The following is a 50,608-nucleotide window of genomic DNA, read 5'->3' on the forward strand; positions in this document are numbered from 1 at the left end:
TGTAGTTTGTAATAAAAAGAAGATTCACATTCTGTCAGGACACTGACCCTGAAACACATTTGAGCCTTTCCTGGTCTGTATAATGCCCGAAGAAGCACAACAAGTGCTGTGAAGTCATCTGATATCAAAGCTACAAAACACCTGCGAGGAAAAAAAGGCTTTAAGATTACTGAAATACTTTTATATTGAAAGCTTTTGACGAAATGGGTAAATTGACTCTAATCAAAGGGTGAGTTGCATGATAAATACAAATGGCAGATAGTGATGTGTGACAGTAATATTGGATGATAGATTACAAACGGTCACTCCACCTTGTTCATTTTATCTATGTTGACCAAAATTGTTTATTTAAGCATTGATGGCGCAACGGCTCAGAGTCCGAAACTTTGGGTTGGAAAATTTGTTAATTTGTTCCCAGTTAATCATTAATACGGTTTGTGTATATATAATAACCAGAGAAGATTATTAAGTGCTCTTTTCTTGACATGATAAGAGCTCATCCAAACACAACCACCATGTGTAGGATAATTCTCATTGCAGGTAAGGCACAACGAAAGTGTTAATTGTTTTTACAAAAACGGTTTTACCTAATATTTACTAACTACATATGTATCTTTAAAGGTCTTTGCCTTTTCTTTGGCAATTTGGGTGAGTTTGAGTTGGCACAATAATTAATATAGAACAAGCGTATTGCACCAAAACAAAGTAAGTGATTTATGCTCTAATTTCTGCTACTCCATGAATAGTGTCATCCACCAGACTGGTGTGTTATTTCACTAACTGGTCCCAATACCGAGTTGGCAATGGGAAGTTTATGCCTCTGGACATTGATCCAAACCTGTGTACCCACTTGATATATGCCTTTTCTGGAATTAACGAGGCGAATGAGTTGGTCACAATAGAATGGAATGATGATGAACTGTATAAGTCATTTAATGGACTCAAACAGAGGTAAGTTCAAAAATGTTTTGAATTATCATTTTTCCAATTGTTGAGCAAAATAGGGATCAGAGCAACTAAATTTGTACATTCCCATAGGAATTCAAATCTTAAAACACTGTTGGCAGTCGGAGGCTGGAATTTTGGATCACCAAAGTGAGATATTTAGCCAAAAACAATCATTAAATATTAATGTATTGTGATTATGTCCTATTGAAAGCAACCTTCCAAATTCTCCACAGATTCACAACAATGGTGTCAACACAAGCCAACCGAAATACATTCATCCAGTCTTCTGTCAAATTACTGAGGAAATATGGTTTTGATGGACTTGATTTGGACTGGGAATACCCCGCTGCAAGAGGAAGTCCTCTGCAGGACAAGCAGAGATTCACGTTGTTATGCAAGGTCAGATGCAAAAATAATAACGGTTATGTAAAACATGAACCACAAATTGACTTTACAATGTTTATATGCTGTACAGGAACTACTAGAGGCCTATACGGCTGAGGGAACAGCAACTGGTCGCCCCAGATTAATGTTGTCTGCTGCTGTGGCGGCTGGGAAAGGAATTATTGACGCTGGTTATGACATCGCAGAGATGGCAAAGTACACCAAAATGTTACACTCCACAGTATCCCAATGATTAGATATTATGTTTTGGTGATTTTGATCTCACATCCATTTCATCAGGCACCTGGACTTTATTAGTGTGATGACGTATGACTTTCATGGCAACTGGGAGAGTGTGACAGGCCATCACAGTCCTTTGTACAAGGGATCCCATGACACCGGGGACAATGTTTTCCTAAATACTGTAAGTAAAACATTAAAAACATCATTTGTTTGTCTTTTCTCTAGCAGATTTCTTTAAATGTATTTTTAATACATTTGATTGCATACTTGTTATATTGTCTTTGTCTCTGCGTTCACATTTTAGGACTATGCTATGAGATATTGGCGGGACAATGGAACACCTGTAGAAAAGCTGAATATGGGCTTTGCTACATATGGGAGAGGATTCCGACTGTCTACGCCATCCAGTCAGGTCGGAGCACCAGCCAGCGGTCCTTCTTCTGCTGGTGATTTTACAAAGGAAGCCGGCTTCTTGTCCTTTTATGAGGTGAAACTGGCAACAACTCACTGGATTTAACTCTGCCTATGTTATATCTGCAAATATATTTAAGTATAAATGAATACATGTTATTTTATTATGAAGTCGACTCACAGAACTTCAAAGGTGGGCGAAAAGGACGCAAACTTCAGAGCGTATATATTGAGCCTGCATCTTGCAGCTCACACTGCTAACAACACTAACAGTGCAAACAATGGCAACAATGTTTACCTAAGGGGGAATAATGGGCCAGGCGTCAACCTTTGTGTATCAAAAGTGAAGTTAATGCCATAAACTTGCATTTTTATCTCTTTTTGTTGATGTTGTATACCTAAATATCGGCATGACGGGATGCTGTTTGCCTTACTCTGAATATAGAATACAGACATTGTAATATCTTAGATTAAAATTTGAAATTTAACCCTTCTTTCAGATTTGCAGTTTTATTGTAGGGGCCAATGTCGAGATGATTGAGGATCAGAAAGTTCCATATGCATACAAACTAAATGAGTGGGTTGGCTATGACAACAAAGACAGTTTTGAGACTAAGGTAATCCTGCATTTCTACAAAATGTTGCTGATTTTCTTTGTCATACCGGAGTGAAAGTGTTAAAGTGTTTGTGTCATTGTTCATCCAGGTCCGTTACCTGAAGGACAACAGTTTTGGAGGAGCTTTTGTCTGGACTCTGGATCTGGACGACTTCAAGGGAAAGTTCTGTGGACAGGGAAACTACCCCCTCATCAGCCACCTTCGGTCGCTTGTACTCCAGGGTAAATAAAAATATATGTATATTTTTTCATGATCCAGCCATTCATTATTTATTGACATCTGTGACTGGACAGACTAAAGAACATGTACTATTATTTCTACAGAGGTTTTTCCCCTCCTCACTTCGGAAACCGCCCCAAATCCAGTGACTCCGACTCCAGACACACATCCCACTCACAACACATCTCTTCCCAGACCAGTAAACCCAACTACGTCCAACAACGGAGACAATTTCTGTGCTTCAAAGACCGATGGGCTTTATCCCAAACCCGATGCTCCGGGTTCCTTTTACAGTTGTGCCCACGGGATCACTTGGATCCTCGACTGTCCAGCTAATTTGGTCTTTCAAGATAGCTGCAAATGCTGTGACTGGGCCTAAATGATTTTTTTTGTTCAATTATTTCAACAATGGGAATAAAGTACTTTAAAGAGCAGGCGTTCTTGAAGTGAATTTGATTATTTTAACATTTCTTGTAAATATGTTTTTTTTTTGTGCTTTTTTTTTTTTTTTAACTCAAAAACAATTTAAATGCTAAACACATATTTATTTTTACAAAATCATTGGCTTCTGGGCTTCCTTGCAACATGAAATATCTACTATGTCCTAATATATAGTTATAGTAATGGCCCCTTATATATATATATATATATATAGACTACAATATACATTTTTTAGGCCTTAAAATAGATTTTATTATCCAAAAACCTTCACCAATGATTTGAACATAGAGAAATTTTGTCGTTATGATGTGTGATTTTACTGGTCCGGCCCACTTAAGATCCAAATAAGCAGCATGTGGCCCCTTAACTAAAATGAGTTTGACACCCGTGCTTTAGAACCAGACTCCGCAGTCGCCCAATGCATGATGGGAAAAACACCTGGCTGTTGACACATCAGAGAGCTAATTGGCTCTTAGATTCGACAACAAACGTCACATTTAGAAAATCGCGTAGAACATCCTATTTTCCTGTGTACTTGTAATACTTAACGCTTAACTGTTGAATGTTGTATTTATTTATTGTATGATGTATTCATTTAACACATAACAAAACAAGCAGCAAAGTGTTTCACATGAAAAGAACAAAGGAAGCAGCTACACACAGGTTTCTACATAAATATATATTTACATAAACAAATGAATCCGAACGAGGTCTGTAAACTACAAGTAGCCTACAAATCGGATCTAACAGGAAGTGACTGTTTCTTTAACTTCCTGTGTATTCTTGCAAAGAGGCTGAAAACTGTCCGACTTGACTGCAGTTTTTTCTCAACGCCCCCTGCTGCTACTGCCCGCTCTCGTCTACTTTTCAGCCGAGGCACAGTCCATCTCGAACGAGCCTATTTTGTTTTCCTTATAAGGAGATTGTAAAAAATAAATAACCTTCTACTGTTATCTACAGTGGTGAAATTTTAACTAGGTAGATAAAGCAAAAGGTTACAAGAAAAAGAAGAAAAAGAAACGATAAACCAACGCACTCAAGAGTAAAAGGACAAAAAAAGACAATTACATAAAAAAATGTTTCAAGGGTTTTGAGGAGAAACCGACATTTTGCATTCAGGTCTTTTACTTGTAATGGAATATTCTTACATTGTGGGACTGCTACTTTACAGTAGCCGTAAAGAGCATAACTTCTTCCTTCACTAATTAATTAATCTACATGTTCATCCTGCACAGAAACCCCCAGCTGAAGACTCTGCTGGCTGTTGGCGGGTGGAACTTTGGAACATCACAGTGAGTCCACAAGGTTTCAACAGGAAGGCTGTTAATTGCAGTTTCAATGAAAACATCATCAACTGTGTAGTTATAACTTTTTTCACATGACAGATTTACCATCAAGGTTTCATCGCCTTCCAACCGTGAGAGATTCATCCAGTCTTCAATCCGATTCTTGAGAATCAATGGCTTTGACGGGCTGGACTTGGACTCGGAGTATCCTGGTTCAAGAGGAAGCCAACCAGAGGACAAGAAAAGGTTCACAGTGCTCTGCCAGGTCAGTTTGTAAACTACACACCTCCCATAGTGCCGATCACCACTGACATAATCATGCGGGATGCTGCACCAACACTCCTTGTCTGAGATAATAAAGCAATGTGATTATGAATATTCTCACATCGTACATATGATTAGCCTAAACTATTCCTTCTTGCATTTAGGAACTACTCGCTGCCTTTGAAAAAAGAAGCAGCTGAGACCAAGAGACCACGATTGCTGCTCACAGCTGCAGTGGCTGCAGGGAAGGGAAACATCGACAATGCTTATGAGATTGCTGACGTCTCAAAGTGAGTTCCCCAAGTTACTAGCATATAGCCTTACTAGCTAAACTAAACTGACACGGTCTTGCGGCAGAAAGTGGGTACGGCTATGTTACCCCATGTTACCAGCACATAGCCTCACTAGCTAACCTAAACTGACACGGTCTTACGGCAGAAAGTGGATACGGCTACGTTACCCCATGTTACCAGCACATAGCCTCACAAGCTAACCTAAACTGACCCGGTCACGTTCCTGTAAAACAGTTTTCATTTCCGCTATCGACCATGGAAACAACTATTTCTGCGTTATACTTATTTTGGGAATACCGCAAACGTTGTAACTTCAAACACCTCCGTGTCTGGGTTCATAATATTATCCGTAGCCACACACAGCTCCGACTTCCCCAGAACAAGTGTCTGAATGAAGGCGCTCCCAGCTTTCCTTCAGGTGGACCGGCAGCCAGTGAATTCAGCTACGGCAGAGACAACGGGCGGAGCTTCTCAACTCTGATTGACTTTCGCAACTCAGTGTCGGGTAAATTTTTCTCCCGAGTTGAAAAATTTCATAAAAAAATTAAATAAAAAAAAAAGCGAATATTCGCAAAATCTGCTTTTTCGCAACCATTTGCGTCTGTGTATTGACTTCACATCTAATCTACTCGTACGAATATTTCGCAACTCTTTCGGTGTGAACACGGCATAAGACACACTTCTAGCTTCATAGAGCGTAGTCATGTGACGTCATCATCTCAATTGCGCCATCTTGGGGTCCACCAAGTTAGCCTGCTGCTAGTGGGAGGCAATGGATTTTGCGTACAGGAGACAAGTTTTTACACACAGGAAAGTTTCAACGTGTACAAAAGTCTGCAGGCTTATGCCGAATTCACACCAAAAGCGTAACGCTTGTTTCCCCGATTTTACTCGCTCGACACGTTATGCGGTTAACTCCTTTTTTGCTTTTTCGCAACCAGTTGCGGCGGAAAGTTGGCGCGGCTTGAGTCCCGTTACATAGCCCGGTCACGTTCTTGTAAAACAGTTTTCATTTCCGCTATCGACCATAGGACATTAACAACTATTACTGCGTTATGCTTGTTGTGTAAATACCACAAATAAAACAAATGTTGGAACATTACGCGCCCCGTGTCTGGGTTCATACTATTCTCCGTAGTCGCACAAAGCTGTCTACGGCTCCAGGACGAGTGTCAGGATGAAGCCGCTTCCAGCGCTCATTCAGAACCAGCAGTGACTGTTTGGCTGCCGTGCTGAGTGCTGTTCCTATGTAGCCAGTGTTTTATTTTACCTTGAAATGAATCACAGAGTAAAGGCAGAAATCGCCCGACGGAGTTGCCATTTTCATGGCTGTCTCCCAAGTTTCCATCTACAGTTTCCTTTGCGCTAGTGAAAGACATTGATTTTCACTCGGCCAAAAAGGTGATTATTGATGAGAGTATGTCAATGGAAACATGCCCACAACCCGATGTATCAACAGAAACACATGAGAACAGACCTAACGCTCATACGTCGAGTGAAACCGAAGTAAGTTAGATGCATTATTTGAGAAGCTGGACAAGTTGAAGTACAAGTCTGTCTTGTTGAGCTGATAAGCCCATATTCTGAATCATTAATCCCACATCCAACAATAAGGCACAGTACAATAATCACAATACACGCCGTTTTGAACTGAAATAGTGTCTCCTTCAGGATATAATAGTCATTTATTAAGAAAAGCGGCATAAAGCCAGGGCTGCAACTAACGATTATTTTAATAATCGATTAATCGGATAAAGAAATAATCATTTTAAAGCATTAACTTGCAACCTTTTATTACAGAAACAGAACTAACAGTGCAAATTCACAGTGCAAAACATCTTAACAATAAAGAATTTAATAAAAAATAAAGAAATACAAATCAGAAAACTGAACAGGATTTGTTTGAACGTCAGAACTTGTTCTCTACACACATGCACACTCACAGACACACACACACACACACATACACACACAGACACACACTCTCACATACTCACAGACATACACACTCAGAACTCAGAGAACAAGAGATGAGAGTTCCAGAAGAAGAACACTCAATGTATCAACGGATAACTTACGGACTGCACATAACCTAAACAAAGGTTATTAATTAGATATCGGACTACAAATCCCAGCGACACTTCCTCTGCATGAAGCCATTTTATATCGGACTGTTGAACGCAGGTCTGCGTTTTGCACATCAGAGGAGATGTTTACGCGTTGCTTCTCTTGAAGACTCTGGGATATTTTAAAACGGAGACGTTATTTAACCCAATAGCGCGGCTCAAACACGGGGAATGAACGACTAGCTAGCGAGCTAACGACAACGGTTAGCCTAGCTGTTAAGTTATTGTACACGCAACGCAACTATGCAGACCTCCTGTCTGCCGCACTGCGCGCTCTACTCAACTGTTTTGTTCAATACTCAAACATCTCCGCGACTTATTGAGCAGCGTAAGAATTGCGCGACACAAGGAATCGATAATGACATTCGTTGCCAACTTTTTTAATAATCAATTTTTATCGATTTTATTGATTCGTTATTGCAGCCCCACATAAAACACAGCAAAACAATGCTGTGCATAGGCCCCAACATGGCCGCCAAAGCTTGTTGTGGTCACGTGGGTGAATACGCTCTATACACTTGCCTGGATTGTAGTTTGTAAAAAGAAAATTCACATTCTGTCAGGACACTGACCCTGAAACAAATTTGAGCCTTTCCTGGTCTGTGTAATGCCCAAAGAAGCACAACAAGTGCTGTGAAGTCATCTGATATTAGAGCTACAAAACACCTGCAGGAAAAAAAGGCTTTAAGATTACTGAAATACTTGTATATTTAAGCTTTTGAAGAAATGGGTAAATTGACTCTAATCAAAGGGTGAGTTGCATGATAAATACAAACGGCAGATAGTGATGTGTGACAGTAATATTGGATGATAGATTACAAACGGTCACTCCACCTTGTTTATTTTATCTATGTTGTCCAAAATTGTTTATTTAAGCATTGATGACGCGATGGCTCAGAGTCCGAAACTTTGAGTTGGATAATTTGTCAATTTGTTCCCAGTTAATCATTAACACGGTTTGTGTATATATAATAACCGGAGAAGATTATTAAGTGCTCTTTTCTTGACATGATAAGAGCTCATCCAAACACAACCACCATGTGTAGGATAATTCTCATTGCAGGTAAGGCACAACGAAAATGTTAATTGTTTTTACAAAAATGGTTTTACCTAATATTTACTAACTACATATCTATCTTTAAAGGTCTTTGCCTTTTCTTTGGCGATTTGGGTAAGTTTGAGTTGGCACAATAATTAATATAGAACAAGCGTATTGCACCAAAACAAAGTAAGTGATTTATGCTCTAATTTCTGCTACTCCATGAATAGTGTCATCCCACAGACTGGTGTGTTATTTCACTAACTGGTCCCAATACCGAGTTGGCAATGGGAAGTTTATGCCTCTGGACATTGATCCAAACCTGTGTACCCACTTGATATATGCCTTTTCTGGAATTAACGAGGCGAATGAGTTGGTCACAACGGAATGGAATGATGATGAACTGTATAAGTCGTTTAATGGACTCAAACAGAGGTAAGTTCAAAAAAGTTTTGCATTATCTTTTTTCCAATTGTTGCGCAAAATAGGGATCGGAGCAACTAAATTTGTACATTCCCATAGGAATTCACATCTTAAAACACTGTTGGCAGTCGGAGGCTGGGACTTTGGATCACCGAAGTGAGATATTTAGCCCAAAACAATCATTAAAGATTAATGTATTGTGATTATGTCTTATTGAAAGCAAGGCTTCCTTCCAAATTCTCCACAGATTCACAGCAATGGTGTCAACACAAGCCAACCGAAATACATTCATCCAGTCTTCTGTCAAATTACTGAGGAAATATGGTTTTGATGGACTTGATTTGGACTGGGAATACCCCGCTGCAAGAGGAAGTCCTCTGCAGGACAAGCAGAGATTCACGTTGTTATGCAAGGTCAGATGCAAAAATAATAACGGTTATGTAAAACATGAACCACAAATTGACTTTACAATGTTTATATGCTGTACAGGAACTACTAGAGGCCTATACGGCTGAGGGAACAGCAACTGGTCGCCCCAGATTAATGTTGTCTGCTGCTGTGGCGGCTGGGAAAGGAATTATTGACGCTGGTTATGACATCGCAGAGATGGCAAAGTACACCAAAATGTTACACTCCACAGTATCCCAATGATTAGATATTATGTTTTGGTGATTTTGATCTCACATCCATTTCATCAGGCACCTGGACTTTATTAGTGTGATGACGTATGACTTTCATGGCAACTGGGAGAGTGTGACAGGCCATCACAGTCCTTTGTACAAGGGATCCCATGACACCGGGGACAATGTTTTCCAAAATACTGTAAGTACAACATTAAAAACATCATTTGTTTGTCTTTTCTCTAGCAGATTTCTTTAAATGTATTTTTAATACATTTGATTGCATACTTGTTATATTGTCTTTGTCTCTGCGTTCACATTTTAGGACTATGCTATGAGATATTGGCGGGACAATGGAACACCTGTAGAAAAGCTGAATATGGGCTTTGCTACATATGGGAGAGGATTCCGACTGTCTACGCCATCCAGTCAGGTCGGAGCACCAGCCAGCGGTCCTTCTTCTGCTGGTGATATTACAAAGGAAGCCGGCTTCTTGTCCTTTTATGAGGTGAAACTGGCAACAACTCACTGGATTTAACTCTGTCTATGCTATATCTGCAAATATATTTAAGTCTAAATGAATACATGCTATTTTAGTATTAAGTCGACTCACAGAACTTCAAAGGTGCGTGAAAAGGATGCAAAATTCAGAGCGTATCTATTGAGCCTGCATCTTGCAGCTCACACTGCTAACAACACTAACGGTGCAAACAATGGCAACAATGTTTACCTAAGGGGGAATAATGGGCCAGGCGTCAAACTTTGTATAGGAAAAGTAAAAATAATGCCATAAACTTGCATTTTCATCTCTTTTCGTTGCGAAAAAAGTCTGATTGTATTGAGGTTTATGAGATAATGACCTTATTTCTTATATCCCTCTGTGAAATACACAGTATAAGAAATTTGTATTTTATTGAATAGACACTGAATTATTTATAATTCAGCTAAATAGTCAGAGCTTTTTCCCCACGGATGGTTTGGAAGTCTAACAACTAGTCAAAGTTCTGCAGAGTATATACTTTAAACTAATTGAACAGGTTGTTCCAGCTGCAGTTGATCTCATTCACTCCACTGGGAGTTGTCTGTGTTTTTCAGTGGCGGACCATGCATTTCCTACGTAGGCCTGCTGTCTGATGTTGTATGCCTAAATATCTGCATGACGGGATGCTGTTTGCCTTACTCTGAATATAGAATACAGACATTGTAATATCTTAGATTAAAATTTGAAATTTAACCCTTCTTTCAGATTTGCAGTTTTATTGTAGGGGCCGATGTCGAGATGATTGAGGATCAGAAAGTTCCATATGCATACAAACTAAATGAGTGGGTTGGCTATGACAACAAAGACAGTTTTGAGACTAAGGTAATCCTGCATTTCTACAAAATGTTGCTGATTTTCTTTGTCATACCGGAGTGAAAGTGTTAAAGTGTTTGTGTCATTGTTCATCCAGGTCCGTTACCTGAAGCACAACCGTTTTGGAGGAGCTTTTATCTGGACTCTGGATCTGGACGACTTCAAGGGAAAGTTCTGTGGACAGGGAAACTACCCCCTCACCAGATACCTTCAGTTGCTTTTACTCCAGGGTGAATAAAAATATAGATAGATTTTTTTATGATCCAGCCATTCATTATTTATTGACATCTGTGACTGGACAGACTAAAGAACATGTACTATTATTTCTACAGAGGTTTTTCCCCTCCTCACTTCGGAAACCGCCCCAAATCCAGTGACTCCGACTCCAGACACACATCCCACTCACAACACATCTCTTCCCAGACCAGTAAACTCAACTACGTCCAACAACGGAGACAATTTCTGTGCTTCAAAGACCGATGGGCTTTATCCCAAACCCGATGCTCCGGGTTCCTTTTACAATTGTGCCAATGGGATCACTTATATCCTCGACTGTCCAGCTAATTTGGTCTATCAAGATAGCTGCAAATGCTGTGACTGGGCCTAAATGATTTTTTTTGTTCAATTATTTCAACAACGGGAATAAAGTACTTTAAAGAGCAGGCATTCTTGACGTGAATTTGATTATTTTAACTTTTCTTGTGAATATGTTTTTTTGGGGGCTTTTTTTTTTTACCCAAAAACAATTAAAACGCTAAAACATAATAGTTATCTTTACAAAATCATTGGCTGTTGGGCTTCCTTGCAACATAAAATATCCAATATGTCCTATACTATATAGTGACAGTAATGGCCCCTTATATATACATCATACATCTTTATATATCTATAAATCTATATATATATCTATAAATCTATATATATATATATATATATATATATATAAATCTATATATATATATATTGTTGAAAAAAATCATCAGATAACATACTTTGTACACCTTATATTTGGAATCATAAGAGAAACGTAATATGTAACTTGTTAAGTTGAACACATCTGGTTTCATAACAAATAGTTCCGAGAATTTAAAAAGTTGACAATGACACTGTGTCATGACACTTGTGTTAAGTAAACACATTTCTCGTACATGAATTGTGTGTTCTGTCAAAGGTTATTTTGACCCCGACCGTAGGTCACACCAAAAGAACATACCATATTTGGAAATCCTGATGAGCTTTGTTTGTGTTTCAACCTATTGGTCTGAGCGATGGAAAGTGATCTGTGAGGGCTGAATTACACGATAAAGCATATGCTGAAAGTTCAAACTGTGGTCTTGTTGTATGTGCCTGTTGAGAACATTAAATATCTCTCTATTTAATTCAATTCAATTAGCTTTATTGGCATGAATGTTGCAACAACAATATTGCCAAAGCATCAAAAGCATCAAAACATATCAGAAAAACACAATAGAAACACACAACAATAATAATAAAACAGATTGTGAGTGTGTGTGTGTGTATGTGTGTGTGCTTGTGTGTGTGTGTGTGCGTGTCACTCACTGTCCCTCAGGTTGTGACACAACAGGACATAAGGAGCAACAAGTCGTGCTGTGTTTCCTTCTCCTTAGTCTGGTACATTCTTCCAGCTCTCTGAAGCCAGAGATCTTGGAGCTGAGCCGGTCCAGCCACATTTCCCTTGTTTTACTATATTTATTACATTTTAGGAGGAACTGCATCTCTGTCTCAACCTCACCTGTCAAACAGTGACCACATATTCTGTTTTCTTTTGGTTGCCAAGATTTCTTCTGTCGGCCTATTTCGATCACTAATTGGTGGTCACTGAGCCTGCACCTGGTCAGGGTCTGTCTCTGCTTCTTACCTCTGACAGAAGAAAGGTATTCTGCAAATGTATAATCTCTTTTTAGGGCCAGATAACGTTCTAATCTACTTTAACTTGCAGTTTCCTTTTTCCAATGTTCCAAATACATTTCTTTGTTGTTGTTTTTTTACAATTGCATTGACTCCAGCTGCTGTTTGGAGAGCAGTGTTGGTGTGAGACTGGTTCTGCTGTGTGGAAGTTAGTCTCATCACCAACTGACTCAGGAGACTCTTTTCTGGGTTCAGCTCTCGGCTTCGGAGGGCTTTTACATGGAGGTCGTCCCATGCATTTGTTTCAAGGTGATTCCAAAAATGTAGTGCTCGTTTGTGGATGTTTATTATTAGGGGATATATCTGGCTAATTCAGCCCTACATGCATTTGTTGGTGTCTTCCTTTGAACGCCGAGGATCATTCTGCAGAACTCTGCATGTTGGGCTTCTGTGGGGTGTTTTCCCATTGGGTGTAGCTATGGTGACTGAGTGGACCCCATACTTCACTACCATACAGCACAATGGGCTGGATTACATTGTCGAAAATTAGGATGTTGTCGAATTTCATTTTGATAGCATACATGGCTCTTCTGGCCTTTTCCTTTCATGCATTCACTGCCAGGCTGAAACTCCCCGAGGCAGTGATGGTCAGGCCGAGGTAGATGTAGCTCATGGTGTGTGCTATGGTGGTACTTCCCAGAGTAAAATGGTATTCGTTCTGCTGGCATCTGGGCCTTTTTAAAAAAAATCACGATATTGTTTTTTTTTCTCAACATCCTAAGGATGTTGTGTTGGTCCAGATAATCTAAGATTCTCTTATTCATGATACTGCAGAATAGCTTTCCCAGGCAGCTGCTAATGCAGACGCCACGGTAGTTATTGGGGTCCAGTTGGTCTCCACTTTGGTCTCCACTTTTATAGATTGGAGAGATCAGCCCCTCTCACCAGCTCAGAATTAAGTTAAACAGCTTGAGTACTGCAGCGAGAATATCAACATTTTCAATAGATTTGAGGAATTCAAGGTTGGTGCTCTTCGGCCCAAAGGTTGAGGAGCAGAGGCCCTGAATGTTCCAGCAGCTTATTTGAAAAGAACGCATATATATTGATAAAAAAAAAAAAAAAACGTGAACCTATTTGGTGGGACAGCCTGAAGGTCAACCTTCCATAAATAAAGAATATGACATTACATTTCTAAAATATATATTCAGATGAGCTCGGTAAACTACTGTGGAATAGTGATAACAATAAACTGTCATTAGGATCTACTACTGTGTGACTCATTATTAATGTACACTTATCAGTTCAGTAGGAGGCGATTACACAGAATGTGCAGCATCTCTCTGATGTCTCCCATCTCTGAAGTAGCCTGGTGAGGGGTTGTGGCAGCAGGCCTGGCAACAGCATAACTCTGCTGCTGATGTGGTGGGGGTCTGGAGCCAGGGGCTGTGGTGGTTCTCTCAAGTTCCTAGGAGAGGGGGATGAAAGGATTGCGTCCCAGAGCTGTGTCTCTATCGATCTATCTATCTAAATCATTGGCTTCTGGGCTTCCTTGTAACATAAAATATCCAATATGTCTTATAGTATATAGTGATAGTAATGGCCCCTTATATACAAAGACTACAATATACATCTTTATCTATCTATCTATCTATCTATCTATCTATCTATCTATCTATCTATCTATCTATCTATATATATATATATATATATATATATATATATATATATATATATATATATATATATATTGTTGAAGAAAATCATCAGATAACATACTTTGTACACCTTGTATTTGGAATCATAAGAGAAACGTAATATGTAACTTGTTAAGTTGAACACATCTGGTTTTAAAACAAATAGTTTCGGGAATTTCAAAAGTTGACAATGACACTGTGTCATGACACTTGTGTTAAGTAAACACATTTCTCGTACATGAATTGTGTGTTCTGTCAAAGGTTATTTTGACCCCGACCGTAGGTCACACCAAAAGAACATACCATATTTGGAAATCCTGATGAGCTTTGTTTGTGTTTCAACCTATTGGTCTGAGCGATGGAAAGTGATCTGTGAGGGCTGAATTACACGATAAAGCGTATGCTGAAAGTTCAAACTGTGGTCTTGTTGTATGTGCCTGTTGAGGACATTAAATATCTCTCTATTTAATTCAATTCAATTAGCTTTATTGGCATGAACGTTGCAACAACAATATTGCCAAAGCATCAAAAGCATCAGAACACATCAGAAAAACACAATAGAAACATACAACAATAATAATAAAACAGATTGTGAGTGTGTGTGTGTGTGTGTGTGTGTGTGCTTGTGTGTGTGTGTGTGCGTGTCACTCACTGTCCCTCAGGTTGTGACACAACAGGACATAAGGAGCAACAAGTCGTGCTGTGTTTCCTTCTCCTTAGTCTGGTACATTCTTCCAGCTCTCTGAAGCCAGAGATCTTGGAGCTGAGCCGGTCCAGCCACATTTCCCTTGTTTTACTATATTTATTACATTTTAGGAGGAAGTGCATCTCTGTCTCAACCTCACCTGTCAAACAGTGACCACATATTCTGTTTTCTTTTGGTTGCCAAGATTTCTTCTGTCGGCCTATTTCGATCACTAATTGGTGGTCACTGAGCCGGCACCTGGTCAGGGTCTGTCTCTGCTTCTTACCTCTGACAGAAGAAAGGTATTCTGCAAATGTATAATCTCTTTTTAGGGCCAGATAACGTTCTAATCTACTTTGACTTGCAGTTTCCTTTTTCCAATGTTCCAAATACATTTCTTTGTTGTTGTTGTTTTTTACAATTGCATTGACTCCAGCTGCTGTTTGGAGAGCAGTGTTGGTGTGAGACTGGTTCTGCTGTGTGGAAGTTAGTCTCATCAGCAACTGACTCAGGAGACTCTTTTCTGGGTTCAGCTCTCGGCTTCGGAGGGCTTTTACATGGAGGTCGTCCCATGCATTTGTTTCAAGGTGATTCCAAAAATGTAGCGCTCGTTTGTGGATGTTTATTATTAGGGGATATATCTGGCTAATTCAGCCCTACATGCATTTGTTGGTGTCTTTCTTTGAACGCCGAGGATCATTCTGCAGAACTCTGCATGTTGGGCTTCTGTGGGGTGTTTTCCCATTGGGTGTAGCTATGGTGACTGAGTGGACCCCATACTTCACTACCATACAGCACAATGGGCTGGATTACATTGTCGAAAATTAGGATGTTGTCGAATTTCATTTTGATAGCATACATGGCTCTTCTGGCCTTTTCCTTTCGTGCATTCACTGCCAGGCTGAAACTCCCCGAGGCAGTGATGGTCAGGCCGAGGTAGATGTAGCTCATGGTGTGTGCTATGGTGGTACTTCCCAGAGTAAAATGGTATTCGTTCTGCTGGCACCTGGGCCTTTTTAAAAAAAATCACGATATTGTTTTTTTTTCTCAACATCCTAAGGATGTTGTGTTGGTCCAGATAATCTAAGATTCTCTTATTCATGATACTGCAGAATAGCTTTCCCAGGCAGCTGCTAATGCAGACGCCACGGTTGTTATTGGGGTCCAGTTGGTCTCCACTTTTATAGATTGGAGAGATCAGCCCCTCTCACCAGATGTCCGGGAAGCAGCCTGAGCTCAGAATTAAGTTAAACAGCTTGAGTACTGCAGCGAGAATATCAACATTTTCAATAGATTTGAGGAATTCAAGGTTGGTGCTCTTCGGCCCAAAGGTTGAGGAGCAGAGGCCCTGAATGTTCCAGCAGTTTATTTGAAAAGAACGCGTATATATTGATAAAAAAAAAAACGTGAACCTATTTGGTGGGACAGCCTGAAGGTCAACCTTCCATAAATAAAGAATATGACATTACATTTCTAAAATATATATTCAGATGAGCTAGGTAAACTACTGTGGAATAGTGATAACAATAAACTGTCATTAGGATCTACTACTGTGTGACTCATTATTAATGTACACTTATCAGTTCAGTAGGAGGCGATTACACAGAATGTGCAGCATCTCTCTGATGTCTCCCATCTCTGAAGTAGCCTGGTGAGGGGTTGTGGCAGCAGGCCTGGCAACAGCATAACTCTGCTGCTGATGTGGTGGGGGTCTGGAGCCAGGGGCTGTGGTGGTTCTCTAAAGTTCCTAGGAGAGGGGGATGAAAGGATTGCATCCCAGAGCTGTGTCTCTATCTATCTATCTATCTAAATCATTGGCTTCTGGGCTTCCTTGTAACATAAAATATCCAATATGTCTTATAGTATATAGTCATAGTAGCCCCTAGCCCCATAGCCCCTTATATACGAAGACTACAATATACATCTTTATCTATCTATCTATCTATCTATCTATCTATATATATATATTGTTGAAGAAAATCATCAGATAACATACTTTGTACACCTTATATTTGGAATCATAAGAGAAACGTAATATGTAACTTGTTAAGTTGAACACATCTGGTTTCATAACAAATAGTTCCGAGAATTTAAAAAGTTGACAATGACACTGTGTCATGACACTTGTGTTAAGTAAACACATTTCTCGTACATGAATTGTGTGTTCTGTCAAAGGTTATTTTGACCCCGACCGTAGGTCACACCAAAAGAACATACCATATTTGGAAATCCTGATGAGCTTTGTTTGTGTTTCAACCTATTGGTCTGAGCGATGGAAAGTGATCTGTGAGGGCTGAATTACACGATAAAGCGTATGCTGAAAGTTCAAACTGTGGTCTTGTTGTATGTGCCTGTTGAGGACATTAAATCTCTCTCTCTCTCTCTTTCCACACGGAACGTCATGAAAATACCATCCACACATGCATTCAGTGGATATTAAACAGTCAAACAATAATGCAAATGAGTTAGCATTGGTAAAACATAAATGTTAGAATCTAAAGATTTAATCAATCAGATCACTTATTTTGCAATAATAACAGCTGACCTGCCTCACATGGTTAAGGCTTGTAATGGAAAAAGATAAGTGCCAGTATCCCCTTATCCACATGTTGGCTTGTGTACAGGACGGCATCTGCAATTTTGGGATTTGCATCTTCTATAGTATGTCTAAAATACTCCAATAATATTTCTAGTGAAACATTATAGGGTTAAGGAGTATTTGAGTACTACCTACAGTAGTAATACTTAAAGTGCTTTCCTGTTATTTAACACCTGTTTTATTGCTTCTAATATAATATAGACGTAATATCATTTAAACATATCACGTTTTAATTCTCTGGAAATGTTGAGCCTGTAAAATCATATTCTGTAAATCAAAAGAGAAGATTCAGAAAACGTTAAGATAACATTTGAATGATTATAGTTGTTCACAAATAACTTTGTGAACAGCATTCTCGTTCGTTGTGATTGTCCCATTAGTTGTAATCGTCCTAGAAGCTTTTATTGAGGCCACCTCATTATTAAAAATTACAAGTCTCACCTTGATTGACTTTTTTTTTTTAACTGGAAGCCAATTAAGTTAAAATTTACTAAATCACTAAAGTGGCCTTCATTTGGATTTGAACTCCACATCAGTAAAGTTGTGTGACTGCGCCTTGCAAGCAGAAAATTGAACAGCTGGAAATTACCCAAAACCACTTCTGTGAAAGTTAAATATCAGGAACAAATATTTTCTAACAAGTCAATTAATGAGTGAGCAACACGAGACGTCTCACTTTACACCAGTATGGACAATTGAAGGACAGGTTTCTGGTATAATAACAATGATTGATGCCACCACACTGTTTTATTTAGCATCAAAAGCTTCCGGCATATTCACACTTCCTAGTTAGATTCTCCATAACCATTGTGGAAATATTTTATAACTCCTGTATGTGCACAGTTAAATGGAAAATCTGATATTAAAAACCGTGCGCGAAAATTCTCCCGCGCCCATTTCAAGTCCCAGCATGCCCCATTCAGACACTCTTTTGGCATAAAATATGTAATATTTCAAATTCTTGAAACGAACGACACAGTTTTTTGACTGAAACTCCTTCCTAACAGGCCAAGGCTTTGTTTTATTGGACTTTTTGTTGCAGATTTTGATTCTTTAGGTCCTTATCTTTCCAAAAAGGTGTCTTATTGACCGCTCCAGGAGGCATTTTTGGGAATCTGGCTCATATCATGCTGGATGTTCATGGTTATGATCAATATATATTTTAAAAGTGTTTTTTTCTCTTTTTTTTTTACAGATATACACTCAAACACAGGGAAAAAGGAGGCCTGGAGCCAACATTGGTGCCACAGTTTTTAACAGGTAAACAAACTTAAAAAGTACTACAGCATCATTGCAGTGCTACTGTATTACATTAAGAAAGTATTTATATTTGGCAGGCATTTCAAAGCTTGCCACCTCTCTTTCCAAGACCCTTCTCCTCTGCTTGCTCAGTTAAGTGGGCAGACAGCTCTAGATAAAGGATGCAACATCAATGAGAAAAAGTGTAAGGGTCTGAAAACTATTTGAATGCTCTGTAAATATTGTGCAAAAGTTGAATTTTGTTGAACAGTTATTTCTGAGAATAGAGTCTAGGTCTGCACATAGAGAGAAAAATATAGAAATACGTTCATTTGGGTGCATACATTAGATAATGTAATACTTTTTGATGTTCTCGATGCCCAGATGATTGAATTACGAGGCAGGGCCGCACCAACATACACAAATGGCTTCTTCATTCAACAATGTGAATCCAAAAATGGCATCTCAACAAAGACCGACCATTTTCTAAACCATGTCCAGGGCACTGACGTGACTGCAGTATGACTCCTGAGAACAGCATGTTTGTCTGTATCACCCCTGCTGCACCTTAGACGTGCCGCCCTGTAAGCCACCCACACGACACACATACTTGTATGTGCCAATTATAGAGGCGTGGCATATACTATTCTTAATAACCACGTCATTGTCGCCCATGAGCAATTTGTGGCAACACCGTCTCAATGTATTCACTTATTGTAAAGTCTTCTCTCAATGCTAATTGGCTGTCGTTATATCTGATACATGAAAGCAAAATGAATAGCAGGTATGCAAAAAGCCCAAATGATGCACGCAGGTGTCCTACTTTGTAGATGAGAGGAAGCAATGTTGTTTTCCACCAACTTCAGAGATTTATAATATCTATACACACACAAACACACACACACACACACACAATATATCACTCAAGGGAGATACCTGAGAGTATCAGGATCACTTCTGTAAAAGAGTTTATTCCATAAAGAAGTGTGTGTAAACCGGTGTCGTGACAAACCCTCAAATGACAAACAAGTCGTAGCATAGCAACTCAGCGACACCCATAACAGACCAACTGTGTCTCTATTGAATAGACCTCAATCCAACACACTATCTTAAAAAGCACGCTGGCCACCAAACCGTTGGAAAATTGTTTAGTAAATGATACTGTTAGTTTTAGAATGTATTTCACTGTGAGCCAGCTTTCCACTGGTATTGTTGCCAAATGACTCCAACTTTTATGGAAAAGAGGAAAAGCCAAATTCCCAAAATAAAATCTTGGCTTACTACCAAAAGTATACATCGTCACGACAAATACACATTCTTTGCAAACGGGTGGGCCCAGTAAGCATAAATTAGGTATTTAAGGGGAACAAACACATATTCAGTGTTTTATTTAGTTTATTATCAAGGTTGGATTTCTGGTCCAAACCCAACACTGGGGTCTCATTGGACGACGGCCATCGGCAACTTTAACCTGCAGAAGGGATGATGACATTCTTCAGAGGAAGAGAAGGATGAGCTTTACGACCCGCTCTTTTCCGGGTTAATTCGACATTTATAGAGTCACAAGGAAGAAAATTCCCTTTAAATTTAAGGATCCACATCGACTGACACAAAATCCTCAAATCTAAGAGGCTTGTGTCTGGAATGGGTCAAAGTGTGTTTGTAACAGTGTTTTGTTGTCCCTCTTGCACACACACACACACACACACACACACACACACACACACACACACACACACACACACACACTTTATTATGTTCATTGTTATTATTTCCTATTTATTGTGCTGTGGCTGACAAACAAAGTTAACACTGTTTTTATATCAGTGCACCTCTCATTCTTTTGTTTGACTGTTACATGTTTGCAAAAATAAGTACAGTAATTAATTGTGTGAACACCGGGGATTTGCATCTGACGTAGTTTGCCTTTAGTTCATGCTCTTGCTTTGAAACATTCATAGTTTTCAAATTAATGTCTGTCCGCATATTTACTGACAACCTGAATGAAAAAAACTTCCACAAATGTTCTTGAACAAAATCCCCAATTTGAATGTGCATCACTTCATCCTCATGTTAAATTAGTTAGCCTTTTGTTTTAATTAAAACAACTTTCTTTAATGAATATGAAGTATTATTTAGGCATATTGCTAGTTTCTAATCCTACGAATAATGTAATACTAATAAAATTACTGTCGCCTTGTCTTTATCAGCAACTGTTCAAAAACACTGCGTTACATGTAGGGTTTCTTAATTTAAAAATGTATTTGAATAACAATTACTCATTAATATTACCCAAGTATCACAATATTAAAGACAGAAGACATCAGTGGTGCCGTAAAGTTGTAAAAACATGCTAGAAATGACTTAAACATTCACTGAATAAACACACACATGGTTTATGCATATTTGTGTCCTGTGTACTTTTGCTTTGTAACTTACATACTTAATTAGCACCAGGTAAGTATCAAGTGTACCTATATTATATATTTTATAAACCCAACAAACTATATTTTCCAAAGTCTCTCACCAAGTAGTTTTGTCGTAAACCTACGAAAGTTTATTTTGCCAAGAGACTTTATGCACATCACAAGTAGAAACTTTAAGGTTCCTAGAAACACCAAAGTTTATTTCATACATTGCACGTTATGAGCTTAAATTGTCACATTAACAAATAACACTTTCAAGTTTTAAGCTTCGGGCCCCTGGCCAAGCGTCGACATTTGATGAGTTGAGAGTGAGTTTGTGTACTGTGTCATATTTATTCCAGCCAATGTTAACTACTGGTAGTCAATGCAGAGTAATAACAACAAGGTGTTTGGTGGTTCTTTCTCACCCAATAGGGTGTGCTATTTGTGTGTGTGTGTGTCTGTCATTATTTCAGGACACACCTTATTTTAGGAAATTGCTGGTAATTATATCTACAATTGCCTTATTTTTCATGAAAGCTTACTGTTGGTGTGGCTATGTTCTTGTTGGTACATTTTTACACCCTGCGTAATTACAGGTGCTTTTCTATGACACTGCTTCTGTTGGTCATTCTTACAAATTATAGCCTTATTCTGTGCATGTATTGTTAGTGTTCTTTTACAAGTATCAGGTCATAAAAGTAACAGGTGATCTTTGATAGTACAAGTGCAGTGCCAGTTTGGATCGGGTCAATTGTTTGGCTGCCCTTGCCCCGCCAGCAGAAACATGTCACGACAGGTCAATGAGCCGCAGACTGTTCAACTCAGTTTGCAAAGACCTGAAGACAATGCTACCGTACGGAGCACTATCACTTGTTTCAGAGTTTATTAATATTGAAGTAAAAGGTGATGCTGACCATAAAAATCAAAAAGGTCCATAAAAACAAAAAAGTCCCCGGTTGTAGTCTCGAAGGCGACCTTTCTTCCATATCAACTCTGCGCTAATTTCCCGAAATACCACAACGTTCTTACAGATCTATTGTCTTGTATTTAACAAGTATTTCCATTTCTCTGGTCACTTAGTATGAATATTGAGTTTTACGTAGATAATTGCGAGCAACTGACTGCTCGCAATTTGTAATTATTTTTGGCCAGCTGTGTTATTTGGTGCTCTCTTACTTGTTGTTCTTCAACTGCACACATTGCTTAATAATCTATCCAACATCCATTTTTATGTTGTCTAAATCAATCTCTGGTGCACATTAATACTGATGGCCGCATGGTTAGTCCACCGGTAAGAGTGAAATGACCGCCTTCATAGACAGACGTGGTTTGATGCTTTGTCGTTACGTACAATTTGATTCCAAGATTATGAATCATAATGTGAATATGGTGTACTGCCAAGTAGGTTAATTAACAGTCAACTGCCAACAAGTACCTTTTTGCTCCACCCTAGTTAGCCACTATGTTAGCGGTCTATTGCCTATTTAAAGCACTGCAGTAAGACATCCTTCAGTCGTCACTTTGACAGAGAATCTATGGGCCCTTCACCATTTTCTTTGTAAGTAACCATTTTCATTTCAAACCCAATTTTCATCATGTTCTGAGTTATTGATGAATATTACTTTACCTGCGGCATCTCTGTATATCTTGCTCAGTAAGCCTAAAATCTTCAAATTCATCATTCTTCCAATTCATACCTTCGGTTATGTATCTGTGGTAAGAGTGATATGTTTTTCCTGCTGCCTAGTTTTTTGATATTTGACAGCTACATTTTCTCCATATTTGTCTTTCTTTTAAAATGCCATCAATGTATTTAACGTTTTTTTGTGACGAGTGACTGTTTAAATATCAGGTATTATACAGATAGTATTTGTTTTGCACCATTTGTTGACAGTTAATAAAAGTAATCCGTACCTCTAAAATGTTAATAACAAAAAAATTTGGGGGGATATACGTAACATTTCACTAGATCGTGTATAAATACACTTTACAAAGTCGTATTTTAATAAAAGACTTCTTTTTTTTACACCTAGCTGTAACCTTCCGAGATTGTCTGAGTCTAACAAAGTATGATAGATTATTGTGCGTAGTATATTAGTACCTGAAGAATCAAAGTGCAGCTGGGCTGTTTTTTTTTCCTACTCCTTCGACTTTTAAGACTCTGGCGGCTTCCGTGGTCGGGGATGTTTCTTCCAACGCGTCACACGTCTTAGGCAGAAAGTTATGTAAATCTTAATACCCAGCATGCCCAAATCCGAGCATATTCAGGCATGAATGTAATAACTTTTCCATTTTTGAACCGAACAACACAAGACAAGGCTTCGTTTTTTGTGACTTTTATTGTGGATTCCGATTTTTTAGGTCATTATCAACTCTGTAGGTTGTTGTTTGGGCCTTAGAGCTGGAAAAACTTTGGGCCAACTCGAAAAGGCATTTTTTGGAAATCTAAGTCAGATCATGCTGGATGTTCATAGTTATGTTAGAACATTTTTCTTTCAATATATACAATAACACAAGTATTAGAACTCATTTGGGGTTCATATGACTGCTTGAACAGACTCACTAAGGCCTCAAAAGGCTCTTCCCCCGCTGAATACATTTTATTGTGATGAAGCAATAAAGGCGTGGATGAGTGTTTCAGTAGCTGAGGAGGAGAGGAAGGGACAAAAATGTTTTTAAGATGAAAGAAGGCGTTTTTTGTGACGTGATTGACGTGATGTTCAAAAAAGAGGGTTAGATGGACGATGATGACACCAAGGTTACAGATGTGTGTGGAATTGTGGTGCCATCGATGCAGAGTGAGAAGTTGTTTCATGACTTGGAGCTGATGATGAGGATTTCAGATATGTCTGTTTAGTTTGAGGAGGTTGGCGTGCATCCAGGTCTCTATATCTGTGAGGCAGTTGGTGACGGTGGAGTATAGGTAGTGGGTGTGATGGATTTAGTGGAGATGTAAAGCTGTGTGTCGTCGGCGTAGCAGTAGAAATGGAGACCGTGAAGGCATACGATGTTGGCAATGGGTAGCAAGTAGAGCTATCAAAGGCTGCACTGAGGTTGAATATGATGAGTTCCTCATGAGTTGGATGTTTCTACTGCTGTTTATTGCTGCGTTTCTGGTATTTCATGAGGCGGAGTTTATTGGTGAACCATTGTACCACTTCTTCACTTCTTGATTACCAAGAAGTGTCCCTACTGTTCATTTTGTTTTTCAAGTATTATTTCAAAGATTAAATTAATAAAACGATTTAAATAAAGAATGAATGTCCTTTACGGTCTGTCTAATTTTAAAGACAGTAAATTCATGACACTAACTAATTTTGACACAAAATGCAGAACTACATTATACAGTATTGGAGAAAGGCCTTGACCATGACTAAATAAATGATTTGGGCATGAGGCTACAATTAATTAATGATGATTGGTCTTCTGACTTGAACTGTATGTATTAGGCAAACTTTTGAAGGAATTATTCTCATGTTTTAAGTAGGGTTGTATAAGGTGTTTGTATGGGAGTGTATTACTACTACAGTAGATGGTGGTATGCATACCCTCAGTTTGGAGAACCGAGCCTAATTACAGATACCAGAGTAAAGCAATTTACTGCTGTGGACAGTGCCAGCAGCTAAATATTAGCCAACTAAAAGAAATTCATAAAATTCAATATTGGAATGTTTCAGCACTTTTGCCATCAGACAGCTTCTTCCAATGGGGAACCTTACTGAAACGTCATAGACACACGACCACGTTGATAGAAACACTATAGATAAGTTTTACTTTTAGTAAAGTTCCATGTCAGATATTTTAAATATGGCGCACAAACAAATATTGAACCTTGTCCACAGCAGTATATAGCTTTTGATCTTGTGTTGGTGCTCCTGCCCTTTTGTCTCAACTTTGGGCATGCTGCCATCTACAGTAGGTAATACACTGACTATGGATAAGCACTTCATCATCCAAACTATCCCTTTATTAACAACAACCACAACAGTGAGGCTGTATTTTGAAAAATTTGATTTTCCGCTACATACTGAAAACCTTTTTCTTTTATTTCTGCCTCATCATATAGAGACATCATGTGCAAGCTTACTATAACTGCAGGTAAGGCATGCTGGTCAAGTAAATGTTTTCTTAAAGGGTCAGTTCACCCTCTTTACAAAGACCTTCACTTTCTCAGTTGTATCATTTAGAATATTTACTGGAAACTCTTTCCAGAAACAGTGTTCCCATTACTTTGAATAATCATCACATGAGACATTGTTCGTTTTTCAGATTTGACATTACTGTTGAATTTTTACACAATTCAATTCACCTCCAATGTATTGGTGTGGCTGCAGCAATAGCAGAGTAATACGTCTAACCTGGAAAAATAAAAATAAACCTCGAACAGATTAGTATTTAGTTTTAATTTTGTAATTGGGTGGACTAAAGTGTTAACCTTTGTCTCTCTATTTGAAGGTCTCTGTTTGATGTTTGTCAGCTTGGGTAAGTACAAAACGTTCCAAAATATTAATAGCAGATAAAAAGGGCTCTTAACTCAACAGCTGTTGGTAAAGAAAGATCTTGTTATAATTGGTGTCTTCAAAAACTAATTCATACCTTGACGATTTTTTCTATTTCTCAGCTTCTTCCACCAGGCTGGTGTGTTACTATGACAGCGAGGCTGAAAATAGAGCAGAGGAAGGAAAATGTACAGTTGCAGACATCCATCCAAAACAGTGTACCCATGTGATCTATGCATTTTCTGACATTAGCCACCAACACAAGCTGATCCCTAATTGTGCAACTGACATCCAACGTTATCAGTCCTTTAATGGACTCAAAATCAGGTCAGTACACACCTTTACAATGTGGAAAAAAAGTGATGGGGTCTAAATACTGCATGAATGTCCTTTAAAATTATGTGAACGATGTTGAGCTTCACTGAACATTTGTTTTGCACTCATAGAAATCCACTGCTCAAAACGCTGTTGGCTGTAGGTGGCTTGACCTTTGACACACACAAGTAAGTTATTACAAGAAAATATAGGCTTTTTTATGTCAGTACAAAGTCAAGTATGTTGGTATAATCTACACCAGTACTCCTTAAAAAAGGAAAGAAGAAAACTGCATGGTAAATATTTTGTATATGGGCCGTAATTTATTCATTAATTTAGTTGCAATTAGTTCAAATTAGATTTAATGAATTTAAGACATGACGATTTGTAACACTGCAGGAACATTGTGTAAGTTTTAGTGCCATCTGGTGGTTGTGACAGGTTGCAACCAACTAAATACCTCTCACCCTCCTTTTCTAAATGTGTTGGAGTAATACAAGGTGAGATGCTGGTATTTGAATACATAACACATTAATTTAAAATAATTCAATCAGTGTTTGCAAACAACATATGTAATGTTGTTTCTTTTGTCAATTAAATGATAATGTACATGACACAAAAGAAAAACCATAAAGACTAGGTTATAATATTAATTTACCTACATTTATAAATTTTACCTGGACAGACGTGATCACTCTAAGCTGTTTCCACTGTATTCTATTTTGCTTATTTTAGGTATTTTTGTTAAAAGAGACATTGTGAAACATGTAGTTTTCGCACAAAACTAAGAATCTTTATGTTTTACTTAGCTTAGAAAAAGCTTTTTATAGCTATGTTATACCCGCGGGGTCCACCATCTTGCACCGTTATGTTTCTACAGTAGCCGAGAACGGACACTTTACGTTTTCTGAAGGTAAGGATGCATTCCAAAACCCAAAATGTAGTTCTACTAAAATCCTAAAGATACCTATCCCTAGGTCACCTTAGTTTTCTGACATGTTTGGAAAGGGAGAGGTTGAGCTGAGGGGTAATTAGTTGGTTGCAACCTGCCACACACCACTAGATGGCAATACATTGTACAGTGTTCCTTTAATGTTGCAAATAATCAGGTCGTTGCATTAAATCAAATTTAAACTGATTCCAACCAAATTAATTATTCACTTAAGGCTCATTCAAAAACATTTAACATGCAATTTTCGTTACTCCTATTTTCAGTTGTACTGGTTTACTGATGCAACAAATTATTCAAATTAGCTGACTGAAAAGCATGGTAACAAGACCATTGTATAGGGCTGTATATTTGTCATTGAACACCATATTTTGTGCATTGAATTTGTCTTCGAGTTTGTGCAATTAAAATAGAACCTTTGAATGCAGTTTGCAGAGTCTTCTTCTGTCTTCTGTCTTCTTGACGGCAATTTTGATTCAAATGTTTACCAGATTCAGCAAAATGGTTTCAACGCAACGAAAGAGAGCAAGGTTCATCCATTCAGCTATCAAACTACTGAGAGCAAATGGGTTTGATGGACTTAACCTTGACTGGAGGCACCCTGGAGGAGCTGGAAGCCAACCACAGGACAAGCAAAGATTCACACAGTTGTGCAAGGTCAGATCCTGAATTCATCGTCTGAGACAGATAGACATATCAAATCATATTCAGAATTATGCCATACTGTAAAAAAACATATATGGAAATACTACATTGCATATTCCACAGTGTGAATCATGTTTCTGTGTTGTATAGGAGCTCAATGAGGCCTTTGTGGCTGAAGGAATAGCAACTAACCGTGACAGATTAATCATCACTGCAAGTGTCTCTGCTGAGAAAGCAATCATCGATGCCAGTTATGAAGTTAAACAGATTGCCAGGTAAAACTGATTTTTTTGTTATTCTTTACATTATATCCAAAGATACACGTGTGCCATGTTTTGGTGAGTGATCTTCTGTATTTTATCAGGTTCCTGGAATTTATTAATGTGTGGACAATGGACTTTCACGGCCCCTGGGAAAGTGTCACAGGACATCACAGCCCCTTATACCAGGGATATCAAGACACAGGAGACAAAATCTACTCTAACATTGTGAGTATACACATTTGTATTTTCACTGCAGAAACAGTGTTCCATTTAGAGGGCTCTTCTCATTGGGTCTTCCTTTCACATTTTAGGACTATGCCATGCAGTACTGGCACGATCAGGGAGCACCTACCCAAAAGCTACTCATGGGATTTGGGGCTTACGGGCGAGCTTTCAATCTTTCGACAGCATTCAGTGGTGTTGGCGCACCAGCCAATGGTCCGAGTGAAGAACGCTGCTTCACTGGGGAAGAAGGATTCTGGGCCTATTATGAGGTAAAACTATGTGGTTACATACAGATGATTTACACAAATGTCTTTTTATGAGAAAAATATTTTTTTCTGTATTCCACTGAAAATAAATCTATTTATGTTCACACATTGAATCTAAATGTGACGTTTTACTTTTTTTTTTCAGACATGTCCTTATTTTGAAAAAGTAGAAATACAGCTAATTAAGGATCAGGAAGTTCCATATACCACCATAGCAAATCATTGGATTGGATTTGACAACAGATACAGCCTTGATATAAAGGTAATGATCTATTCCATTCTGTAATTCGTTTGTAATTGACGAGTTGTACACAGACCTAGCTAAACAGATATTTTGTCAGCATGACTTCAAGTGTTTTGTTTTGTACCTGTTCCTCTCAGGTCAGTTACCTGAAAACTAACAACTTTGGAGGAGCCTTTGTCTGGTCTTTGGACCTGGATGATTTTGGTGGACAGTTCTGTAATGAGGGCAACTACCCCTTTATAAGCCACCTACATAAGATCCTGGTCCCAGGTAACCAAAATGCAAAATGTGGATATCATATTGTGTCCTGTCATGGAAGTGTTTTATGTATGCAATCAAATGCCTTCATCTTTGTTGTGATTCCCTTCTATTGCATTGTACAATACAAAGTGAAAAAGAGCAATTAACACAATATCTGTATCTTCTTTTAGGTTATCCAGGCCTTTTTCCGACAACTACTACTCCCAAAACCATAAAAACTCAAGCTACCAAGACAAATATTGCAAACCCCTGTGAAGGAAAGGATGATGGGTTAATCGCCAACCCTTCTGACCCATATTATTACTACAGCTGTGTAGGTAGAAGAACTTACATAATTAAATGCGCATCAAATTTGGTATATAGCCAATACGACAAGACCTGTGTCTTTCCCAATACTGCTTCCACTACGTCCACTACATCTGCCACAACATCCACCACTAAACCTTCAACCAGCACAACCACAACTCCCACAACCACCCCCTCACAAACAACTAATGCCGACACCACTGCCACAACCATTCCGACACATACTGTAAACCCCTGTGAAGGAAAGGACGATGGCTTAAACCCCAACCCTAATGACCCACATTCATTTTACAGCTGTGTAGGTGGAAGAACTTACATCATTAAATGTGCATCAAATTTGGTATATAGCCAATACCACAAGACCTGTGTCTTTCCCAATAGTGCTCCCACTATGTCCACCACATCTGCCACAACAACTACCAATAAACCTTCAACCAGCACAACCACAACTCCCACAACCACCCCCTCAAAAACAACTAATGCCGACACCACTGCCACAACCATTCCGACACATACTGTAAACCCCTGTGAAGGAAAGGACGATGGCTTAAACCCCAACCCTAATGACCCACATTCATTTTACAGCTGTGTAGGTGGAAAAACTTACATCATTAAATGTGCATCAAATTTGGTATATAGCCAATACCACAAGACCTGTGTCTTTCCCAATACTGCTCCCACTACGTCCACCACATCTGCCACAACAACTACCACTAAACCTTCAACCAGCACAACCACAACCACCCCAGCTACCACAAAAACAACTAATGCCGACACAACTGCCACAACCATTCCGACACATACTGTAAACCCCTGTGAAGGAAAGGATGATGGATTAAACCCCAACCCTAATGACCCACATTCATTTTACAGCTGTGTAGGTGGAAAAACTTACATCATTAAATGCGCATCAAATTTGGTATATAGCCAATACCACAAGACCTGTGTCTTTACCAATACTGCTCCCACTACGTCCACCACATCTGCCACAACAACTACCACTAAACCTTCAACCAGCACAACCACAACCACCCCAGCTTCCACAAAAACAACTAATGCCGACAACACTGCCACAACCATTCCGACACATACTGTAAACCCCTGTGAAGGAAAGGATGATGGATTAAACCCCAACCCTAATGACTCACATTCTTTTTACAGCTGTGTAGGTGGAAAAACTTACATCATTAAATGCGCATCAAATTTGGTATATAGCCAATACCACAAGACCTGTGTCTTTACCAATACTGCTCCCACTACGTCCACCACATCTGCCACAACAACCACCACTAAACCTTCAACCAGCACAACCACAACACCCACAACCACCCCAGCTACCACAAAAACAACTAATGCCGACAACACTGCCACAACCATTCCGACACATACTGTAAACCCCTGTGAAGGAAAGGATGATGGATTAAACCCCAACCCTAATGACTCACATTCTTTTTACAGCTGTGTAGGTGGAAAAACATACATCATTAAATGCGCATCAAATTTGGTATATAGCCAATACCACAAGACCTGTGTCTTTACCAATACTGCTCCCACTACGTCCACCACATCTGCCACAACAACTACCACTAAACCTTCAACCAGCACAACCACAACCACCCCAGCTACCACAAAAACAACTAATGCCGACAACACTGCCACAACCATTCCGACACATACTGTAAACCCCTGTGAAGGAAAGGATGATGGATTAAACCCCAACCCTAATGACCCACATTCATTTTACAGCTGTGTAGGTGGAAGAACCTACATCATAAAATGTGCATCAAATTTGGTATATAGCCAATACCACAAGACCTGTGTCTTTACCAATACTGCTCCCACTACGTCCACCACATCTGCCACAACAACCACCACTAAACCTTCAACCAGCACAACCACAACACCCACAACCACCCCAGCTACCACAAAAACAACTAATGCCAACAACACTGCCACAACCATTCCGACACATACTGTAAACCCCTGTGAAGGAAAGGATGATGGATTAAACCCCAACCCTAATGACTCACATTCTTTTTACAGCTGTGTAGGTGGAAAAACTTACATCATTAAATGCGCATCAAATTTGGTATATAGCCAATACCACAAGACCTGTGTCTTTACCAATACTGCTCCCACTACGTCCACCACATCTGCCACAACAACTACCACTAAACCTTCAACCAGCACAACCACAACCACCCCAGCTTCCACAAAAACAACTAATGCCGACAACACTGCCACAACCATTCCGACACATACTGTAAACCCCTGTGAAGGAAAGGATGATGGATTAAACCCCAACCCTAATGACCCACATTCATTTTACAGCTGTGTAGGTGGAAAAACTTACATCATTAAATGCGCATCAAATTTGGTATATAGCCAATACCACAAGACCTGTGTCTTTACCAATACTGCTCCCACTACGTCCACCACATCTGCCACAACAACTACCACTAAACCTTCAACCAGCACAACCACAACCACCCCAGCTTCCACAAAAACAACTAATGCCGACAACACTGCCACAACCATTCCGACACATACTGTAAACCCCTGTGAAGGAAAGGATGATGGATTAAACCCCAACCCTAATGACCCACATTCATTTTACAGCTGTGTAGGTGGAAAAACTTACATCATTAAATGCGCATCAAATTTGGTATATAGCCAATACCACAAGACCTGTGTCTTTACCAATACTGCTCCCACTACGTCCACCACATCTGCCACAACAACCACCACTAAACCTTCAACCAGCACAACCACAACACCCACAACCACCCCAGCTTCCACAAAAACAACTAATGCCGACAACACTGCCACAACCATTCCGACACATACTGTAAACCCCTGTGAAGGAAAGGATGATGGATTAAACCCCAACCCTAATGACCCACATTCATTTTACAGCTGTGTAGGTGGAAAAACTTACATCATTAAATGCGCATCAAATTTGGTATATAGCCAATACCACAAGACCTGTGTCTTTACCAATACTGCTCCCACTACGTCCACCACATCTGCCACAACAACTACCACTAAACCTTCAAGCAGCACAACCACAACCACCCCAGCTTCCACAAAAACAACTAATGCCGACAACACTGCCACAACCATTCCGACACATACTGTAAACCCCTGTGAAGGAAAGGATGATGGATTAAACCCCAACCCTAATGACTCACATTCTTTTTACAGCTGTGTAGGTGGAAAAACATACATCATTAAATGCGCATCAAATTTGGTATATAGCCAATACCACAAGACCTGTGTCTTTACCAATACTGCTCCCACTACGTCCACCACATCTGCCACAACAACTACCACTAAACCTTCAACCAGCACAACCACAACCACCCCAGCTTCCACAAAAACAACTAATGCCGACAACACTGCCACAACCATTCCGACACATACTGTAAACCCCTGTGAAGGAAAGGATGATGGATTAAACCCCAACCCTAATGACCCACATTCATTTTACAGCTGTGTAGGTGGAAAAACTTACATCATTAAATGCGCATCAAATTTGGTATATAGCCAATACCACAAGACCTGTGTCTTTACCAATACTGCTCCCACTACGTCCACCACATCTGCCACAACAACTACCACTAAACCTTCAACCAGCACAACCACAACCACCCCAGCTTCCACAAAAACAACTAATGCCGACAACACTGCCACAACCATTCCGACACATACTGTAAACCCCTGTGAAGGAAAGGATGATGGATTAAACCCCAACCCTAATGACTCACATTCTTTTTACAGCTGTGTAGGTGGAAAAACTTACATCATTAAATGCGCATCAAATTTGGTATATAGCCAATACCACAAGACCTGTGTCTTTACCAATACTGCTCCCACTACGTCCACCACATCTGCCACAACAACTACCACTAAACCTTCAACCAGCACAACCACAACCACCCCAGCTTCCACAAAAACAACTAATGCCGACAACACTGCCACAACCATTCCGACACATACTGTAAACCCCTGTGAAGGAAAGGATGATGGATTAAACCCCAACCCTAATGACCCACATTCATTTTACAGCTGTGTAGGTGGAAAAACTTACATCATTAAATGCGCATCAAATTTGGTATATAGCCAATACCACAAGACCTGTGTCTTTACCAATACTGCTCCCACTACGTCCACCACATCTGCCACAACAACCACCACTAAACCTTCAACCAGCACAACCACAACACCCACAACCACCCCAGCTACCACAAAAACAACTAATGCCGACAACACTGCCACAACCATTCCGACACATACTGTAAACCCCTGTGAAGGAAAGGATGATGGATTAAACCCCAACCCTAATGACTCACATTCTTTTTACAGCTGTGTAGGTGGAAAAACTTACATCATTAAATGCGCATCAAATTTGGTATATAGCCAATACCACAAGACCTGTGTCTTTACCAATACTGCTCCCACTACGTCCACCACATCTGCCACAACATCCACCACTAAACCTTCAACCAGCACAACCACAACTCCCACAACCACCCCAGCTTCCACAAAAACAACTAATGCCGACACCACTGCCACAACCATTCCGACACATACTGTAAACCCCTGTGAAGGAAAGGACGATGGCTTAAACCCCAACCCTAATGACCCACATTCATTTTACAGCTGTGTAGGTGGAAAAACTTACATCATTAAATGCGCATCAAATTTGGTATATAGCCAATACCACAAGACCTGTGTCTTTACCAATACTGCTCCCACTACGTCCACCACATCTGCCACAACAACTACCACTAAACCTTCAACCAGCACAACCACAACCACCCCAGCTTCCACAAAAACAACTAATGCCGACAACACTGCCACAACCATTCCGACACATACTGTAAACCCCTGTGAAGGAAAGGATGATGGATTAAACCCCAACCCTAATGACTCACATTCTTTTTACAGCTGTGTAGGTGGAAAAACATACATCATTAAATGCGCATCAAATTTGGTATATAGCCAATACCACAAGACCTGTGTCTTTACCAATACTGCTCCCACTACGTCCACCACATCTGCCACAACAACTACCACTAAACCTTCAACCAGCACAACCACAACCACCCCAGCTTCCACAAAAACAACTAATGCCGACAACACTGCCACAACCATTCCGACACATACTGTAAACCCCTGTGAAGGAAAGGATGATGGATTAAACCCCAACCCTAATGACTCACATTCTTTTTACAGCTGTGTAGGTGGAAAAACTTACATCATTAAATGCGCATCAAATTTGGTATATAGCCAATACCACAAGACCTGTGTCTTTACCAATACTGCTCCCACTACGTCCACCACATCTGCCACAACAACTACCACTAAACCTTCAACCAGCACAACCACAACCACCCCAGCTACCACAAAAACAACTAATGCCGACACAACTGCCACAACCATTCCGACACATACTGTAAACCCCTGTGAAGGAAAGGATGATGGATTAAACCCCAACCCTAATGACCCACATTCATTTTACAGCTGTGTAGGTGGAAAAACTTACATCATTAAATGCGCATCAAATTTGGTATATAGCCAATACCACAAGACCTGTGTCTTTACCAATACTGCTCCCACTACGTCCACCACATCTGCCACAACAACCACCACTAAACCTTCAACCAGCACAACCACAACCACCTCAGCTTCCACAAAAACAACTAATGCCGACAACACTGCCACAACCATTCCGACACATACTGTAAACCCCTGTGAAGGAAAGGATGATGGATTAAACCCCAACCCTAATGACCCACATTCATTTTACAGCTGTGTAGGTGGAAAAACTTACATCATTAAATGCGCATCAAATTTGGTATATAGCCAATACCACAAGACCTGTGTCTTTACCAATACTGCTCCCACTACGTCCACCACATCTGCCACAACAACTACCACTAAACCTTCAAGCAGCACAACCACAACCACCCCAGCTTCCACAAAAACAACTAATGCCGACAACACTGCCACAACCATTCCGACACATACTGTAAACCCCTGTGAAGGAAAGGATGATGGATTAAACCCCAACCCTAATGACCCACATTCATTTTACAGCTGTGTAGGTGGAAAAACTTACATCATTAAATGCGCATCAAATTTGGTATATAGCCAATACCACAAGACCTGTGTCTTTACCAATACTGCTCCCACTACGTCCACCACATCTGCCACAACAACCACCACTAAACCTTCAACCAGCACAACCACAACACCCACAACCACCCCAGCTACCACAAAAACAACTAATGCCGACAACACTGCCACAACCATTCCGACACATACTGTAAACCCCTGTGAAGGAAAGGATGATGGATTAAACCCCAACCCTAATGACTCACATTCTTTTTACAGCTGTGTAGGTGGAAAAACATACATCATTAAATGCGCATCAAATTTGGTATATAGCCAATACCACAAGACCTGTATCTTTACCAATACTGCTCCCACTACGTCCACCACATCTGCCACAACAACTACCACTAAACCTTCAACCAGCACAACCACAACCACCCCAGCTTCCACAAAAACAACTAATGCCGACAACACTGCCACAACCATTCCGACACATACTGTAAACCCCTGTGAAGGAAAGGATGATGGATTAAACCCCAACCCTAATGACCCACATTCATTTTACAGCTGTGTAGGTGGAAAAACTTACATCATTAAATGCGCATCAAATTTGGTATATAGCCAATACCACAAGACCTGTGTCTTTACCAATACTGCTCCCACTACGTCCACCACATCTGCCACAACAACTACCACTAAACCTTCAAGCAGCACAACCACAACACCCACAACCACCCCAGCTTCCACAAAAACAACTAATGCCGACAACACTGCCACAACCATTCCGACACATACTGTAAACCCCTGTGAAGGAAAGGATGATGGATTAAACCCCAACCCTAATGACCCACATTCATTTTACAGCTGTGTAGGTGGAAAAACTTACATCATTAAATGCGCATCAAATTTGGTATATAGCCAATACCACAAGACCTGTGTCTTTACCAATACTGCTCCCACTACGTCCACCACATCTGCCACAACATCCACCACTAAACCTTCAACCAGCACAACCACAACTCCCACAACCACCCCAGCTACCACAAAAACAACTAATGTTGACACCACTGCCACAACCATTCCGACACATACTGTAAACCCCTGTGAAGGAAAGGATGATGGATTAAACCCCAACCCTAATGACCCACATTCATTTTACAGCTGTGTAGGTGGAAAAACTTACATCATTAAATGCGCATCAAATTTGGTATATAGCCAATACCACAAGACCTGTGTCTTTACCAATACTGCTCCCACTACGTCCACCACATCTGCCACAACAACCACCACTAAACCTTCAACCAGCACAACCACAACACCCACAACCACCCCAGCTACCACAAAAACAACTAATGCCGACAACACTGCCACAACCATTCCGACACATACTGTAAACCCCTGTGAAGGAAAGGATGATGGATTAAACCCCAACCCTAATGACTCACATTCTTTTTACAGCTGTGTAGGTGGAAAAACATACATCATTAAATGCGCATCAAATTTGGTATATAGCCAATACCACAAGACCTGTGTCTTTACCAATACTGCTCCCACTACGTCCACCACATCTGCCACAACAACTACCACTAAACCTTCAACCAGCACAACCACAACCACCCCAGCTTCCACAAAAACAACTAATGCCGACAACACTGCCACAACCATTCCGACACATACTGTAAACCCCTGTGAAGGAAAGGATGATGGATTAAACCCCAACCCTAATGACCCACATTCATTTTACAGCTGTGTAGGTGAAAAAACTTACATCACTAAATGCGCATCAAATTTGGTATATAGCCAATACCACAAGACCTGTATCTTTACCAATACTGCTCCCACTACGTCCACCACATCTGCCACAACAACTACCACTAAACCTTCAACCAGCACAACCACAACCACCCCAGCTTCCACAAAAACAACTAATGCCGACAACACTGCCACAACCATTCCGACACATACTGTAAACCCCTGTGAAGGAAAGGATGATGGATTAAACCCCAACCCTAATGACCCACATTCATTTTACAGCTGTGTAGGTGGAAAAACTTACATCATTAAATGCGCATCAAATTTGGTATATAGCCAATACCACAAGACCTGTGTCTTTACCAATACTGCTCCCACTACGTCCACCACATCTGCCACAACAACTACCACTAAACCTTCAACCAGCACAACCACAACCACCCCAGCTTCCACAAAAACAACTAATGCCGACAACACTGCCACAACCATTTCGACACATACTGTAAACCCCTGTGAAGGAAAGGATGATGGATTAAACCCCAACCCTAATGACCCACATTCATTTTACAGCTGTGTAGGTGGAAAAACTTACATCATTAAATGCGCATCAAATTTGGTATATAGCCAATACCACAAGACCTGTGTCTTTACCAATACTGCTCCCACTACGTCCACCACATCTGCCACAACATCCACCACTAAACCTTCAAGCAGCACAACCACAACTCCCACAACCACCCCAGCTTCCACAAAAACAACTAATGCCGACACCACTGCCACAACCATTCCGACACATACTGTAAACCCCTGTGAAGGAAAGGATGATGGATCAAACCCCAACCCTAATGACCCACATTCATTTTACAGCTGTGTAGGTGGAAAAACTTACATCATTAAATGCGCATCAAATTTGGTATATAGCCAATACCACAAGACCTGTGTCTTTACCAATACTGCTCCCACTACGTCCACCACATCTGCCACAACAACTACCACTAAACCTTCAACCAGCACAACCACAACCACCCCAGCTTCCACAAAAACAACTAATGCCGACAACACTGCCACAACCATTCCGACACATACTGTAAACCCCTGTGAAGGAAAGGATGATGGATTAAACCCCAACCCTAATGACCCACATTCATTTTACAGCTGTATAGGTGGAAAAACTTACATCATTAAATGCGCATCAAATTTGGTATATAGCCAATACCACAAGACCTGTGTCTTTACCAATACTGCTCCCACTACGTCCACCACATCTGCCACAACATCCACCACTAAACCTTCAACCAGCACAACCACAACTCCCACAACCACCCCAGCTACCACAAAAACAACTAATGTTGACACCACTGCCACAACCATTCCGACACATACTGTGAACCCCTGTAAAGGAAAGGACGATGGCTTAAACCCCAACCCTAATGACCCACATGCATTTTACAGCTGTGTAGGTGGAAGAACTTACATCATAAAATGCACATCGAATTTGGTATATAGCCAATACCACAAGACCTGTGTCTTTCCCAATACTGCTCCCACTACGTCCACCACATCTGCCACAACAACCACCACTAAACCGTCAACCAGCACAACCACAACTCCCACAAAAACAACTAATGCCGAAACCAATACCACAACCATTCCAACACATACTGTAAACCCCTGTGAAGGAAAGGATGATGGATCAAACCCCAACCCTAATGACCCACATTCGTTTTACAATTGTGTAGGTGGAAAAACTTACATCATAAAATGCGCATCGAATTTGGTATATAGCCAATACCACAAGACCTGTGTCTTTACCAATACTGCTCCCACTTCGTCCACCACATCTGCCAAAACAACCAGCACTAAACCTTCAACCAGCACAACCACAACACCCACAACCACCCCAGCTACCACAAAAACAACTAATGTCGACACCACTGCCACAACCATTCCGACACATACTGTAAACCCCTGTGAAGGAAAGGACGATGGCTTAAACCCCAACCCTAATGACCCACATTCTTTTTACAGATGTGTAGGTGGAAGAACTTACATCATAAAATGCGCATCAAATTTAGTATATAGCCAATACCACAAGACCTGTGTCTTTCCCAATACAGCTCCCACTACATATGCCACATTAACCACCACGAAAGCTACAACTAGCATTGAAGCTACAACTCTCACAACCACCCCCACTATTACAACACCTACTAATACCGAGACCACTCTTACACATACTGCAAGCCCCTGTGAAGGAAAGGAATATAGCTTCATCCCCAACCTTAATGACCCACACTCTTTTTACATCTGTGTAGGTGGAATAACTTACATCATACAATGCCCATCGAATTTGGTATATAGCCAATACCACAACTGCTGTGTCTAATTAGCCCAATAAAGCTCCCACTACCACCACCACAACTCTGACAACCACCCCACTATCACAACTACTACTACTGCAAACCCCTGTGAAGGACAACATTATGGGCTCTACACAAACCCAAGAACCTTTTCCAAATGTACTAATCAGAAAGCCCATAATTAGGGTCTTCAAACAACTGCTCCAACTACCACCATCACCCACCTAAATTTGAAAGACCGGTTAAATACACTGATTCTTAGTGGGCCTATATTCAAATAATGTGTGAAAAAAGTATAATCTTTTCACAACTGCAAATGAAGCTTGCATTGTGTCCTGACATGTCTAACTTAATCAAATGTAATTGTTGGTGTATCTAACCCTATTGTATGTGTGTGGAATAGTTTGTTCGTATTTTTTCCATTGTATGATTGTATTTGTACATTATGACAGACATTGTAGATTGTAATATATGTGTGTGTATATATATATATACACATATATACTTATATATATAAAATATATATATATATATATACATATATATATATATAGTAATGCATGTAGAAATGTAAATTAATAGTACCCAATTAATAAATCAGTAATGTTCAAATGAAAGATTTTATGTTTAGTTGCTGTTTGTTTGTTTGATCTTGGTCAATTAAGTGTTTCTTTGATATAATAATAATAATCATAATCATAATAATTTCTAGATATGCAAAGATGCTTTATACTGGGGATAAGATGCTGAGACTAACAAAACAAAAAATTGAATGACAAAGTAAACAAAAACAAACGGAACATTTTTGGTAACAGGTGAAGGCAAGTTTGAAGAGGTGTGTTTTGAGGGCTTTCTTAACCCTTCAGTCTCTGAGGTAATTTTTTCGATTTTACATAATTTCTTAAATTCACCTTTTCTAGGCCTGCTTCCACAGCAACCCGACCCCGGATGATAATCGATGGATGGATGATTTGAAGTGGGGACAGAAGTAACTTAGCTGCCCTAATTCATACCTTAATTTAAATGGCTTTTCCATGAGTGCAAGTTAAGAGGATTGACTCCACAGTTTGGACAGTACAAACATATTTTTCTTGGGTGGAGTATGTTGTGAAGTTGTTGTAAGCTTGTTTTAATTACATCTTTCTCTCACATATACTAACTGTCTTTGACTTCAAGTTATTCTTGAGAAAGTTAACTCTTAATCCTGGTGGCTTTGCCTGCCACCAGGATTGCCTGAGGGACTTTTAACTGTACATTGTACAACTTTAGACAATCGATATTTTTAGTTAGGTGCCGGCACAGTACTAGAACGCTAATCTTTCTGTATGTTCACATGCAAATCCAGTTTTCAAGTGAGCACTAACGAAAGATTCCCTCTAAAATATCCGCTTCCTTCTAAGCTTTCGATTGACACCCCCCGTTTGAACCAATAGGAGTTTCTTGTCCGCTTCAAAGACTACACTAGCCAACAAGAGTACACGTTGAAGAAAAGTTCACTAAAGCCTGGAATTAAGTCACAGTACACCATCTCAAATGTATGCAACCTCAATTCTGTCACCCAAAAGGAAAGCAAAATGACATTTATGATGTGTAACTCAAGCCCGCCACTCAGAGGTGATTTGTGTTTGCCTCCATTCTGTGCTTTGTTTTTTCACCCTCCAACACAATTACGTAATCATGGCATCAGTTATAAAAAGGTCTATATTATGTTTTTCATGTTTACGAACAGCGGACAGCCAAAGAGCAACCAATACAGAACAACCAATGACCATAGACCAAACTCCCCCCACCCCCCAACAACAACAATTGCCATTATAAGTCAGTTATATCTGTGATCATTTATTGATTCATTATTTCAAGCGAGTTAACATTTTTGTATTGTTTACATTTGAAGACAGAGCACATGAATACCGAAATGCAATATGTAACAACTGTATCATAATGTCAGACAAATCCATACACCGAAGGCTAAAAATAAGCCAGAGAAAAAACACCCATACGATTAAATACACCAACAATTACATCAGCCTATATCATATACGACAATCATGAAGTTAGGTCAGGCATGTCAGATAAATGAACACAATTAAATGTTTCACATCTAAATAGCAATGAAAAATTACAGAAATTGTACATTTAACAGAATTTGACAATGGTCAAATGAGTTGCTATGATTTGGGAGTTGTAGTAGTTGTAGTGTAGGTGGTTGTGGTAGTTGTAGTAGGAGCTTTTTTTGGGATAGTCAATACAATTGCAGGATTGTCTGTAGACATAATTTGTTGGGCAGTTTTCGATGTAGGTTCTTCCACCAACACAACTCCAATAAGAATCTTAGTCACCATGGTTGTAATGCCCATTGCATATTGCATTAGAGAGGTTTTAAGTATGGCAATAATGAATGGCACTAGGGGTGGTCTGATATTTCTTTTGTTTATACACCCTATTTGTTGGGCAAAGCACAATGTAGGTTCCTTCACCTACACAATGTCGGTCATCAGGACTGAGGTATTTTCCATTTATTCTTCCATGACAGGGGTTTCTGTTAAATGTACAAGTAGTTTAAGCATATCAGTGATAGTCACAGGCATTTTTGTAGTGTACATACACCAAACCTGATGGGCATTGTTGGATGTAAGTTATTCCACCTGAACAGCTGATGAAAGAATGTTTGTCTTTAGGGTTGATGTATTGCCCATCTGCTCTACCATGACAGTACTGTGTATTGGTAATTTTAGGAGGGTGGTCACAGACATTTCTGGATGGTGAAAAATGCAAACCTACTGGGCATCGTAGGCAGTGTGTTACTCCACCTGCACAGCTGTAAAAATAGTCTTTGTTAGGAGCGTAGGCGTACAGCCTATTTGGTTTTCCATGACAGAAGTTTCCGTCATATTTAATGGTAGCTTGAGTGTAATAGTGACAGCGATTAATTGCTGGTACAAACTGCCAATTTGTTTGGCATTTTTGGATGGAGAATTTTCCTCCTACACAGCTGTAATAAGATGCCTGGTCATGATAGTTGGTGTATTTCCCATCTGCTTTTCCATGACAGAAGTTTTCGTGATTCTTATTGGGATAGTCACAGGCATTTTTGTAGTGTACATACACCAAACCTGATGGGCATTGTTGGATGTAAGTTATTCCACCTGAACAGCTGATGAAAGAATGTTTGTCTTTAGGGTTGACGTAGTTCCCATCTGCTCTACCATGACAGTACTGTGTATTGGTAATTTTAGGAGGGTGGTCACAGACATTTCTGGATGGTGAAAAATGCAAACCTACTGGGCATCGTAGGCAGTGTGTAACTCCACCTGCACAGCTGTAAAAATAGTCTTTGTTAAGAGTGTAGGCGTACAGCCCATTTGGTTTTCCATGACAGAAGTTTACGTTATATTTAACGGTAGCTTGAGTGTAATAGTGACAGCGATTGAGGGTTGGTACAAACTGCCAATTTTTTTGGCATTTTTCGATGGAGAATTTTCCTCCTACACAGCTGTAATAAGATGCCAGGTCATGATAGTTGGTGTATTTCCCATCTGCTTTTCCATGACAGAAGTTTTCGTGATTCTTATTGGGATAGTCACAGGCATTTTTGTAGTGTACATACACCAAACCTGATGGGCATTGTTGGACGTAAGTTATTCCACCTGAACAGCTGATGAAAGAATGTTTGTCAAAAGGGTTGACGTAGTTTCCATCTGCTTTTCCATGACAGAACTTATGTGTCTTGGTAATTTCAGAAGGGTAGTCACAGACATTTTTGGATGGTGAAAAATGCAAACCTACTGGGCATCGTAGGCAGTGTGTAACTCCACCTGCACAGCTGTAAAAATAGTCTTTGTTAGGAGTGTAGGCATACAGCCCATTTGGTTTTCCATGACAGAAGTTTACGTTATATTTAATGGTAGCTTGAGTGTAATAGTGACAGCGATTGAGGGTTGGTACAAACTGCCAATTTTTTTGGCATTTTTGGATGGAGAATTTTCCTCCTACACAGCTGTAATAAGATGCCTGGTCATGATAGTTGGTGTATTTCCCATCTGCTTTTCCATGACAGAAGTTTTCGTGATTCTTATTGGGATAGTCACAGGCATTTTTGTAGTATACATACACCAAACCTGATGGGCATTGTTGGATGTAAGTTATTCCACCTGAACAGCTGATGAAAGAATGTTTGTCAGAAGGGTTGACGTAGTTTCCATCTGCTTTTCCATGACAGAACTTATGTGTCTTGGTAATTTCAGAAGGGTAGTCACAGACATTTTTGGATGGTGAAAAATGCAAACCTACTGGGCATCGTAGGCAGTGTGTAACTCCACCTGCACAGCTGTAAAAATAGTCTTTGTTAAGAGCGTAGGCGTACAGCCCATTTGGTTTTCCATGACAGAAGTTTACGTTATATTTAACGGTAGCTTGAGTGTAATAGTGACAGTGATTGAATGCTGATACAAACTGCCAATTTTTTTGGCATTTTTGGATGGAGAATTTTCCTCCTACACAGCTGTAATACGATGCTTGGTCATGATAGTTGGTGTATTTCCCATCTGCTTTTCCATGACAGAAGTTTTCGTGATTCTTATTGGGATAGTCACAGGCATTTTTGTAGTATACATACACCAAACCTGATGGGCATTGTTGGACGTAAGTTATTCCACCTGAACAGCTGATGAAAGAATGTTTGTCAGAAGGGTTGACGTAGTTTCCATCTGCTTTTCCATGACAGAACTTATGTGTATTGGTAATTTCAGAAGGGTAGTCACAGACATTTTTGGATGGTGAAAAATGCAAACCTGCTGGGCATCGTAGGCAGTGTGTAACTCCACCTGCACAGCTGTAAAAATAGTCTTTGTTAAGAGTGTAGGCGTACAGCCCATTTGGTTTTCCATGACAGAAGTTTACGTTATATTTAACGGTAGCTTGAGTGTAATAGTGACAGCGATTGAGGGTTGGTACAAACTGCCAATTTTTTGGGCATTTTTCGATGGAGAATTTTCCTCCTACACAGCTGTAATAAGATGCCTGGTCATGATAGTTGGTGTATTTCCCATCTGCTTTTCCATGACAGAAGTTTTTGTGATTCTTATTGGGATAGTCACAGGCATTTTTGTAGTATACATACACCAAACCTGATGGGCATTGTTGGACGTAAGTTATTCCACCTGAACAGCTGATGAAAGAATGTTTGTCAGACGGGTTGACGTAGTTTCCATCTGCTTTTCCATGACAGAACTTATGTGTCTTGGTAATTTCAGAAGGGTAGTCACAGACATTTTTGGATGGTGAAAAATGCAAACCTACTGGGCATCGTAGGCAGTGTGTAACTCCACCTGCACAGCTGTAAAAATAGTCTTTGTTAGGAGTGTAGGCATACAGCCCATTTGGTTTTCCATGACAGAAGTTTACGTTATATTTAATGGTAGCTTGAGTGTAATAGTGACAGCGATTGAGGGTTGGTACAAACTGCCAATTTTTTGGGCATTTTTGGATGGAGAATTTTCCTTCTACACAGCTGTAATAAGATGCCTGGTCATGATAGTTGGTGTATTTCCCATCTGCTTTTCCATGACAGAAGTTTTCGTGATTCTTATTGGGATAGTCACAGGCATTTTTGTAGTGTACATACACCAAACCTGATGGGCATTGTTGGATGTAAGTTATTCCACCTGAACAGCTGATGAAAGAATGTTTGTCAGAAGGGTTGACGTAGTTCCCATCTGGTCTCTTTTGACAGTGTCCTTTAAGTAGACTGGTAGCAGGATAGTCACAGACCTTTTTGGATGCTATGAAGATCGAGTGTTGTGGGCATTTTTGGATGAAGGTTTTTCCACCAAAACAGGTGTAGTAAGAATATTTGTCAGGAGGGTAGGGGAACAGGCCATACGTTTTTCCACTGCAGAGGTTTCCCGGATGTGGATCGATTGGTTTAGAGGGATGTGGTGGGGGTGCTTTCGCAAGGCCAGGTAAACCTGAAAGAATTAGAGTCAGATATGTGTGAATAATGAGCCCGAAAGAGCATATATTTTCACTCTGCATCACACAAATTTATGAATGTAATACAAAGGGATTGCATTAAAGATGATGGCATTGAAACATATTTACACACTGACAACCACTACGCCATCATTATCACACAAGAATTGTTGAGTTAAGGACATAATTTATCGAATAATAAGATAATTATAAACTGTACATGTTATAAACTTACCCAAGCTGGCGATGATCACACAGAGACCTTCAAAGTGACAGACTGGTTAGTATGGGGTTTAAACTAAGCTTAATAGGGACCTGTACCACAAAGCAAGTCTATCATACCCAGGGTATGTTTTAGTTATCTGGTTTAACTAACCCAAACGAGCAATTCTGCTAAACCAGGGGTATTCAGTTAAAATTTAGCCACGTCCAGTTAGAGACAATTTCCTCAAGCAAAGGTTTTGAAGATCAAAATATGGTCTAATTTGATTCAGTGTAATATATATATATTGCAGTAGCCCAGCAGTTGTATCAACCTATGTGTGAAGTCTGCAACTGATTGTCCAATCAAATCAAGAAATCAATTTAATAATATTTCAACAATATATATTGTCAGCTTTCATATTGAACTGCATATATTATAACTAATACATACTCATTTCAAGAAAAGTAAGGTCTAGATTAAAAAATAAAATACACAACAAAAAGCTTTTGTAAAATATGGCACTTAGAAGAAAGTACCCTGCTTACAAATGATCATTTAGACATCAAGATGTAAGTAGTTTTCTAAAACATTAAGTTCAAAGGAGATAAGCATAGAAATAAGCGAGTGCTCTTTACAGTTCAAAGGTTAGAGTTCTTGCAAATGAGCATATTTGCTTGATGTGTACATGATTCAGCATGTGCTTTCTAACAGCCTAAGTTGTTTTAGCGGAGTAATCTGTCAATCTTTCCTGCACTTAATGAAATAGTGATATTCTAAATCAGTTCATTTCCATAGTCTCACATTTCCGCGACTTCTTTTCATCTGTCTTTTTTGTATGTATTTTTGTTTAAACTGTTACTTTTAGTATGAATCTTCCTAATTGTTTAATATTAATTTACATTCTACGTACTGAGCTTTGGTCAGGAGGCAGTGCATTTATACAAGTTCATCTCTTATCTTTAACATTAGGAATTTGGTGTTCAGCATAAGTAAGCATGGCCATCTATCAGGTACAAAGTGAACCTGCGTCATGGATTTGAAAACCCAGACTTAATGCTGAAGTTACCTCGCGAACCCTTTATCCTGCTTTGTGGCACTGGCCTATGTTCAGTTCAACCAAAAATAAACAATAACAAAACCAAAATAAAACACAGGTATTATAGCATTCTTCTACTGGACTCTAGTAGAGCAGTTTGTTTTTATTTGCTCAGGTTAATAAGATTATACTCTGAGATTTCAGCAGTCACCTAATTTCATTGGAGTTATATAGAACTTAGTTTTACATTTTAAAAATGAAACAGTAATATGTATTCTTGATAATCAACCCTGTGTGTGACAGGTGGATTATCAAGAATATAAAGTGAATTGCATTCAATTGAATTATTATCTGAGTGGCAAAAATCTAGGAAAACAAAATTCAAATAGTTTAAATACAAATTCATAAATACACTAATAGTTGTTTAAGACCATGTTAGGTAAACAGATACCATATACCACTCAACAATATGTTTTTGTAATTTGGTTCAACTGACCCTTTTAATAAAACATAATCAGCGTGCCTTACCTGCAATCTGAGTAAGCCTGCACATGTTGCCACTATGTGAAAAAGCAGAAACCGAAGCTGCAGCGGAAAAAAATAATACACAATTATTAATTTGACAAATCCTCATCCTGAGCTAATATTAATAGATTGACCTCACCAAGAAAATGTATTTCAAGTCAGAAAAACACACAGCTTAATACACAGACTTGCTGCATTGTCTTTAAAAGTATGTCAGTTTCACATTCTGTTGTGTGTCCACTAAGCAGTTTGGGGTTTTTAAAGTATTGGGAAAAATGTTTTGACAAATTTCCCACAATTTTTGCATATAAGATAAAGCCAACAGCCGCTGATGTTGTCAGACCCCACCAAAATATGTATGAGAAATTCTCCATTTTCACCTCGACAAACAATCGAATTGTATAATGAAGTGACCAGCATTGAGAGAAAAATGTACAATACAGCTGTCAAATGTCTAAAGTATAGGTAGAGAGTAGGAAGGACATGGTAAACAGGAAAACAGTGAAAAGGCGATTTCTTAAAATCAAAGTAAAAGGTATACTTACAAATGGTGAAAGAAGCACACAGTCTCTCTGCTGTGACTGATGACTGACAGATGTCTCGCTGTGATGCTTTAAATAGGTTTGGAGCTGACAAGGTGTGGCACTTATGTACGTCACAATGTTCCAATTTTGCAATTATACACTGATGGAAACTACCGCAGAAGAAAAGTGGTTATCGGAATTCAAAGTTGTTATTGATTGTTCACGTTGAAGTAATGATACACAATTTGGATATTTTTTTTTAGATCTGGGGAAATTATGGACTGTATGGATTGATTAAAACAACAAAAAGACAAACAACCTTTATGTAATTATATTATAATGTAAGATCATATTAAGGCAACAAACAACTCGCTACAGCTTTCAAGAAAATATTTTCACAAGAGTGGATCAAACAGATATATGTAATGTAACATTATTAATGATGTAATTCATCAAAATACACAAATTGTTTCTAAAAAGTAAAAATGCATGGACAGAACAAGGAGCAGCATGAAAGGCAAACATAATGGTCCAATTTTGCAATTATTAGGCAAGGCACATTTATTTGTATAGCACAATTTAACAAGGCGATCAAAGTGCTTTACATAAAACCATTAAAAGCGAAACATGATGCAGATTTAAAAACAGTTCAAACATTAACACAGTCAAAAAGCAAAATGAAATGAATAAAAGTTGCAGTGCAGTTTAAGAAATACAATGCAGTAGTGTGATGCAGCATTGAATCTGGTTCAATAAAAGGCAACAGCAAACAGAAAAGTCTTCAACCTGGATTTAAAGGAGCTGAGTGTTTCAGCAGACCTGCAGCTTTCAGGGGCCTTGTTCCAGATATGTGGAGCAAAAAAGCTGAACGCTGCCTCTTTGTGTTTAGTTCTGAGTCTTGGAACAGAAAGTAGACCAGAACCAGACGACCTGAGGAGTCGGGATGATTCATGACGTAGCAGTAGATCACAAATGTATTTAGGCCCTAAACCATTTAGCGCTTTATAAACCAGCAGCAGGATTTTAAAGTAAATTCTTTGTTGGACAGGAAGCCGGTGCAAAGACCTTAGAACAGGAGTGATGTGATCCAATGTCCTGGTCTTACTGAGGACTCGAGCTGCATGGTTCTGTATCAGCTGCAGCTTTCTGATTGACTTTTTACAGAGGCCTGTGAACGCACTGTTAAAGGAGTCCAGTCTACTGAAGATAAATGCATGGACAAGTTTGTCCAAATCCTGTACAGACGTCATTCCTCTTACCCTTGATATAGTCTGTAGGCTGATTTTGTAATTGTCTTGATATGGCTTGATGTAGGTTAAAAGGGCATTTAGTTTTCACCTCAAATGACCGACACCGTACTAATCACTCAGGATAATAACACCGGATGAAGCACTCGCTTTGAGCTCATCATGACACGATGTTTAGTTGGTTAAACGATGCATGCTCAGAACAAGACTAGTTTTCTAATTAAATAAGGAGCAGCATGTAGGACACATTTAATGACACAGTGATTATTAATTATACAACAAGAACCCAATTTTAATGAGTGTCTGTGGGTGTGGGCTATCTGATGAGCACAGTTGTTAAACATTCTTAGGTCAGCACGGTTGGCATGAGCCCGTTTAGATTTTCCAATAGAGCAGTGTCAGGTTATTCAGAAAGGGCAGTGGTGGTTTTAGTGGTAGTTGTGGTGGTCGTGGGAGTTATTGTAGTTATTATTGTCAGTATGAATTGCATTTTTAAACACACTCTTCTTTCAGAAGAAACTCAGAGTGCCACAGAGCCAACACATAGTAAAACAAACAAAAATCAGTTAAAGCATGGTGAAAGCAACTAAAAAAAGAAAATTAATAGCTGATAATAAATGAATGCAAGGTAGAAAAAAAATAGCTTCCTGGATAAAAAGTTTTTTTGGCCACTCTTAAAAGAGTTCAAAGTCTGAGTTGACCTTAAGTGGTCAGTTTGTCACCCTTAGCAAAGCTGTTTTCAGTTACAGTTGCTGTTGCAGCGGGGTTGGTTGTGGTAGTGGCAGTTGTAGTGGGACAGTCACAACAATTTCAGCAGGCGAAATTTGTTTGGCAGTTTAATGGCTACTAACCCATCAGCACAGCTGTAAAAAGAATCTGGGTCGTTGGTGCCTAATGGCTTTGTCCAATGGGATGTTCCTGGTATGTGTCCTTTTAGTTTGAGTTACTATGGTGGTGGGAGCTACTCACAGCAATTGCAGTATTATCTGGATACTAATTTAGTTTGGCAGTGTTGGATAAAGGCTACTCCAGTCCTAAATAGCTCTTTACAACATGCAATGATGTTGTTTTACATATATTTGTTAATCTCCTGGAGTCTATTTTAGGGGCGGCTGTCGCTCAGGGAGATGAGAGGTCGTCCCGTTACCACAAGGTAGCCGGTTTGATCCCCAGTCCCCCCAAAGTTTACACGTCGAAGTATCTCTGAGCACGACACTTAACCCCTCGTTGCTCCCCGGGCGCCTCACAGGGCAGCCCACTGCTCCTTCATCAAGGATGGGTCAAATGCAGAGAAGAATTTCCCCAAGGGGATTAATAAAAGTGTATGTTTCTTTTTCTATTATGACGAGGAACTACAGGTAAAAAACGGACTTTTAACAGTTAAAAGGCTGCAAGGCCGTAATTGTTGTGACTGTCACACAAAAACTGCTACTACCACAACCACCCCCACTGCAAGTACCACAACAACTACCACTAAAACCACCACTACTCTATCTGAATAACCTGAACACTGCTTGTTAGGATGACCGAGTGGGCATATCAATAAATGAGGCAATGTGGAGACCAAGCCGTTGAGTTGCAACTTCATTTTATTTCACCCGCCACCCCGCAAACAATATAGGCCCCTGTAAGTACCCTTAGGGACTAATTGGCTCAGACCACCCCTCAATAGGTCAGTCTCTCCACCCGGAAATACGTGCCTTAAACCTTTATGTTATTGTGCCAACCCCAAAA

At 39.6% G+C, this 50,608-nt stretch overlaps 3 protein-coding genes across 3 annotated transcripts; all 3 read left to right on the top strand.

The window, feature by feature from the left end:
* The first annotated feature begins 635 nt into the window (after positions 1 to 635).
* Positions 636 to 3,256, top strand: LOC137800077 (acidic mammalian chitinase-like). Its single transcript, XM_068597088.1, has 10 exons — positions 636 to 648; positions 747 to 951; positions 1,039 to 1,095; positions 1,182 to 1,347; positions 1,424 to 1,548; positions 1,633 to 1,756; positions 1,880 to 2,062; positions 2,487 to 2,603; positions 2,692 to 2,824; positions 2,927 to 3,256. Exons 2-10 carry the CDS (start codon positions 815 to 817, stop codon positions 3,199 to 3,201), a joined length of 1,317 nt encoding a protein of 438 aa, XP_068453189.1. The 5' UTR covers positions 636 to 648; positions 747 to 814; the 3' UTR covers positions 3,202 to 3,256.
* Positions 3,257 to 8,187: 4,931 nt separating this feature from the next.
* Positions 8,188 to 11,302, top strand: LOC137800083 (acidic mammalian chitinase-like). The gene is made up of 11 exons (XM_068597102.1): positions 8,188 to 8,295; positions 8,377 to 8,403; positions 8,502 to 8,706; positions 8,794 to 8,850; positions 8,942 to 9,107; positions 9,184 to 9,308; positions 9,393 to 9,516; positions 9,640 to 9,822; positions 10,561 to 10,677; positions 10,766 to 10,898; positions 11,001 to 11,302. The coding sequence occupies exons 1-11, from the start codon at positions 8,241 to 8,243 to the stop codon at positions 11,273 to 11,275; spliced, it is 1,467 nt and encodes a 488-aa protein (XP_068453203.1). The 5' UTR covers positions 8,188 to 8,240; the 3' UTR covers positions 11,276 to 11,302.
* Positions 11,303 to 25,235: 13,933 nt separating this feature from the next.
* Positions 25,236 to 29,561, top strand: LOC137800951 (chitinase-3-like protein 1). Its single transcript, XM_068598321.1, has 12 exons — positions 25,236 to 25,260; positions 25,618 to 25,644; positions 25,784 to 25,988; positions 26,108 to 26,164; positions 27,417 to 27,582; positions 27,721 to 27,845; positions 27,935 to 28,058; positions 28,145 to 28,327; positions 28,470 to 28,586; positions 28,706 to 28,838; positions 29,000 to 29,142; positions 29,517 to 29,561. The coding sequence occupies exons 1-12, from the start codon at positions 25,236 to 25,238 to the stop codon at positions 29,559 to 29,561; spliced, it is 1,350 nt and encodes a 449-aa protein (XP_068454422.1).
* The last annotated feature ends 21,047 nt before the right edge of the window (positions 29,562 to 50,608 follow it).

This window comes from Clinocottus analis, unplaced genomic scaffold (genome assembly GCF_023055335.1).
Source record: "Clinocottus analis isolate CAN_PGR_092001 unplaced genomic scaffold, fCliAna1.0.p SCAF_4, whole genome shotgun sequence".
In the NCBI taxonomy this organism is placed as follows: Eukaryota; Metazoa; Chordata; class Actinopteri; order Perciformes; family Cottidae; genus Clinocottus; species Clinocottus analis.

What these genes read in the sequence shown, in the direction of transcription:
- LOC137800077 (XM_068597088.1), top strand. Translation starts at nt 815, where the DNA reads ATGCCTCTGGACATTGATCCAAACCTGTGTACCCACTTGATATATGCC. An exon ending in TTTAATGGACTCAAACAGAG is followed by an intron (nt 952 to 1,038) that starts GTAAGTTCAAAA and finishes ACATTCCCATAG; the next exon opens with GAATTCAAATCTTAAAACAC. An exon ending in TGGAATTTTGGATCACCAAA is followed by an intron (nt 1,096 to 1,181) that starts GTGAGATATTTA and finishes AATTCTCCACAG; the next exon opens with ATTCACAACAATGGTGTCAA.
- LOC137800083 (XM_068597102.1), top strand. Translation starts at nt 8,241, where the DNA reads ATGATAAGAGCTCATCCAAACACAACCACCATGTGTAGGATAATTCTC. An exon ending in GACATCGCAGAGATGGCAAA is followed by an intron (nt 9,309 to 9,392) that starts GTACACCAAAAT and finishes CCATTTCATCAG; the next exon opens with GCACCTGGACTTTATTAGTG. An exon ending in TCAGTTGCTTTTACTCCAGG is followed by an intron (nt 10,899 to 11,000) that starts GTGAATAAAAAT and finishes TTATTTCTACAG; the next exon opens with AGGTTTTTCCCCTCCTCACT.
- LOC137800951 (XM_068598321.1), top strand. Translation starts at nt 25,236, where the DNA reads ATGTGCAAGCTTACTATAACTGCAG. An exon ending in GATTCTGGGCCTATTATGAG is followed by an intron (nt 28,328 to 28,469) that starts GTAAAACTATGT and finishes TTTTTTTTTCAG; the next exon opens with ACATGTCCTTATTTTGAAAA. An exon ending in ACATAAGATCCTGGTCCCAG is followed by an intron (nt 28,839 to 28,999) that starts GTAACCAAAATG and finishes ATCTTCTTTTAG; the next exon opens with GTTATCCAGGCCTTTTTCCG.